This window comes from Bos taurus, chromosome 1 (assembly GCF_002263795.3).
Source record: "Bos taurus isolate L1 Dominette 01449 registration number 42190680 breed Hereford chromosome 1, ARS-UCD2.0, whole genome shotgun sequence".
NCBI classification, from domain to species: Eukaryota; Metazoa; Chordata; class Mammalia; order Artiodactyla; family Bovidae; genus Bos; species Bos taurus.
The window spans coordinates 27477799-27549887 of NC_037328.1; positions in this window are offsets into that span (position 1 = coordinate 27477799).

A 72089-nucleotide genomic window follows, 5' to 3' on the forward strand; every position below is an offset into this window, starting at 1 on the left:
GGGATCTTCCGCACCCAGGGATCAAACTCAGGTCTCCTGCATTTCAGGCAGATTCTTTACTGTCTGACCCACCTAGAAAGCCCTAATAATACTCTAACTGCTTTCTCCCCAACCCCTCTCTCACTATGTGGAAAAAACTTGTGAACTACCTAATTTATGTCTGATCTATTTCCTGTTGTGAAAGAACATGATTTCATTAGATTGCTCAACTAACTTCTTTGTAATATAGGAGCTTCCCTGGTGGCTCAGATGGTAAAGAATCTGCCTGCAATGCAGGAGACCAGGGTTTGATCTCTGGGTCAGGAAGATCCCCTGGAGAAGGAAATGGCAACCCACTCCAGTATTCTTGCCTGGGAATTCCATAGACAAAGGAGTCTGGTGGCTACAGTCCACAGGGTCACAAAGAGTTGGACCCAACTGTGCAACTATCACTCACGCATATATAAGAACTTCCATGGTGGTCTAGTTTTTAAGATTCTGTGACCCCAATGGAGGGGCAAAGGTTCAATCCCTGGTTTGGGAAATAAGATCTCATATGTTGCTTTCCCCTCAATCCCTTCACTTGCTCACTCTGACTATGTTGAAAAATCTTGTGAACTACCTAACTTATGTATGATCTATTTACTACTATGAAAGACATGACTTCATCAGATTGCCCCACTAACTTCTTTGCAATATATATATATATATATATATATATATATAATTTATTTTTAAATATACAATCCTTTTTCTTGAAACTGATTAGAAAAATATATTGCTTTTTGAAGAATAGGTACCCGAAAGTACCAAAAAAAAAAACCAAAAAACAAAAAAAAGGACCTAGGAAACACCCAAGATATGTTTTATATATATGTATATGTATATGTATATATATATATATATATATATATATATATATATATATATATAATATTATAAATAACAATATAATCAATAGGATTAGAACCCTCTTGATGGGAAGGAAATTTTGGAACAAAGGAGAAAGAGAAAGAAGCAACAAGATCTGTAGCAAGGAAACTGAGTCACAATTTTGTTGTTGTTTAGTCCCTAAGTCACATCAAACTCTTTGCAACCCCATGGACTCTAGTCCTCCAGACACCTCTGTGCATGGGGTTTTCTAGCCAGGAATACTGGAGTGGGTTACCATTCCCTTCTTTGCAAGCATTTAGTTACTTGTTTCAGAGAAGGCAATGGCACCCCATTCTGGTACTCTTGCCTGGAAAATCCCATGGGTGGAGGAGCCTGGTGGGCAGCAGTCCTGGGGTCTCGAAGAGTCGGACACGATTGAGCGACTTCACTTTCACTTTTCACTTTCATGTATTGGAAAAGGAAATGGCAACCCACCCCAGTGTTCTTGCCTGAAGAATCCCAGGGACGGGGGAGCCTGGTGGGCTGCCGTCTATGGGGTCGCACAGAGTCGGACATGATTGAAACGACTTAGCAGCAGCAGCAGCAGCAATTACTTGTTTATTTTTAATAGGGAATAGTTACGTGTTAGAAAAGATTTTTAAGGACCTAATTATACTTTATTTTAAAATTCCAGTTTTTGGAAACAGAACTGCCTTATGATCCAGCAATCCCACTGCTGGGTATACACACTGAGGAAACCAGAAGGGAAAGAGACACGTGTACCCCAATGTTCATCGCAGCACTGTTTATAATAGCCAGGACATGGAAGCAACCTAGATGTCCATCAGCAGATGAATGGATAAGAAAGCTATGGTACATATACACAATGGAGTATTACTCAGCCATTAAAAAGAATACATTTGAATCAGTTCTAATGAGGTGGATGAAACTGGAGCCTATTATACAGACTGAAGTAAGTCAGAAAGAAAAACACCAATACAGTATACTAATGCATATATATGGAATTTAGAAAGATGGTAACAATAACCCTGTGTACGAGACAGCAAAAGAGACACTGATGTATAGAACAGTCTTATGGACTTTGTTGGAGAGGGAGAGGGTGGGAAGATTTGGGAGAATGGCATTGAAACATGTATAATATCAGGTATGAAATGAGTTGCCAGTCCAGGTTCGATGCACGATACTGGATGCTTGGGGCTGGTGCACTGGGATGACCCAGAAGGATGGTATGGGGAGGGAGGAGGGAGGAGGGTTCAGGATGGGGAACACATGTATACCTGTGGTGGATTCATTTTGATATTTGGCAAAACTAATAAAATATTGTAAAGTTTAAAAATAAAATTAAAAAAAAAAAACAGAAAACTAAAATAAAGAAAGAAAGAAAGAAAGAAAATTCCACAGGATCTCCATTCTTGGGTTTTATGTGATAGTCCTCAAAGTATTTTTGTAACTATATACCAAAGTTTCTAGTAAATACACTCCTCTCTCCTGACCTGATAATTTTCCTTTGATATTTGTTAACTGGCTAACCAGAGAAAAGAGGGCCAATTAATGATAGACTCTTTCAACATTTCTTCTGTTTCTACAGAATGTCTTTGGCTTTTTTAGAATTGCCAATATCAAGAATTAACTTTTAGGAACTTCCTGGAGACTCACAATTTTATCAATTGTGAGTCAATTTAATTGTGATCAATTTAATACAATTTTATCATGCCTACAATAACAGTAATAGGCTAAACTATGTACACAGAGCAAAATAGTACATAACTTGAAAAAATTGTTTAAATTTCCCATCTGTAAAAAGAAGGAGACTAGTGCTGATGTTCTCAAATTTTTTCCTTTATTTCCAATTATTTTCTCACATGCATGTATACATACACTCTTGTGCTGTCTGTCTTACCAGTTTAACAACCAATTTGTAATCTGAAACTTTGAAAAACTCACTGAAATAATATTGCGCTGTATTCCTTTCATGATACTAACGTATGTGATGTATTATAAACTATTTTAAAATGTGTCAGAGACACAGAAACACTGTATTAGTACGGTGGGTGAAAAAGGCATTGCAATTCAAATAAAGTAGTTTTAAGTTTTGTTAATAACTGGACAAGTTACATGACCTCTCTGTACTTTAGATTCTTCACTGGTGAAATCCGTCTCCTAGGGCTATTGTGAGAATCAAATAAAATTAATTTACTAGATGGATATTCGTGCTCTATGTGTATGCTCAGTCACTCAGTTGTGTTCAACTCTTTGCGACCCCATGGAGTGTAGCCTACCAGACTCCTCTGTCCATGGGATTCTCCAGGCAAGAATACTGGAGTGGGTTGCCATGACCTCCTCCAGGGGATCTTCCCGATCCAAGGATCTCTTGCATCTCCTACAAAAGCAGGCACCGTTCTTTACCACCACCCCACATGGGAATGGAGAAGGCAATGACAACCCACTCCAGTACTCTTGCCTGGAAAAATCCCATGGGCAGACGAGCCTGGTAGGCTTCAGTCCATGGGGTTGCGAAGAGTCAGACAGGACTGAGCGACTTCACTTTCACTTTTCACTTTCATGCTTGGAGAAGGAAATGGCAACCCACACCAGTGTTCTTGCCTGGAGAATCCCAGGGGCAGGGGAGCCTGGTGGGCTGCCGTCTATGGGGTCATGCAGAGTCGGACACAACTGAAGTGGCTTAGTAGCAGCAGGAGCACCGGCAGATGGGAACCCCTCTAGATGTATATGTGTGTTATCAATTTTCAGGGACTTCTACTTTATTAAATAGATATCTTCTGTTTCTTCAGCCTTGATAGTGTGATCTTTTTTTTGGATTTTGTTAAATATGGGTGTAAGTGCATTTGAGAAAATAAGTATATGTGTATATATATAGTTGTAAATTATATTTATTTATATTATATAATGGTATCTATGAAATATTGACTTATATATGTATAGGTAATATATATTATATAAATATGAAATTATATATGTAAACAGTGGGCTTCCCAGATGGCACTAGTGGTAAAGAACCTGCCTGCCAATGCAGGAGATACAAGAGACCCAGCTTTGATCCCTGGGTCAGGAAGATCTCCTGGAGGAGGGCATGGCAACCCCCTCTGGTATTCTTGCCTGGAGAATCCCATAGACAGAGGAGATTGGTGGGCTATAATCCAGTGGGTTGCAAAGAGTTGGACACAGCTGAAGTAACTTAACACATGCACATATAAATAATATATAATTTAAATATATGTCTTGTCCATATATTTTAATATACAAATACACACACAGATATATTGTTAAGCTTATACATCTAGTACCAGTGGAGAGCAAATTGGTAGGTCTGACTTCAGGAATGCTGTTGTCCAGATGCTAGAATTTTCCATACTTCAATATACAGAATATTGCATAATTGGTATTTATTATATGTTTAATGAAAAGTTGGTATGACAGAAAACAGCACTCTCCTGACCACTTATTCCTAATTATTTGACCTAAGTATTTAACCTATACATTTTCACAATTCTTTAGAGCAATGAGTTGATGACAGAGATTTAAGAATTCTGAGAATGGTATTCCAGGCTAGGCAACTGCTTTTTGAAATGTAATTGTGCCTTGATCTCTGGAATAACTGGGTATTCCTCCTTATGCACCATCATTTGTTTAGCCTAAGTGTAACATTTCATCCAGCAACCCATAGAGGTTTGCAATTTGTCTGTAGTTGACACTTTGAAGCTCTTTCTCTCTAATAGTTTCCCCACTGGATTAGAAGGACCAGGCTGATCTTTAATAAACCAGATGCCAAGGACTTTATTATCATTGCTCTGGGTGTACTTGAGACTATCTCAATAATTTGATAATTTCTGCAGTGCTTGCAACAACCCCAGCTGCAAGTCAATCTGAGAATTTGTTTCCTTGACATTGCAGCTGTGCTATAGACATTCTTTTGATCAGAAGTTCATTCATGTGTTTATCCAGAGTGAAAGAGATATTAATATTCAATATTACTGAGTATCTGCTAGGCTCAGGTCATGGTTTGATGTACCAGAAATACATATCCCACTTCACCTCTGTGGAGCTTACATCTTGGTAGAAGGTGTCATGATAATTTCAGCCACAGGAACTATGATGCAAAATACAAAAATTATGTTCAGATTACTCAGGAAACATAGGTCATAATGATCTATCCACTATGAGGGATTAAAAATAAATTTATGAGGAAATTTGAACTGATTTTAGAATAATAAGAATTTAACTCAGTGAATAAGAAAAGAGCTTTCCAAGCAAAGGAGAAAATATATGTAGTAACAGAGTAGTGAAGGGAACTGTGACCATTGTTAAACTGGACTCATAAAGCTGAAGCCAGCAAATAAAATAGGGAGAGATAAAACTGAGGATATCAATATTTTGAAAGATTGAACTCATTAAGCACCTTAAACTGAAAGTGTTAATCACTCGGTCATATCCAACTCTGCCACCCCATGAACTATAGTCTGCCAAACTCCTCTGTCCATGGAATTCTCCAGCAAGAATACTGGAGTAAACAGCCATTCCCTTCTCCAGTGGATCTTCCTGACACAGGGATTGAACCCATTGGTCTCCTGCATTGCAGACAGATTCTGTACCAGTTGAGCCCCCAGGGCATCTTAAAGATCATGCTAAAGTTCTGGTCATTCTTTTAAAGGTCATTGGAAATCAACTGTATTGTAGTTTGAACATTCTTTAGCATTGCCCTTCTTTGAGATTTGAATGAAAGCTGACATTTTTCAATCTTGTGGCTGCTGCTGAGTTTTCCAAATTTGCTGACATAATTAGTGCAATCATCTTTAGGATTTTAAATATTAATAGCTCAGCTGGAATTTCATCTCCTCCATTAGTTGTTTTCATAGTAATGGGCCATAAAGAAGACTGAGAGCTGAAGAATTTAGCATTTGAATTGTGGTGCTGGAGAAGACTCTTGAGAGTCCCTTGGATGACAAGATTAAACTAGTTAATCCTAAAGGAAATCAACCCTGCGTATTCATTGGAAGGATTGTTGCTGAAGCTAAAGCACCAATTCTTTGGTCACTTGATGTGAGGAGCGAAATGGAAAATACCTTGATGCTGGGAAAGATTGAAGGCAAAAGGAGAAGGGATCAACAGAGGATGAGATAGTTAGATAGTATCACTGACTCAATATACATGGATTTGAGCAAACTCTGGAGTGGGCTTCCCCAGCTGCTCTGCAGTAAAGAATCTCCTGCAATGCAGGAGACATGGGTTCATCAGGAAGATCATTTGGAGGAGGACATGGCAACATACTCCAGTATTCTTACCTGAGGAATCCCATGGACAGAGGAGCCTGGTGGGCTGCAGTCTATAGGGTTGCAAAGAGTTGGACATGACAGTGACTGAAGAACAAAAAAGGAAACCAATAAGGGATTTTATATGCCAAATGTGTGGGTGGCCGGCATAGGGAATGTTTAGCCTTTTAGTCAGAAAATATCATGCCAGTCCCACTGTGAAAGGGAGACTCAGTTGAAGAAGGGAAAGAGACTAGCTGGTGGACTATTGCTGAAGGCCAGATTAGAGTTGGTTTAAAAGGATTAGATTTGTGATAAAGATATCAGAGGACTAGAGACATTGGAAAGACTTTAATAAAGTAATACCTGCATGCCATTCATCAACATGTTGCTCATCAACAATATTGAGAAAAATTAGACAAAAAAAGACAAAATCAAAGATGATTTCCAGATTTCTGGTTTGTGTATTTGATTTTTCTGGCCATGTCAGTTTGTTGATATAGAAAATACTGGAAGAGTTATATAAGTTAAGATCATGAGTTCTGTTTTGGAAATAATACATTTAAGATTCAAATACAATATCCAACAGGCAGGTTGGGTATAGAGTTTAGCTGTACATGGTTTTGAAATTGAGAGACCTAGGCTATAAATGTGGGTGTGGAGTAACAGATAATTGTTGAATCCATTAATGCCATTGATATTGCCTAGAGAAAGCATACACCAACGAGATAACATATTCCAGATCAAATCTTAAAGAATTTCAAATATATTTACTAACTTGAGAAAGATAAATGATCAGAGTACACTGATAAGAACGGCCATGGACTTCAGGAAAATGTGATATCATGGGAAACAAGACAGAGTGTTTCTGGAAAGTCAGTGTCAAAAGTATCAACTGCTACAAAAAGGTCAAGTAAATACAGACTATTAAATGTCTATTGGCTTTAGTGACAAGGAAACCATGTTTTACTTCAGCAAGAACAATGTCATTGGATTAATAAGAGCAAAAAACAGATTAGGATAGGTTGAGAAGTTACTGAGGAATAAAGAGAAAAAGTCTGTGACGTAAGAAGGCTTGTTAAAGAAGTTTGATGAAGAGAATCAGGGCTATAGAGCTTTGGTTAGGAGTTAAAACACAATTACCATTTTTCATGTATGACAGGGTAGCAGCTGGAAGCTCCTTCACTTGGGGGTAAATCAGAAATTATTTTATGAGCCCAAAGAAAATCAGGTAGTTATTCTGCTTTTCAGGCTTCTCTGGTGGCTCAGAGGGCAAAGAACCTGCCTGCAATGCGGGAGACTGGGTTCGATCCCTGGATGGGGAAGATCCCTTGGAGGAGGGCATGGCAACTCGCTTCAGTATTCTTGCCTGGAGAATCCCCATGGACAGAGGAGCCTGGAGGGCTACAGTCCCTGGGGTTGCAAAGAATCAGGAATGATTTAGTGACTAAGGATAGTACAACACATTCTGCTTTGCATGAAGTCCAGTAAAATAATATCATATAAACAGAATAAAAGATACAGGCAACATATTAGAGGATGTCCTTGAAAATATACACTTATTTTTATAAGGATTTAGTCTGTTTATTCATTTCCAAAGAAAGCTGTTTTATTGGTTTTGTTTGGATGTGTTCTCACCCGGAGGAAAGGAATTGTAACAGATATTTATATTCACAGTTAAGTTTCCTTCATTTTTATTCTCCGATTCTAAATAACGAGATGACAGTATATTAGGTTCTGATAGAAAAAAAAAAAAAAAGGACTTTTCCCCCCTAAAATGAGTATATTATGCCCTGAGTTTATTGAGATTTTGGATAAATTCTACTGCAGTCCATAACAGGCAATTCAGTGATGATAACATGTTGAAAAATTTGAATAACATGTTGGAAAATTTGAAACTCATTCTCACCAAAATATTGCACATGTGTATTTCTAGAAACAATGTTTTACAGGCAATGATTATTATGTTTGCATTTAAAAAGGTTTATATTTAGTGACATACACATATTGGAAATAAGGGAATATTCTTTCTAAATGTGTGATATTTCACATATGAAAACATTGAAATAAAAACATGTGCTGTGTTATTTCAATGTGTCATCTCACCTAAGGCTTTTAAAAATATATATTCATGATATACAATATAGAAAATATTATAATAATCTTTACCTATGTAGAACTATTCACAGAACCCTAGGGCAGCATAATTTAACTTTTCAGTAGTGGTCCAACTTACATGGCTTGAGCAGCCGTATAACAAATGTGCAGAAATACCAACTATATACTTTTTCACATTAAGTTAAAGGCTTAGGAAAAATCCACAAGAAGCAATTAAAATTTTTATAACTTATATAAAATTATAGAATAAGACATATGACACATAGTCTAAATAATATTTTACTAATAATATTTTACTCTAGGATTACTAAAGAGTGTGTTTTGGGGAATGAAAATCATTCGAATGTTAGTGAAGACTTAAAATGATGTCAGTGATTTCAATTTATTATATAGGATGTTGAAGTCAACTTAATGAGGAAGGTATTGAATTTCATGGGACTATTAACTTAACTTGTGGCATTTTTGCCAGTTTAGGATTAGTTTTCTGGGCTTAAATCTAAAGAAGTATGCTTATATTTAAAATTAAATGTGCTATATTGATAAGTAATACATATTTTCCTGGTTTATTATAAAGCTAATTTATAGAATTCCTCAAATAATTTTAATTATCAGCCTTAAAAAAAAATAAATGAAGTTTTATGAAAAGCAAATAGCCAACAGACAAGTCATTCTTAGCATTGGGTAAGTACAGACATGATGTATAAATGAGTTACCCTCAGGCACCTCTAAATTATGCAATAGTCTTTTATTCTTAAGAAATTTAAGGATTTAATGACCTTGGCAACACACTAGCACTACTGTACACCTATTGCAATATATTATAAGAGAATTAAACATCATAAAATATCTTGATTTTTGGAGGGATAAAATTTCTTTAAAAATTAACTATATCACAATTATTCATGTGTCTAGTCATCTGATAAGTCTCAGGTATACTCAAGGAAAATAGATAAATTGATTCAAAATCAATATAACTTTTTATAACAAAATAATTTGTATCAAAATATTTCAAAGTGAATTATCATATTTATTACTCTTTTATTTGCCATCTAAATAATATCTTTTTTACATACATTCTTTGCCTGTGAATATTGCCACCCCCAATTTTTCAGTGGTCTGGCTTTCAGCTTGTTACAGTTGGTGTTTTCTGAATTGCAATTCCTCTGATATTCCTCCTCAAACTCATTTTTCTAGTAATTCAAACTTCCCTCAGTTTACCTCTTTATTTAAGTTGACATAAGTGAATGGTGATCAATATTGCTACATTCCTATAATCAATATATGTTCTTGCTAAATGTGTTTTATAATAACACCTTATAAAATCACTTCTGCTTTTAATCATTTCAGAATTTCCTGTATGTTGACCTGAAATAAATAGTCTTCCAGATAAATCTCTAGCAAAATAAGGTTTATTTGGGACCAACAGAGAATTGCAACTTGGGGTCTGAAACCATGGCAAGCCGTAAGCAAGGTCCCACAAGATGAGGGAAGAACAGTTTTATGGAAAGGAAAAGGAAGTTGAGAGGACGGTAGTAAGCAAAAAATCCCTGGTTTTTCATTGGCTGAGTCTGTAGCAGAAAAAAGATGAGTCTTTCTTCTTCCTGTTAAGTTTTGCTATCATCTCATGGCAGGAGAGCTCCCCATCCTGGTTTCCCATCTATTTAATTGAGGTTTTGTTTACTAATTTTTTATATCTGCCACAATACTAAATTTAGATATTTGAATTTGTTAACCTATCTGGAAGACTCATGGAAACTCTTATTCCTTTGCTGATACCAATTCAATTTATTTTGACAAATGTAAAAAACTGCTTCATTAATGTATCTGTTCATTGTTCTTTATCAACAGTGGTGAACTATGCTTTCAGAGTGTTAAGTTTTTAAAAATCATGTGTAACTTGAAGTTAAGAGCCAAGTCTCAGGGCTTAGCTGTTTATCTATTGGTTCATTTCTTAAAATATGTTTCTTATTTTGTGACTTATTACAAGAAATGCATATATTTGCTCTTCACACCCATTTCTGGCACAGAGTTTTTAAAACCCCAGAAACTTCCTAAGTGATGAGAGTGGTAAAGGTATCTTTTGCTAATGAGGTAATTTTATTCATTCCCCAAGCTGGAAGATACACGCTTACAATTCTTTATCCACAAAGAAATAGATACTCTAGTCTTCAGCTGTCCCTACATTCTCCCTTGGCTGCCAGGTTGATAATCAGATTAAGGCACATATAATCCCTCCAGGGGATTCCCTGGTGGCTCAGAGGATAAAGCATCTGTCTGCAATGCTGGAGACCCAGGTTCGATCCCTGGGTTGGGAAGATCCCCTGGAGAAGGAAATGGCAACCCACTCCTGTACTCTTGCCTAGAAAATTCCATAGATGGAGGATCCTGTGGGCTACAGTCCATGGGGTCACAAAGAGTCAGACATGACTGAGCAACTTCACTTGTAGGTAATCCCTCCAGAGATGTGTTGGGTCAACTGAAGGAGGGAAGGGAGTATAATCCCAAAGAAATGAATCTATCCCACATGTACTGGTAGGGGCTGGAACTATCCATGTGACTGTATTGATACTGAAGGTGCTCAAATAAGGAGACCAGAAAAGAAGATCCACCTCAGGAGAGATTACTGACTTGTGAAAACATTCTGGGGATAAATGGATTGCACTCCTTGATTTAGACCCAAGAGGATGGATCTTGAATTTGTGTAAATACAAACTCAAAGTTAGGGTGACTCTGAGAAACCTCAAAAAAGAGATGGCTCACACTGAGCAAGATGGAAATACCTGAGTGATAAAGAATAAGGGGTTAAAAGCTCACAGAAATTGGTAAACTGGAATGTACATATTGTGATAGATATGAAGTTCCACAGGAGAATTACGTTCTATGGGAAAATGCAGAATATAACACTGGGTAAGACCATCAGAAATGTGCTAATGGAAAGATAATAGCATCAATAAGATGATCAGTGATGGTGCTCCTCTGAACACAACTGAACTCACTGATAATTGATATTTTAGGGACTCTGAAAGAATGGAAGCCAGATATGGAAGCCAGTGTTTAGACACTCAAAGTCAGGCGTGCCCAATAATTATTATAATGCTTGAGAATTCAGATTGGCAGGCATCTGCCCACTGGCACATAGAAAGTTATGGTGATGGCTAAGCATGATGCTCCTTGTTGTGTTCAATCACTCAGTCATGTCGGACTATTTGCAACTCCACGGACTGCAGCATGTCAGGGTTCCTTTGTCCTTCAGCATCTCCTGGAGTTTGCTCAAACTCATGTTCATTGAGTCAGTGAGGCCATCCAACCATCTTGTCCTCTGTTGTCCTTCTCCTGTCTTCAATCTTTCCCAGCATCAGGGTCTTTTCCAATGAGTCAGCTCTTCGCATCAGGTGGCCAAAGTATTGGAGTTTCAGCTTCAACATCAGTCCTTCCAATGAACACCCAGGACCAACCTCCTTTAGGATGGACTGGTTGGATCTCCTTGTAGTCCAAGGGACTCTCAAGAGTCTTCTCTAGCACCACAGTTCAAAAGCATCAATTCTTCAGTGCCTAGCTTTCTTTATAGTCCAACATTCACATCCATATATGACTACTGGAAAAACAATAGCCTTGACTAGACGGACCTTTGTTGACAAAGTAATGTCTCTGCTTTTTAATATGCTGTGTAAGTTTGTCATAGCTTTTCTTCCAAAGAGCAAGTGTCTTAATTTCATGGCTGCAGTGATGCTTCCAGGGACAAAAACAGATGAGTAGTAAACAAGGGCACTGCTTAACATTGTTATTTAAAAGAGAAAAAAAATGAATGGACAGGAAATTGAGGGCAGTTGCACAAAATCTTTTGACTAGTTTCTGGAACTGATCCAGTTTTCTCACACTAAAGCCACTGATAAAAATAATCCCATTGAAAAGGATTGGATTAGATCATGAAAAGTATACACTGTAAAGGATTTCCTTGTTCTTCCTCCCAAACATCCATGGCATTACCTTAAGTAATTTTACAATGAGAAAAGGATTCCCATCTAATTTACTGTTGGACACAAGCTCTGGGTAGACATTGAAACCTGGGGACCTAAAGCATCATCATGTCTCCTCACTTAGAGGGTATAAAGAGACCAGGAAGAAGTGGACCCCTGGCTTGTCTAGTTTTCAGTGTGTTCTGTAGATTTTTCTGGTAATTGTTTCACGGATCCCTGAATATACCCGGAATGTACACACTTATCAGCTGGAGTAATTCCCACATTGCATCATCATGGGGAAAAGCAATGGAAATCTCTGAACTAGTCTCTTGACAAGAGAATAAATAAAAGCAATATTACATTGGAAGAGGGGGAATGGTAGATAACAATTTCAATCCCAAATTTTTTTAAAAATGCAAGGATTATGGCCCCTATGATATTTTCTTTTAAAACCTCATTCTGGCCTTATAGGGATTAAGGATCCTAAAGAATGACTGAGGGTTACTGAAAGCTCAAACTTCTAGGAGTCTTGATCACAGCTGCTGTAACAGATGTGATACCTTAGCTTGAGCAGGTTAATATGGCCTCAGGTATATGATGTGTGACTGTTGAATAAATAAATGCATTCTTTTATATTCCAGTCAGGAAAGAGAATCATAAAAAATTCACGTTCACAAAAACATACATTTTTATTTTCCCCCAGAGCTAAGTTAACCCTCCCATCCTCTGCCATGATGTAATCCAAAGAGATCTTGACCATCTGGATATCCAAACCATCTGGATATTCTACAGAAAAATCTATAGATCCATTATACCAATGGCATCATGCCAGTCAGGCAGGAGCAAGGAGCAGCCAGTATCCTGGATGTTCAAGTCCAAAGGTGGGAAACAAATCTCGTAAAGATGTCGTCTCTGTCATTTCAGTGAAGTGTTAGGAGTGCAGTTATCCAGGACGTGCCAGAACATCTTCTCCAAAGTAAAGTAGAAATTGATGCCGCTTGTATTCTCTACACAAATAGGAAAACTCGAAGCCTGGTAGACATTTTTGAGGTCTGAAAATAAAATATTCCATAACTTGGAATACTGTTCTGGTCTTTATGCATGACGTAGAAGACTCCTAGCTTTGAGCTGGGCCTAAGGCAGTAAGGAGGAAACTCAGGCTACAAAACACACAGTTCCACCATGTGGAGCTTACAGTCTGCAATCTTGTAACATCCGGGGTCAGTGATGAAGAAAGATGCAGTATACAATTGAGAGTAGGTGCAACTAGACAGAGTACAGCAGGTCCTCTTGAGTCACTGGAGCAAGGCCATTCTATCTGCGGCAGAGAAATACATGCCTTTGAAAGATGGCTTCCGGGGTTTAACTGAAGTCTTATAGCGACAACATGTTTGAACATAGGGTACTGAGTGATCATGTACCTGGAACTGTAAAGACGTGCTGGGTTGTTTTGGTCTAAGAAGACATAAAGTAAAGTGGGCACAGTGGTCATCCATTGTAAGTTGAAAGTGACAGATATGGGATGAAGCATAAGATCCTGATCAGAGTGCACAAACAAGTTACATGTGCAGTTACTCCAAATTCCCAGGTAAACACCATGGTTTTATCAGCATCCCTCCCTCTGCTCACACGCATTGATCTCTGGAGGCTTCTGGATAAATGGCATAAAATGAAGAAAAATGCATACATTAGTTTGTGGATGGGTAAGTTCAATATGAGGAAGCAGTGCAGCCCCACTCAAAAATGGCCTTAACAGACAGCATAAGAACAAAACCTCAAGAGTTTCAAGTGGTCCACCTGGCTATCGACTCTGTGTGGAAGGAGAAATGGCTTGAATTTACAATATGTATAAACTTATAAGCTTATGCTGGGAAAGATTGAAGTCAGGAGGAGAAGGGGGCAACAGAGGATGACATGGTTGAATGACGACACCAACTCAATGGACATGAAACACCAACTCAATGGACATGAGCGTGAGCAAACTCTGGGAGAGAGTGAAGGACAGGGAAGCCTGGCAAGCTGCAGCCCATGGGGTTGCAAAGAGTTGGACAACACTGAGCGACTGAATAGCAACAATACAAACCTACAGAAAGTTGAAAATTGCCTGGCTGGCTGGTTAGGGGTCTGGCAGGGAAAAGCAAGTCAAATAAACTACTGAAAAGTTGCATAACTGCCACTTAGCTATTGTTGCACATATTTTTTCAAAAACATTTACTCTGTGAAATTCTGTAGTTAAGCTGAGATTCATGCACACAGTATTTTTGCCAGTTGCAGAAGTCATATCTAGAGTGATATTTAGAGATTTATTCTAAGTAATTGTCACACACGATCATGGGTACTGGCAGTTATGAAGTTTGTAGGGCAAGCCATGGGCTAGAAATTCAGATAAGAGTTGATGATGCAATTTTGAGGAGAATTCCTTCTAGAAACCTCACTTTTGCTCTTAAGGCCTTCAACTGATTGAATGAGATTAATTTATGGAAGTTAATCTGCTTTAGTCAAAGTCAACTGATTTAAATGTTAATTACATCAACAATGCCTCAGAGCAACATCCACACTGGTGTTTGACAAAAACAACTGTGCACCACAGACTAGACAACTTGACACATAAAATTAAACCATCAGAGTGGTATTTTGTCTGGATTTTGTCCAAATTTAAATGCATTTCTTCTTTCTGAAATAAAGGAGAAATGTTGGAGTTTTGCTCTCCTAATACCATCAAAAATAAGCTTTCTTAGCTATCTGCTGCTGCTGCTGCTGCTGCTTCTAAGTCACTTCAGTGGTGTCTGACTCTGTGTGACCCCATAGACGGAAGCCCACCAGATTCCCCTGTCCCTGGGATTCTCCAGGCAAGAACACTGGAGTGGGTTGCCATTTCCTTCTCCAATGCATGAAAGTGAAAAGTGAAAGCGAAGCCGCTCGGTCGTATCCGACTCTTAGCGACTCCATGGACTGCAGCCTACCAGGCTCTGCCATCCATGGGATTTTCCAGGCAAGAGTACTAGAGTGGGGTGCCATTGCTTTCTCCATCTTAGCTATCTAGGAAGCTACAAAATCAGGGTTTGTGACGATTTCAGTTTCTATTGAAGTGAATGAAAGGGTCACCCTGGGGACTGGGTGTGGCTAGTACGATGCCCAACTCCCAGGTCCCCATTTATGAGACAAAACGTCAGGTGACATCTGTGGGTTACAAACACTGCTAATACATTCTCTTTTTAAAATTTTTTTAATATAAATTTATTTATTCTAATTGAAGGCTAATTACTTTACAATACTGTATTGGTTTTGCTATACATCAACATGCATCCGCCACGGGTGTACACGTGTTCCCCATCCTGAACCCCCCTCCTACCTCCCTCCCCATACCATCCCTCTGGGTCATCCCAGTGCACCAGCCCCGAGCATCCTGTATCCTGCATCGAACCTGGACTGGCGATTCGTTTGAACAATACTCCTGTTCAGAATGTCTGATTGAAGTGATTTGAGGGTCCATGCCTTTCACATATACAATCTTATGTTAATGGGAAATAAAACATCATTATCTGTTCTTTTTCTTTATCCTTCTGCACACATTTCAAATATATTGCTAAAATATTTTCTTGTAGAGAAATGTGGCACTTGGCTGTGTTTTAAACATACTCAGTATGTAATCTCTGATTCAAGAAGAAAGAAATTTGGTGCTTAGAAAGTTGTTGCTATTGTTTAGTTGCTCAGTCATGTCCAACTCTTTTGTGACCCTGTGGACTGCAGCCTATCAGGCTCCTCTGTTCTTGGGATTATCCCAGCAAGAATATTAGCTTTTTTGTTGTTCAGTTGCTCAGTTGTGTCCAGCTCTTTGCAACCCCATGGACTGCAGTGCACTAGGCTTCCTTGTCTTTTACTATCTCCTGGAGTTCACTCAAACTCATGTCCATCGAGTCAGTGATACCATCCAACCATCTCATCCTGTTTCCCCCTTCTCCTCTTGCCTCCAATCTTTCCCAACATAGGGTCTTTTCCAAGAATACTGGAGCAGGTTGCTATTTCTTCCCCCAGGGGATCTTCCTGAGCCAGGGATAGAATGTGTCTCCTGCATTGCAGGTGGATTCTTTACCACTGAGTCACCTGTGAAGCCCCATTTAGAGAATGGGGAGGCCAAACATAAAAGCTGTGAGTTTTACCCTTGGTTTGTAATGTAACCAAGCAGGGTCCCATGGAACCTTGGGGTAAGGGGGCAGAGGACAAGCCTTCCCTCTTCTTCTCTGCTTTAGCTCCTCTCTGAAGTACCTAAATAATAAAAAAGTGGTTTTGCAGATGTGAAAAACCTTCCCTTTTCCAACAAATTGCTAAGTCACTTCAGTCGTGTTCGACTCTGCAACCCCATAGATGGCAGCCCACCGGGCTTCCCCATCCCTGGGACTGTCTAGGCAAGAACACCGGAGTGGGTTGCCATTTCCTTCTCCATTGCATGAAAGTGAAAAGTGAAAGTGAAGCCACTCAGTTGTGTCCAACTCTCAGCGACCCCATGAACTGCAGCCTTCCAGGCTCCTCCATCCATGGGATTCTCCAGGCAAAAGTACTGGAGTGGGGTGCCATTGCCTTCTCTGTTTCCAACAAACAGAAGATACTAATTCCTTGATGACCACGAACACATGGCCCCAGGTCTCCTGGAGCCTAAAGACTGATAATGTTAACCCCTGGGACACTGCTGTTACCTTACCATCTGCTGGTCAGAGAATAGAACACAAGCTGATCACAGATCCCAGGAACTCACCCTTCCACACTCCTAACTCTTGGCTTTTAAAAGTGCTTTGTAGAAACCCTTTGGGGAGTTCTGGACGTTTTAGGGTGTGAGCCCCTCATGTCCTTGCATGACTCTGCAATAAACTTTTCTCTGCTCCAAATTCTGACAGTTTCGTTTGTTTGGTCTCACTGTGCACTGGGCATAGGAATTCATGTTAACAGGGTTTACTGTCAGGGTTAATTTTATTTTAAAAATAAAGTTGAAGAAAAGTTCTTGCCCAAAGGGAAATTAAAATGAGGCTTAAAAAACGCAGTTAATATTTTGAAACCAGTGATTTGAGTGTAATTTTCTAATATGACACTGAAATGAAAAGTGGAGTAATAGAAATAGAGAATATATGAGAAACCGCATTTGCTTTAGGGCTAGAATCTTTGAGGAGATGAATTCTCATAAAGTTCTATTGCCCTTTAAATCTACTCTCTAGCAAGGTAGACTAAACAGAAAACAGCTCTACTTCATCTTGTCAAGAGATTTGATCTCTCTATCTCATATAAATGTTCCATTTAATTCAATCATGTTTTTGAACTAAATGTTTATTGTAGCTGTACTGTGATTCTCTACCCACCCCCTTTTAAAATACATGAAACCAAAGCAAAACTGTTCAGGATAGTCTTTATTTGATTTTATAGGACTTTATCTCTTAGCTTTCATTGGCAGATCTTTAATGCAATATACTCTGCAGAAAAAAATTATGAAGATAAAAATGAAGTGAAATAAAATTTAAGCATGAAGGGAAACAGTCAAGATTTCAAAGAACAAATCATACATGAAATCATCAGAGCACTTCAGGGCACTATGTCAATTTAAGTTGTTCTACAAATGCCTTTGTATTACAGCTAGAATTACTTAAGTAACATTTGATATATTTCCAGATGTAAGAGAATAATAAAGGATTATCCTTGTTGCATAACTTAAAAACAAACAAGGACTTGCTGGGTTTTTGTATTGGAAGGTTTATGTAAAATATGGATCATAAGTTATTGCTTTAAACTCAACATTTTGGTGAATTAATAGATATTTACTTTGGTGATCCCTTTGTTTGAAAAAGTCTTATTTCTGCTATTTCTGTTTGTGCATTTGCAATGGGATATTTAAAGGATTAGTTACCATACTTGTTATTTCTGTAATTGATGATTTTCACATATTGCTTTTTGGCTTAAAAGGTTTGTTTACATGGATGTGTCTTGTCATACCGCTTTAGTTTTATCTATTTACTTCACATTAAATATGGAGAACATCATGGATGAGAATCCAATTTTGTATGTAGATATTGACATTCAACCTCAATAGATGTCCTGGTAGTTTTAAGAGTTTACTAACAGTTTTTACTTGAGCCTTCATTATATAGAATGAAAATCTTGCTGAAGAAATCAAAGGCTCTCAACTGACCAATAGAATAGAGGATCCAGAAACAGGCCCACATATATAAAATTAACAGCTAATTGACAAAATGATACTACAGTTTAGTGGGTAAAGGGTGGTAATTGAAATAAATGATGCAGAGTTATTATACCTGGATTTCCATATGCAAAATAATACAAATTGGCTCTGATTTGAAATCATACGAGAAGCAATTAACTCCAGACAGTTTGCAGGATCTAAATGTAAAAGATACTCTTTCTGAGAAAAAAGTTATTTACCAGCATTGATCTCCCCTGGTGGCTTAGACAGTAAAGTGCCTGCCTACAATTCAGGAGACCCAGGTTCAATCCCTGGGTTGGGAAGATCTCCTGGAGAAGGAAATGGCAACCCACTCCAGTATTGTTGCCTGGAAAATCCCATGGATGGAGGAGCCTGTTAGGTTACAATCCATGGGGCAGAACACAGCTATCCCATTACCATAGCCACTTATTTGTTATCCTTACAGCTCCCTGCTCCTTCTTCCTTAGCTAAAGGAATATGGCTTGTAAAAGTGCTTTGATATCTTATAGATACTGTCAGAGAGCTGATGTCCTCCATTAAACCAGCACACCCACCTGTACTTATGCCCTTATTCTTTGTTTTCCTTTTATTAAAATAGAACAAAACCAAAACCAGTTTTCTCCTGTGTTTACAAGAGATATCTAAGATGTGTCTGAATATCTAAATTTTGAGTACTCTAGGGCTGGATCTTCTCTCTCTCTTCTATGCCTTCTCCCAGAGACACAACGTCCCCATGGTTACTGACTTCTATGTTTCTATCAACAGCTCAGAACCATCCTTGAGCTCCAGACTTGTATACCTGGATGGCTACTAGCATCACATGTCAACATGGCCACAACTGAAATGATACCTTGCAAACCTGTTTTAGTCCTAGGTCCCACACATCAATAAAACGTGCTGTTAGACAATTTGTTCCTCAAGCCAACATGTTGTTCATTTATCTATTGCCCTTTTTATCACAAGTCCATCCTATCTCAGAAATACACCTCCAGCTCTTGTTCTCCCTGGATTCAGTGTCAGCTCCCTGATTAGATCATCTTTGATCTCAATTACTCTGCTGCTGCTACTACCAATGCATAGCTACCTAAATCTCCATTCTCAGTGAGGTCCACACCCCCACTTTTGCTCCTGCCCTTGTGTTCTCCAAATAACAAAGATGTGTCCATTCTTTTATAAAGAATTTTAATAGATTTGAAATGTAAATTATATATATATATATATTTCTTTTTAATATTTATTTTTATTTACTCATTTATTTGGCTGCCCTGGCATGAAGTTATGGCATGAAGGATCTTCCATCTTTGTTGCAGCATGTGGAATCTTTTAGTTGAGGCATGTGGAATCTAGTTCTCTGACAGGGATTGAACCCAGGCATTGGGAGCAGAGTCAGCCACTGGATCATCAGAGAAGTTCTTGTGTCCATTTCTAATTTAAATAAACAAATGCTCCTTCAGTGAAATTTTATTGATTTTAGAATTAAAAAAAAAAAAATCTCCAAAATCTAAAGGATACTGCAGAGTCTGTCTCCAGCCTACTTGCTTGACTTCAGCTATATGGGGTGCCTTTCTAACATCTCAGATTCTCTAAATGCTACCAGAAAAGATGTTGAACTGAATGATTGCCCTGGAGGCTGTTTTCTTACACTTCAGATAACTGTTTCCTTCACTTTTTCCCACTCATTGTTTAATTGCCACTTCCACAGTTCTTCCCTGAACATCCCATATGACTGGTATTCTGCATTTACTCCACAGAATGCATCATGTTTATTTTCTTTATTGTTTTTATTAAAATTTTTAAAAAGTTTATATTGTCATTCACTTATTTTCTGTTTTCTCCACCAGAATTTAAATCCCATGAATGTGAAAACCTAGATTTTTTTTTTTCTGCTTTCTGATTAATCACTAGAGTCTGGCATAGAGAAATGCTTGATGTGTCTGTTATAGTTTATATTTAGTAAATAGTTTGAATAATTGATTATATCTTTCCCAGATGATGTCAGATATCAATGGATTCACACTTTGCTACTCAAAGACGTGGTCTCAGAACAACAGCAGAGGCATCACCAGGGAGCTTGTTAGGTTTGTAGAATCTGCATTTTAACAAAATTCACATTGGTTTGTATGCACATTGAAGTTTGAGAAACACTAGATTAACACCAAGAGATTTTTCTTTTAAGCCAATACTAACAGTCTATTATCTTTGTATCCAAGAAAGTGAAAGTTGCTCAGTCACACCCAACTCTTTTCAACCCCATGGACTATAGTTCATGGAATTCTCCAGGCCAGAATATTCAAGTGGGTAGCCTTTCCCTTCTCCAGGGGATCTTTCTAACCCAGGGATCCAACCCAAGTCTCCCAAAGTAAGGTCAATTGTAAAATGTTTTTGGAAATGAAGAGTATTAAAAAATACTTAAGGTGGAGCGAATGGGCCAAATGAATACAGAATAAGTAGGTAAGAGAAATGGAGTGTTTTTAAGAAAGGCTGAATGACAGGAGCTAGTAAACAATATATAAATAAAATCAAGACGATACAGAGTTTCATGTCAACAATGGTAGTGGCATAAAGTTCAGCATATGGACCAAGTTCATAATTTCATACAAAAGGCAATTTCAAACGAAGCCAATAACTAGGAACCAAAATATCTTCTCAGACATAAAGAGAAGTGGCAATCACAAAGACCCAGAACACAATGTTTAATATCACCCGTGAGAAGTTTATAACACATTGCCATGATTGCAGAGGAAGGGGAAGTTGGCTATCGCTTTTTCTAGACATGATTCAATTTGTGCCTCCACCACAATTTTTATATAATGTGCCAAGGAAAAGGATACTGTGCTATAGTGTCCTATTTCCTACCACATTTCTAAAACAGAAAATAACAAAGCTTAAATTTTCTAACATAGGAAAAGTAAAATTGAACAGATGCCAGAAATTAGTCTTACAACACTTTTCTGGTTGTATAGTTTAATTGTCTGTTAGAAGTGACAAGAATTTAAGAAACCAACATATTAAGATTTTCTAAAATAGCAATAACACCAACAGAAATTTCAGGTGACATGACTGAGGGTTTTACATGTGAAAGAAGCGAACATATACGTACTGCATTTTTATTTACTTGCTAAAAATACAGGTTAGATAGAAAGGAAGTAAAACTTTAAATCTAACAGAGCTAGCTGATGATTATATTAGAACTTTTCTTGACACCTTTTTTAAGAAATTCATTTTCCCATCCAATAGCTACTTGGTATCAAAAAGAATTCCTATATGGACTTTGTTAGTGGAAATATAGGATAATAAAGAATTTTATGCTGAAAGCATTGTGCAACTTTATTATATTTCACAACTGGATGGAAAATAAATGACATCTCATACATTCAAAATTATTCAATTTAACGAACTGTAAAGTTGTTCAACCATATGGATCCAGATTTCTTTGAAACAAATTAAATAGAATCAGGAAAAGATGTTTTCAAATTTGTTTTGCAGAAATCCTGCCTCAATGTAAGCCATAGCTCTGAATGATCTCAATGGTGCTTAGTGCAACTTCCAAATATTTTGCTCTTTCACTGTCTCAAAGTAAGGGGAAATAATTTAAAAATATATATAAAAATAATTTCAATTTTTCTTTTCTCTGTGTACATATGATTTTGTTAATATTTTGACATGTTTCTCAGCTATAGTGAGCTTTTAAACATAACTTAAACAATTTTTTATAATTTCTCTTTTTGCACACATTTTTTTCTCAGCTTAGGATGCTGCTCTTATATTCAAGGTTCCCATAAAGTGACTGACCAACTACACAGCCAATTCAAGTGCATGGGACTGATTTCCTGTTGTTTATCCAATTACATGTCAGAAATGTGTTCTAGAATGCAAGACCCTTGAGGTCAAAGGCCACACCTCATTCATCATTAGTACCCCAAGATCTAGCAAAGTGATCAGTACCATTCGTACACTCCAATGTTTCCTGAAAGAAGGAATAAATACGAAGAATCCAGATCTTAAAGTAATAATTCACGTGGTTGTTTATCTGGGTCTTAGGGAAGTTTAATCTGAGAGAAGTCTACTTTCCCACATGTATTGGTCAGGATAGGTTAAAAGTATGATGCAGTATTAACATCTGAAAGTCCTGATGGTTTAAAATGATTAAGGTTGATTTCTCATTTGTGCCCTGTCTATGCTGATTGGCAGGAGACCCTTCTCTTTGTTGGCCATAAATAACCCAGACTGAGGGCGTGCCAGAGTCCTCACTGTGGCCAGAGACAGAGAATGAGGAAAACATGGTAGCTGTAAAAATTTTGTTTGATAACTCATAGTACTTCTCACATTTGATTGGCCAAAATCAGTTACAAGGTTAAACCTAACTCCAAGATAAGAAGAGCCCAAGGGAAGGAAGCCAACCTAACATGTACCTGAAAGAGCAAAGTGGAGAGTATCTGGCTAAATTACTAATGATTATTGTGACACCAGATTATTTCCAAAGGGCACTAGGATGGGAATATAATGGGCTTTCACCATTTCTCACATTGGCAAAAAGAATGTGTGCAGAGGGTGGAGGAGGGATAGGAAATGGGAAGGGCGAGGAGAATCAATTTCTTGTGTGAAATGCTGCTGAAATTTTAAAACTCACAAGCTTTAACTGAGATGAAAAGTCCATTGCCAGTTTCAAGACAGATCTAACACATACTTGAGTAACATAAGCAACAAACTTTAAGGCATGACAAGTGTGTCTCCTGAGCTGTTTTGTAATGCTTTGAATGTTTTGAGCTATAATTAAATATATATTTATATATGTCTATATATTTACATCTACACATACATACATAGCTTTCACATCTCATCTCAGGCCCAAGCAAAAAGAGCATCTAGAAGAGCTCCTTGTACATAATTGGTGGTAATCAGTAAGTGTGTAACTAAAAACTTATCTCTCTTATTGATTATATAATCTATTCAGATTTCATATTACTTAATGGTAGTTCAGACTGTAAGGAATCTGTCTGCAATGCAGGAGATCATGGTTCAATCCCTGGGTCGAGAAGTTCTCCTGGAGAAGGAAATGGCAACCCACTCTAGTACTCTCACCTAGAGAATTCCATGGACAGACCACAGTGTAGCACAGATTTGGGCACAACTGAGAAACTAACATTTTCACACAGTGTCAAACTTTACTAGAATCTTAAACACAATATTACAGGAATTATATTTGAAAACTCTTTTTCTTGTTATGTCCAAATTTATAACTGAAAGATCATAAAATTAAATAGCCTTGTGGTCTTACTTCACAAGCATCATAAAAAGTAAATATTCAAAATTTATAGCACACACACACTCATTTTTTTCAAATGGCATTTGTACCAAGAGGGAAATCTTGAATTCAGATTTTCGGTATCAGATCCAATAAACACTATTTATTATGAATATTAATTACTAATTATTTTGATAAAATTACTAAGAACATTTCTAAACTTATTTAGTTTAGAAGCCAAACAAATATTCCTTTCAGTGGTTGTAATTTTGCACGGCAGAGGATCATGAAGCCTGGAGGTATTCCTATTTAAAATATACCTGTGTATCTAAATACCTTGTCAAAGTGAGTTATGTTCTGGAAAAGAATTCGTGGGACAAATACAGGTCAAATCCCTCCTGCATGCACCATTGCAATAAAAAGTTCACCATAACAAAACGTTCATGGAAATGCTGGCTGGCAGCCTATATTAACAGAGCAGATCTAGTGAGAATAAACTCCCTAGCACTGAGTAATTGTATCAAGAAGTTTCCATCTTCTAGAGTCCTGCTGTTGCTGCTGCTGCTGCTAAGTTGCTTCAGTCGTGTCCGACCCTGTGCGACCCCATGGACGGCAGCCCACAAAGTTCCTCCGTCCACGGGGTTTTCCAGGAAAGCATACTGGAGTGGGGTGCCATTGCCTTCTCCATCTAGAGTCCTAGTCATGCTTATTTGCCAAAAGGTTTATTTTTTATTTTGAGTTATTTGTTTATGATTTTGTTGAGAAATTGATCACTTTTTACCTGTGAGAAGTAAGGGTAAACTACCTAATTTTCAGCATTTAAAAATGCTTCCTTAGTAGACTCTGCCTGCTAACGCAATACACAGGACACCCAAATTCTATCCCTGGGTGAAGAAGAACTCCTAGAGGAGGAAATGGTAACCCACTTCAATATTCTGGTCTGGAGAAAGCCATGGAAAGAGGAAATTCACAGGCTACAGTTCATTGGGCCATAAAGAGCCAGAAATGACAGTGACTGAGCACATCCATACACATCCAACTGAACCATGTTGCTGTACATCTGGAATTAACACAAGAGTTTAAATCAGCTCTCAGTTCAGTCACTCAGTCGTGTCTGACTCTTTGTGACCCCATGGACTGCAGCACATCAGGCTCCCCTGTCCATCACCAACTCCTGGAGCTTGCTCAAACTCATGTCCATTGAGTCAGTGAGCCATCCACCTATCTTATCCTCTGTCGTCCGCTTCTTCTGCCTTCAATCCTTTCCAGCATCAGGGTCTTTTAAAATGAGTCAGTTCTTCCCATCAGGTGGCCAAATATTGGAGCTTCAGCTTCAGCATCAGTCCTTCCAATCAATATTCAAGATTGATTTCCTTTAGGATTGACTGGTTGAATCTCCTTGCAGTCCAAGGTAGTGTCAAGAGTCATCTCCAACACCACAGTTCAAAAGCATCAATTCTTCAGTACTCAGCTTTCTTTATAGTGCAATGCTCACATCCATACATGACTACTGGAAAAAACATAGCTTTGACTAGATAGACCTCTGTTGGCAAAGTAATGTCTCTGCTTTTTAATATGCTGTCTAGGTTTGTCACAGCTTTTCTTCCAAGGAGCAAGCATCTTTTGATTTCATGACTTCAGTCACCATCTGCAGTGATTTTGGAGCCCAAGAAAACAAATTCTGTCACAGTTTCCATTGTTTCCTCATGTATTTGCAATGAAGTGATGGGACCGGATCCTATGAGCTTTGTTTTTTGAATGTTGAGAGTTAAGCCAGCTTTTCATGCTCTTCTTTGACTTTCATCAAGAAGCTCTCTAGTTCCTCCTGCTTTATGCCATAAGGGTGGTGTCATCTGCATATCTGAGGTTATTGATATTTCTCCCAGCAATCTTGATGCCAGCTTGTGCTTCATCTAGCCCAGCATTTCTCATGATGTATTCTGCATATAAATTAAATAAACGTGGTAAAATATACAGCCTTGACATTCTCCTTTCCCAATTAGGAACCAGTCTGTTGTTCCATGTCCAGTTCTAACTGTTGCTTCTTGACCTGCATACAGATTTCCAGGAGGCAGGTCAGGTGGTCTGGTATTCCCATCTCTTCAAGTCCTTTCCACAGTTTGTTGTGATCCACATATTCAGAGTCTTTGGTGTAGTCAATGAAGCAGAAGCTTTTTCTATGATCCAACAGATGTTGACAATTTGCTCTCTGGTTCCTCTGCTTTGTCTAAATCCAGCTTGAACATCTGGAAGTTCTCAGTTCACGTAATATTGAAGCCTATCTTGGAGAATTTTGAGTGTTACTTTGCTAGCATGTGAGATGAGTGCAATCGTGCGGTAGTTTGAGCATTCTTTGGCATTGCCTTTCATTGTGATTGGAAAGAAAACTGACTTTTCCAGTCCTGTGGCCACTGCTGAGTTTTCCAAATTTGTTGGCATATTGAGTGCAGCACTTTCACAGCATCATCTTTCAGGATTTGAAATAGCTCAGCTGGAATTCTATCACCTCCACTAGCTTGGGATAGAGAAAAATATATATGGTCTCATTCTGTAGAAAGTCCATGGGAGAAAGACTTGGAAAATAATCAATTGCAGTGATAAAACTGGATTGCCAGGTCAGTGACATGGGGATGTGAGAACAGCAGAAGAAAGTTTGCAAATGGCAGGAAACTGTTGTTCACCAAACTTGGGAGTTGTATGAAAGCCAACAAATCACAAAGAAGGCAGAGACTGTGTTCAGTGAGAATTAGGGAATTGGAGCATGAAAGGACAGGAGACAGTAATCTGAGAGGGGTTACAGATGAAAATTTTGGAAGTGAATTGATTTTCTAAGGCAGCAGGTATAGCCATGCTGGAAAGAGCTTAGCTTCAGGGTATGCTGAAATCACTGGAACTGGGCAATTGGGAGGTCAGTGGAAGAAAGAGGATGCATACTTTCCAGGCCTACTTTCAAAGCACCACTTTGGATTGTTTAGTCCCTTAGTCATGTCTGAGTTTTTGCGAACCCATGAACTGTAGCCCACCAGGCTCCTCTGTCTATGAGATTTCCCAGGCAAGAATACTGGAGTGGGTTGCCACTTCCTTCTCCAGGGAAAAGGGGTCTTCCTGATCCAGGGATCAAATCCACATATCCTGCATTGTTGTCAGATTCTTTCTTTACCACTGAGCCACCTGGGAAGCCTACACATTTTGGATTAGTAGTGATTGGATTAGCAGTGATTGCTTTTGAACTGTGGTGTTGGAGAAGACTCTTGAGAGTTCCTTGGACTGCAAGGAGATCCAACCAGTCCATCCTAAAGGAAATCAGTCCTGAATATTCATTGGAAGGACTGGTGCTGAAGCTGAAACTCCAATACTTTGGCCACCTGGTGAGAAGAACTGACTCATTTGAAAAGGCCCTGATGCTGGGAAAGATTGAAAGTGGGAAAAGAAGGAAACAGCAGAGGATGAGATGGTTGGATGGCATCACTGACTCAATGGATATGAGTTTGAGTAAACTCCGGGAGTTGGTGATGGACAGGGAGGCCTGGTGTACTGCAGTCCATGGGGTCACAAAGAGTTGGACACGACTGAATGACTGAAGTGACTGACTGAAGGCATAAGAAGAAGATAGCATCAGAGGGTGACATAGTTAGATGGCCTCACCGATTCAATAGACGTGAACTTGAGCAAACTCTGAGAGATGGTGAGGGACAGGAAGCGTGGCATTCTGCAATCAGTGAGGTTGCAAGGAGTTGGACATGTGTTGGCAGCTGAACAACTGCAACAAAGTAACTGATATTTGGAAGGTAGGTTAAAGGTAGAAAAATGCATGCCACTAACAGACAGAATTTAAGTTGAGGAATTCTTGAATCAGTCAGCCCTGGGCTCTATAACAGACTCTCTCAGCTGCCTAATATTTATTTTCCCATTTTCCCTTTCTAAGAGAGTTGAGATTTGTTTTGTGAGTCAGTGTTCCCAGTTATATGCACTCACAGTCAAGCCTGTCTTACAGCTCAGTGTGGCTGTCTGATAAACCTCTTGCGATTGAAATGTAATTGGAAGTACCCAGGTGAGCTTTCCTCAAAAGGTTTCTTTGTAGTGATTTTGCTTTTGTGTGTGTGTTTTTAAATGAAAACTGACAACTCATCTTGCCCTTATCCTTTTGCCCTTTTCCTTTCCCCTCTTAACTACCTGGAACATGGATGTTCTATCTGGATGTATAGAAATCAACTTTTGAATAGCCAGATGAAGGTCTTGGGTTAAGGATGTTTGAGTAGAGATCTAGAAAGAGCCTGGACCCCAGTGGATAAAAGAAGCCACTTTATTATCTCTGGACCCTCTTGCTATGTGGGGAAACTGACGCTTATGTGATTAAACTGAAATAGACAAGTATCTGTTGTAGGCAGACAAAAATGACCCCTCATTGGAAAAGGATTCAGTTGTAATGGTGGTGTTAAGGAAATGCTGTGCCTTGAGGAACAAGAATTGGACTCCTCAAATGACTGACAAGACCTAATTGTGAATTGACTGTTTAAAAAGCAGAGCAGGGTTTGGCTGGTGTCCTGCTATTTCAAATCTGCATTTCCAGGTGTTCAGTAATATTTATAATCAAAAGAATGTTGGAATTCATTTATGATAATCCATACTATGCTATTCAGTTTTATTAAAATGTTATTATTCTGTGAAATTGATCCTTAGGTTAATTGGGTGGGGGGAAAACTTGCCAGGTCAAAGTTTGTATAAATTGGAGGATAGAGAGTAGCACATGTTCTCAAAAATCTGAAAATTACTTGCAAAGTCACAGTTAATTTAATTATCCAGTCTTACTGCCTTGGAATAATAATGCAGAATGAGAATTATAATAAAATTAGCCAAAATACAGACCACCAGAAATTTTAAATAAGGAACCTGTGTGGCTTGGTTATCTACTTTAAATACAACTGTTTCTAGAAAAAAAAAAGATATAATTTTAATGATAATGGTCTATTTACTTCATAAGACTGAATTTCCATTTCTATTGTACAATCTAATGGAATTTAATCGCTATCTTCCATTATCTCTTATACTGTCAACTGAATATTTTCAAATACAGATTCTCAAATTAAGTGGATAGGAAACAATGTGTAACTACAGATACTACTAGGACTTATATAAATATCACTGAGATAACCAGTAATGTTGATTCTATTTAACATTGATTTATGATTCCATATAACAAAGCTAATCAGATATGGTATTTTGCTTGAGTAAGACTATATACACTGTAGAAATGTATGATATGCAAATAATAACTTATAATGCTTGCTATAGGATGTCTCTGATCAGCGGGTCTAAAAGCTGAGCTTGTTTTAATTTTGTATAAGATAGCTTTGAAAGAGAAGATAAATCTTCCTGATCTATACAAAGTTCAGGCTACCAATCTCCCTCTTAATTTCATTATAAACACACACACACACACACACACACACATCCATTGTTCACTGTTTAAATAAAAAACAGAAACTGTTTACAAATTGAAGTACTTTCATCTGTGATTCAGCGCTATTTACTACTAATAGCTAATATGATAACCACCAGGCATCATCTAATTTAGAGTCCTTATATTTGATAGTTAAGTAAAACTAATGTTATTAAAGGCAGTCTTCATAAAATAAGCCTCCTTGCTTATTTTAAAAGATAAAATCTTTTATTAAAAATTTTGGATCTTATTTCTTCTAGTAAAGCTGATTATATTCAATTCCATAGTTCACAGTATGTTTTGCACACACATCGAGGCTTCGGAAAAAATTTGCTAGTCTTTTTGTTTATTTGTTAATGATATTCTGTAGTCTGGAATTCCCAAATCTAACATCAGGTCTTCAATGAAATATGTAAGTTTGAATAAGCAGTTTCCACTACACAATATATTTTTTAAAAGACAAGTAACTGCTTCCCACTCAACAATAATAGTATATCTGGGGAAAAATTCTCTGATAAATATTTCTCACACATTCATCAGTTGCAGAACTGGAGATGCAAACAGATAATAGTTCTAGGCCTAAAAAATACTGTGGCCTTAATTTATCTTCTATAAACAGTATCAGGAAGTTTTGTGAATACAATTGTGTCAATACAAATTAATTTTATTCTTATATTACAACAACTTTTTGAGCCTTGTATTCTTAGCAATAAGTATTTCTTTTTAAGATCACATCTTCTTAAAACCTGTCTTCAAAACTAGTTAATTTGGATAACTACTAAAAAGTGAAAAACTATATTTTCAATCAAATATAATACCACAACTCAGAGATAATCTGTTTTCATTTTTATATGATCGTTTTTCTTTTTTCTGTGCATGAAAAGTAAAAGTCTCTCAGTTGTCTGACTCTTTGTGACCCCATGGACTACATGGTCCATGGAATTCTCTAGGCCAGAATACTGGAGTGGGTAGGCTTTTCCTTCTCCAGGGATATAGATATGTTTAAAATAACAGGTTTATCGTATAGCATGTCATATTGTACTTTCATATTTATTCATTCAGTAATTATTCCTGTTGTCACTCTTAAAATGAACCAAAAAAACTTAATATCAGGATTTTTTCCCTGAAGATCCAGTGTATAAGACTGACGCTTCTCCTGCAGGGGGCTTGGATTTGATCTCTGATTGGGGAACTCAGATTACACATGCCACATGGCACAGCCATAAGATTTTAAACAAAACAAAAAACAACCAACAAACTAAATAAGATTTAATATCTTATGGAATTTCATAGTTGGAATGCATCTTAATGATTATGTATTTTTATATTCTTTTATAACAATCTTCAAAGGTCTTCCTAGCATAATCTCAACATTATAATATCCCTTAAAAATATCCTGAGTGTCCAGTGTCTTAAGGGTAAAGGGATGATTTTGTTGTTGATATGACATTTCATTTTGCATAGCCCAGATTTTGTTAGACTTATGTAATCACCACCCATTGACTATACTTTTGTCCTTTAAAACTATGAAAAAGATAAAAAATTCCTCAGAGTAGAAGAATCTCGTTTCAGGTTAAAATCTATCATTTTGTCAATGATATGTATGGGCTTGTGTTTATCTCTGCTTCTGTTTGCTATCCTTTGACAAGTCAAGAGACTTCTTTTTTTTTTTTAAACTTTACAATATTGTATTGGTTTTGCCAAATATAGAAATGAATCCACCACAGGTATACATGTGTTCCCCATCCTGAACCCTCCTCCCTCCCCTTACCATCCCACTGGGTCATCTCAGTGCACCAGCCCCAAGCATCCAGTATCATGCATCGAACCTGGACTGGCAACTCGTTTCATATATGATATTATACATATTTCAATGCCATTCTCCCAAATCATCCCACCCCCTCCCTCTCCCACAGAGTCCATAAGACTGTTCTATACATCAGTGTCTCTTTTGCTGTCTCGTATACAGGGTTATTGTTACCATCTTTCTAAATTCCATATATGTGCGTTAGTGTACTGTATTGGTGTTTTTCTTTCTGGCTTACTTCACTCTGTATAATAGGCCCCCGTTTCATCCACCTCATTAGAACTGATTCAAATATTTTCTTTTTAATGGCTGAGTAATACTCCATTGTGTATATGTACCACTGCTTTCTTATCCATTCATCTGCTGATGGACATCTAGGTTGCTTCCATGTCCTGGATATTATAAACAGTGCTGCGATGAACATTGGGGTACACGTGTCTCTTTCCCTTCTGGTTTCCTCAGTGCATATGTCCAGCAGTGGGATTGCTGGATCATAAGGCAGTTCTATTTCCAGTTTTTTAAAGAATCTCCACACTGTTCTCCATAGTGGCTGTACTAGTTTGCATTCCCACCAACAGTGTAAGAGGGTTCCCTTTTCTCCACACCCTCTCCAGCATTTATTGCTCGTAGACTTATGGATCGCAGCCATTCTGACTGGCGTGAAATGGTACCTCATAGTGGTTTTGATTTGCGTTTCTCTGATAATAAGTGATGTTGAGCATCTTTTCATGTGTTTGTTAGCCATCTGTATGTCTTCTTTGGAGAAATGTCTATTTAGTTCTTTGGCCCACTTTTTGATTGGGTCATTTATTTTTCTGGAGTTGAGCTGTAGGAGTTGCTTGTATATTTTTGAGATTAGTTGTTTGTCCGTTGCTTCATTTGCTATTATTTTCTCCCATTCTGAAGGCTGTCTTTTCACCTTGCTTATAGTTTCCTTTGTTGTGCAGAAGCTTTTAAGTTTAATTAGGTCCCATTTGTTTATTTTTCCTTTTATTTCCAATATTCTAGGAGGTGTGTCATAGAGGATCCTGCTGTGATGTATGTCAGAGAGTGTTTTGCCTATGTTCTCCTTTAGGAGTTTTATAGTTTCTGGTCTTATGTTTAGATCTTTAATCCATTTTGAGTTTATTTTTGTGTATGGTGTTAGAAAGTGGATCTCAAAAAGCTTGGAATTGGATCCTGCCTCCCCAAATTACTAGTTTATTTAATCATTCTGTGACTCAGTTTCCAAATCTGTGAATCAGGGGTAATTGTACCAAATTATAAGGTTGTAGAGGATTGTATTAGTTAATATACACTAAGCACTTGGTACAGTGGTTGGCAGATAGTAAGTGCTTAATGCATTTTGCTGCTGCTGCTGCTAAGTCGCTGCAGTCGTGTCCGACTCTGTGCGACCCCATAGACGGCAGCCCACCAGGCTCCCCTGTCCCTGGGATTCTCCAGGCAAGATCACTGGAGTGAGTTGCCATTTCCTCCTCCAATGCATGAAAGTGAAAAGTGAAAGTGAAGTTGCTCAGTCGTGTCCGACTCTTAGCGACCCCATGGACTGCAGCCTACCAGACTCCCCCGTCCATGGGATTTTCCAGGCAAGAGTACTGGAGTGGGGTGCCATTGCCTTCTCCCTAATGCACGTTAGTAATGATTAATTTATCTCACTTATGTATTAATCACATGATTTCCACTATTACCAATATGTTAATGGTGCTATTCATTGTCTTGAAATCTACCAAGCTTCAGATATATATAGCCAGCATTTATATATATGTGAGCCTGGATTTCTTATAAGCACACACATTTGGCATTATCTCTCACCCGTCTAAGGCTTCTTGTCGGACACCAACTAGCCTCTCCTTAGATAGAATCCTGGGAATAATATGTCTCCTCCCCACTTGTTCCCTGTCTTTTATGCTTCACCTCCTACATTCAGCTGGCTTAAACTGTCTCCTCTCCAAAAGATGTTTTGAAATTTGAATCTCTAGTACTTGTAAATGTGATTTTATTCGAAAATAGGGTCTTTACAGATGTAATCAAGTTAAGAGGAACTCATAATGGATTAGAGTGGACCTAACTTCAGTGATTTATTGCCTTAAAGGAGAAAAAGATCCAGACATGCAGAAGGCACACATACACAGATGCAAGCCATGTGAAGAAGGAAACAAGAATAGGACATTTTCAGCTTATGATTGCCAGCAATCACTTCAATCTAGTAAGAAAAAAGGAAGAATTTTCCTTTGAATTTTTGATGATAGGGTGGTCATATTGGCATCTTGATTTCAGACTTCTTGCCTCTAGAAATGTGTGAGAATAAATCTGTACTTTATGCCAGTGAGTTCATGGTGATTTGCTCTAGTAGTCTTGCTACTGCTGCTGCTGTTGCTAAGTCACTTCAGTCATGTCCAGCTGTGTAACCCCAGAGATGGCAGCCCACCAGGCTCTGCTGTCCCTGGGATTCTCCAGGCAAGAACACTGGAGTGGGTTGCCACTTCCTTCTCCAATGCATGCATGCATGCTAAGTCGCTTTAGTCGTGTTTGACCCTGTACGACCTCATGGGCAGCAGCCCACCAGGCTCCTCTGTCCCTGGGATTCTCCAGGCAAGAATACTGGAGTGGGTTGCCATTTCCTTCTCCCTGTAGTAGTCTTAAAAAGCTAAAATAAACTGTGCTTTTAGTTTTGCGTTTATAACATTTCTTGAATTCATGCCATTTCCACCTGCAGTATTAATTCCAATTTGGCGTCCGTGTTGTTTCTTCACATGATACCTCTGCTCCTGATCTTTTGCATGTACTCAGTCTCTTCAGTTGTGTTCAACTCTTTCGTGACCTCATGAACTGTAGCCCGCCAGGATTTTCCATGGAACTTTCCTGGCAAGATTACTGGAGTGGGTTGCCATGTCTTCCTTCAGGGCATCTTCTCAACCCATAAATCAAACCCATGGGTAGGAAGATTCTTTACCGCTGAGCCACTGATTTTTCTAAAGGGTCACAAAAATGATAAAACAAAGATAAACATAAAATCACAGGTAAGTGTGATGGACTGTTAAGCTGTATTTTGAAGAATAAAGGCTATGTTCACAGGACAGTAAATGTTTAACTAGGAATCTGAGTTCTGATGTGGGATATGTAACTACCCCACAGCATTTGTAATGGATTGATAATAAGCTGTTAGTCTATTAAATTGCTGATTTTTAAAGGTGAAGAAATATTGGTGGGATTAACTATTTATCTCTTTCAAATTGCGGATTGGTAGAGCCAGACTCTTATCTGCTTTGAATATTACCCATGCACTGATGACTCTATAATGTGTGTGTTTTCATAATACCCTCGATATCTATGCTTACTTGACATTTCCACTTGGATTTCTTAAAAGCTACTAAACTTAACATGGGTAAAATAAGACCTCATTCTTTTTTTATTAAACCAAACTTGCTCTTCCATAAATATGTCCCATTTAATTCAATGACATCTACATTCATCAAGTGTTCAGACAAAAATTATCAGTATCTTGTTTTTCATATCTCATCATATGACATTCTATTCTTCTTTATTCTATTCAGAATACACCTAGAATGTAATCATTTCCCCAGACCTCCATGGCTGTCATTCTAATCTGTGGTCCAGTTATTTTGGTGCTAGACTATAGCAAGGGTACCGTAAATATTGCCTCTACTTTTATTTTGGTGCAACACAGAACAAAATATTTGTTCTCCATAAGCATCCAGATAATTATTTAAAAATATAAATGAGATAATATCACTCACTGCATACTCAAATCCTCTACTGGGTTCTGTTATCTTTTAAATACAGTCTAGGGCCCTTAACTTGCTTATATTGCCCTACTTGATTAATGCTTGCAACTATTCCTGTTAGCTCCTTTTCACTCTTCCTAAGGATCACTTTCCCAGAGTCCCAGGTAACCTTACCTTTCTTTGAAGAAATCAACGATGATTCTCTTCAGAATATTTGCACATGCATTTTCCTTTGCCCGAAATATTTGTCCTCAAAATATTTACATGGTTTGCTTCTTTCATTTTTCAAAGGTCACCTCTCAAGACAGATTCAACTGATCTTTCAATTTAAAAAAATCATTACGTGACTTCAGGATTTACTAGGAAGCTACAGTAATCAAGACAGTGTAGTATTGATAACAGAATAGCAAATAGATCAATGAAACAGAATAGACAGCCTAGAAACAGATCCACAAAAATATAGTCAACAGTCTTTGGCAAAAGAGCAAAGGAAATTACAATGTAGAAATGATAATTTTTTCAACAATTGTTCTGGACCAACTGGACATTTACATGCAAAAATCTGAGACGGAATCTCAACATAGACCTTACATCCTTTACAAAATTTAGCTCAAGATTAGATCATAGGCCTAAATGTAAAATGCAATGCTATAAAAGATAACACGGGGTGAAATCTAGACAACTTTGGGTGTAGGGAATGACTTCTTAAATAAAACACCAAATGCATGATTGATGAAAAAATAATTGATAAGCCAGACGTTACCAGAACAAACAAACGTCAATAAACTAGTCTATGAAAGGTACTGTCAAGAGAATTAGAAGGTAAGCCTCACATAGGGGGAAAACATTTTAAAAGACACATCTGATAAAGAACTGTTATCCAAAATGTATAAAGAACTCTTCAAATTCAACAGTAAGAAAACAAACTACTATGAAAAAAAATTGGCAAATGATCTAAACAAACGTATCACCAGGGAGGATATGCAGACAGTAGATAAATACATGAAAGGCTGTTCAGTCTTACATGTCATTAGATAATCACCACGGTAAAAAACTCGGACTTCCCTGGTGGCTCAGATGGTAAAGCGTCGGTCTACAATGCGGGAGACCTGGGTTCGATCCCTGGGTCAGGAAGATTCACTGGAGAAGGAAACGGCAACCCACTCCAGTACTCTTGCCTAGAAAATCCCATGGACGGAGGAGCTTGGTGCAGGCGACTGTCCATGGGGTTACAAAGAGTCGGGCACGACTGAGCGACTTCACTTCACTTCAAGGTAAAAAAAAAACAGTGGGATACTTATATTAATACATGCCTATCAGAATGGTAAACCCCCAAACACTGACAGTATCCAAGCTGGTGATCATGGGGTATATAAGAAGCCTCATTCTTTGCTAAAGAGGATGAATAGTATGTCACTTAGGAAGTGGTACAGTAACTGAGGAAGAAATTTTGACAGTTTTTATAAAACTAACCATACTCTTATTATACAATCCAGCAAATGCACTCTTTGGTATTCACCAAAAGAAGTTGAAAATTTATATCCACAGAAAAACCTGCACAGAGATGTTTGCAGCAGCTTTATTCATAATTCCAAAACTTGGAAGCAATAAAGATGTCCTTCAGTAGGTGAATGAATGAATAAATTGTGTTACAGTCAGACAATGAAATAGTATTCAGTGCTAAAAAGAAAAGAGCTATATAGCTATGACAAGATCTCAAGGAAATTTAAGTGTGTATTTTTAAGTGAAAGATACCAATCTGAAAAGACTTCATAGTGTATGATTCCAGCTATATAACATTCTAAAAAGGCAAAGCTATATAGACAGTAAAAAGATCAGTGGTTTCCCAGGGCTGGAGGTAATGAAGGATGAATAAACTGAGTACAGAGCATTTTTAGGGCAGTGAAACTATTCTTTATGATACTATAATGGTGAATCGTGTCATTGTATATTTGTCAACAACCATAGAATGCACAACACCAAGAGGGAACCCTGTGTAAACTGTGGACTCTGATAATTGTATGTCAATACAAATTCATCAATTATAACAAATTGCACCATTCTGGTGAAAGGTGTTAATGGGGAGGTTGTGCAAGTGTGGGAGCAGGAGATAGACAGTAATTCTTGGTACTTTCTGTTCAGTTTTGCTGTGAACCTAAAAGTGAAAGTGAAGTTGCTCAGTCCTGTCTGACTCTTTGCCACCCCATGGACTGTAGCCTACCAGGCTCCTCCGTCCATGGGATTTTCCAGACAAGAGTACTGGAGAGGGTTGCCATTTCCTTCTCCAGGGGATCTTCCTGACCCAGGGATTGAACCCAGGTCACCCATGTTGCAGGCAGGCACTTTATCCTCTGAACCTAAAGCTATTCTAAAAATAGAGTTTATTTTTTAAAAGGATTACCAGAGCTTATATATATATATATATATATTTTTTTTTTTCCTGAGTTGATTTGTCTTCATTAATTTTCAAAAGATACCTGGAAAAATCACTGATTTTCCTTATATGATTGTTTACCTATTTTTAAAATTAAATCTGAATTCATATGGGTGGATTTCTTCTCTGAACATAAATATTTCTTATAGTTTCCCCTTAAAAATGATATAAAATATTTTTATATGCAAAAAGTAAACATGCTGAAAGAAAACTCTAGAACACTTTTTTAGAAAATACATCCTTTTAAAAAAATTCTTTACCCATATATGCCATTACAGAGTATTTTGAAAGACAAATATCATATGATATCTCTTTTATGTGGAATCTTTTTAAAAAAGGGTACGGTTCAGTTCAGTCCAGTTCAGTTCAGCCGCTCAGTCATGTCCAACTCTTTGTGACCCCCATGAATCACAGCACGCCAGGCCTCCCTGTCCATCACCAACTCCTGGAGTTCACTCAAACTCATGTCCATCGAGTCAGTGATGCCATCCAGCCATCTCATCCTCTGTTGTCCCCTTCTCCTCCTGCCCCCAATCCCTCCAAGCATCAGAGTCTTCTCCAGTGAGTCAACTCTTTGCATGAGGTGGCCAAAGTACTGGAGTTTCAGCTTTAGCAGCATTCCTTCCAAAGAACACCCAGGACTGGTCTCCTTTAGAATGGACTGGTTGGATCTCCTTGCAGTCCAAGGGACTCTCAAGAGTCTTCTCCAACCCCATAGTTCAAAAGCATCAATTCTTTGGCCCTCAGCTTTCTTCACAATCCAACTCTCACATCCATACGTGACCACTGGAAAAAACATAGCCTTGACTAGACGGACATTTGTTGGCAAAGTAATGTCTCTGCTTTTCAATATGCTATCTAGGTTGGTCATAACTTTCCTTCCAAGGAGTAAGCGTCTTTTAATTTCATGGCTACAAGCACTATCTGCAGTGATTTTGGAGCTAAAAAAATAAAGTCTGACACTTTTCCACTGTTTCCCCATCTATTTCCCATGAAGTGATGGGACCAGATGCCATGATCTTCATTTTCTGAATGCTGAACTTTAAGCCAACTTTTTCACTCTTCTCTTTCACTTTCATCAAGAGGCTTTTTAGTTCCTCTTCACTTTCTGCCATAAGTGTGGTGTCATCTGCATATCTGAAATTATTGTTATTTCTCCTGGTAATCAGATTCCAGCTTGTGCTTCTTCCAGCTCAGCGTTTCTCATGATGTACTCCGCATAGAAGTTAAATAAACAGGGTGACAATATACAGCTTTGACATACTCCTTTTCCTATTTGGAACCAGTCTGTTGTTCCATATCCAGTTCTAACTGTTGCTTCCTGACCTGCATATAGGTTTCTCAAGAGGCAGGTCAGGTGGTTTGGTATTCCCATCTCTTTCAGAATTTTCCACAGTTTATTGTGATCCACACAGTCAAAGGCTTTGGCATAGTCAATAAAGCAGAAATAGATGTTTTTCTGGAACTCTCTTGCTTTTTCCATGATCCAGCGGATGTTGGCAATTTGATCTCTGGTTCCTCTGCCTTTTCTAAAACCAGCTTGAACATCTGGAAGTTCACGGTTCATGTACTGCTGAAGCCTGGCTTGGAGAATTTTGAGCATTACTTTACTAGCATGTGAGATGGGTGCAATTGTTGGGTAGTTTGAGCATTCTTTGGCATTGCCTTTCTTTGGGATTGGAATGAAAACTGACCTTTTCCAGTCCTGTGGCCACTGCTGAGTTTTCCAAATGAACTTATTTACAAAGCAGAAGTAGAGTCATGGGTTTAGGAAACAAACTTACAGTTATCACCGGAGGATGATTTGGGGGATAAATAGGGAGACTGTGATTGACATATACATATAAAGTGGATAACTAGTAAGAATCAGCTGTATAGCAGTGGGAACTCTGCCCAGAGCTCATATCTTGATTAGGTATTTTTCATAAGAAAAGAGGGACCAATTGATGGTTTCTGTTGTAAACTAAAAGACTTTGAAAGTGTGAAGTACTTGTAATTTGTCTGTAGTTACCAATAGTCTCAAATCAGAATCTGGAAAAGTAGACAAATAAGAATGAATTCTCCTGAAAAAAAAATCTTTTAAACTCCAGTCCCTTATTCCACTGACTTTTGGCACAGGACTCACCAGTAACTGAAACATACTTACATTTTTTTTATTATCCATCTCCCTTGATAAAACATGATGGAGGCACATGGGATCTGAAACTTGACCTGTGTGAATCCATGTCAGTTGCACAGTCATATCCAACTCTTTGCCATCTCATGAACTGTAGCTTGCCAGGTTCCTCTGTCCATGGGATTTCCCAGGCAAGAATACTGGGGTGGGTTGCCATTCCCTCCTCTTGGGGATCTTCCCTACCCAGGGATCAAACCCACGTCTCCTCCATTGGCAGACATTGGCATGTAGATTCTTTACCTCTAAGCCACCAGGGAAGCTGTGGTTATTGTGCTTCAATTTAATTTCAAATGTAGCAGAGGCCAACCCCAGTGATGTATCCTGGTGAGCTCAGCTGATTTTATTCCAGTTCGTCATAAAGCATTGCCTGGCTCTCAGGAAACACCAACCTAATTGGTACCCTTGCTGTTTGTATCTAGGGAAAAGCTGCAAATTGAATACATGTCAAATGATTCTCAAGTACAAACAGAAAATATTAACAGGATGATCTGTATCTCTAAGGAAACATGAAACAAATCAATATACTTTAGAAAGTGAAAGAAGTCAAATGTGATTTTTTGTTAACTTAAATTTTTTAGGGGTTTTCATTCAGTAATTTAAAGTTTCCAGTTGAGAAAATCAAGTGGCATAAAGTGGATTATAATCTATTTAATTTTAGCCAGCGTCACATGTTTCTTTTCAAAATAGGTGGTAAGTAACTAATTCATTAAGATCAACAATTTCTTAAAAATTTTTTTTCACAAATATTTTAATGGAATAAATAACCTCATTTTTAGGGGTTTATTGTAGAATTCATTTTAGCCATTTTTAGACATTAATTCAGTATAAACTATACTTCCATTCTTTTACTTTATTTTTCTCTTCTGAGGATATAACTGACCTGGACCTGGTATATCTGCAAATATATTTCAAAGCTACCAAATATTTTAATCATTTAGGATGAGATTACGGCAATGCATTCTTAGAAGTCCCAAGTAGTTATTGAGGGATGAGATTTATTATTGTTAAAAATAAAATTTCTAAAACATTTAAGTGAAACTTTAGGCTAGTACATCCCATACTCCTTTCAAATGGTTTCTAAAAATCTAAGTTTGCAAAAAGCTGAAGAATTAATTTCCACTCACGGACACATGTGCCTTACATTCAGTTCAGGTCAGTCACTCAGTAGTGGCCTCCCCGTCCATCACCAACTCTCGGAGTTTACTCAAACTCTTGTCCATTGAGTCGGTGATGTCATTCAACCATTTCATCCTCTGTCATCCCCTTTTCCTCCTGCCCTCAATCTTTCCCAGCATCAGGGTCTTTTCAAAGGAGTCAACTCTTCGCATCAGGTGGCCAAAGTATTGGAATTTCAGCTTCAACATCAGTCCTTCCAATGAACACTCAGGACTGATCTCCTTTAGAATGGACTGGTTGGATCTCCTTGCAGTCCAAGGGACTCTCAAGAGTCTTCTCCAACACCACAGTTCAAAAGCATCAATTCTTTGGTACTCAGCTTTCTTTATAGTCCAACTCTCACATCCATATGTGACTACTGGAAAAACCATAGCCTTGACTAGACGGACCTTAGTTGATAAATTAAAGTCTCTGCTTTTTAATATGCTGTTTAGCTTGGTCATAACTTTCCTTCCAAGGAGTAAGCATCTTTTAATTTCATGGCTGCAATCACCATCTGCAGTGACTTTGTGATTTAATGTCTTACATTAGCCTTATATTAAATTATTAACAATCAGGAGACTTGTAATGAAAAAGAAAAATAAAACACAAAGGAGTTTGCCCAAACATATTCATTCATAGAGGTTTTTTTCCTAATACAAGTAACATATTTCTGGTTAATAAAAACAAAATGAAGAACTATAAAACTGATCCAACTCTTAGATCAATCTATTCACCCTTCACTGTAAGTACTTTAAAGTGATACTAGGGGGATTGTCATGAAGTACCTCTGGTTCAAATGATTGTAATATATTTTGAATCCTGCAGAGAGAAAAGAAGACCAGATTACTTCTTGGAATTGCTCTGGGGATCTATATTACCATGTTTTCGTAAAACAAAATTAGTGAGCATTGTCATCAAAGTAGAGTCATCACTATCATCACATTTTTGGATGATCTTATCATGGGCACTGGGCACTTTATGTTCATTGCTTCACTTAATACACACAGCGGGTCTTTAAGGCAGTCATTCTTAATACGTCCATTTTACACATAAGGAATCTGGAACCCAGAGAGATTATGTTAGGAAATACTGTTAGAAACAGAAGCATAAACCAAACCTAGGCTGCTTAAACACCAAAGTTTCACAAACACAGTAAGTGTGATTTTATTTCTCAGAACCTGTGTTTCAGATTGAGATTGAGAAAACTTCAGTCATTCCTCTGCTTTTTCTGTTATACTTGGGGCTGCTGCTATAGCCATATTGACTATTTTAAAATTTTACATATTTTTTAAAATGCCAAGTGCCTTAAAAATAAGCATATGTATTTTCACATATAAAATTTATTATATAGAAAAGCTAAAATTTTGGCTAAACAAAAATAAAACAAGTATAAATTAATTGAGAAAAACACTGAGACAACTTGCACTTCATCTTTGTTTATTTTCTTCTAAATTTTGCTTAAAAATTATTTGTATACATGCATTATGAATATCCAGCAAAATAGTTGATAGTTGATTTTTATTTACAAATATTTTATGGAGATTTCTGTATAAATGATTATGTGGCATCTCTTAAATAACTAAACAGTATTCCCTGAAATGGACGTATAAAAGCTAATTACCCACTTTCAAATTTCCATTATATATACATTTTAAATTTATATTTAGGGTCTTTTTCTCCTCCAAATTTCAGATAACATTTATTAAGCTCTACAAGAACTTATTTTAATGCTTTACTTTGCCTGAGGCAATAGAGGAAAAAATTACCACCCTTTGTGCGTGTATATATGTGTTTAATTCACAACACACTGACAATTCCCTCCAAAACAGTCCCCACTCTCCAAGTTTTTCAACTCCCATGAGTAGCTTGGAGGTAGATCCTGTGTAATGCAAGAATTGCTACCACAGTGATTTGGCATTGACTGCATAGATGATTTAGCATCTTGCTTTATGTGTTTGGGAATTACTGTTTTCAACTTTGAGTCTGTTGAAACACTAAGAAGAGAAGGAAAAAAGTTAAACATATTGGGATGGAGTTCAGACACATTAGCCTCTAACTACGTTCTTTATCTCTAAACTAGACTCAAAATATGTAATAAATAAAAATTACAATATCAAACTCTGCTCTTGAACTTTCCACTACATGATTCAGGGTACTTTGGCTGCAAGTATGACCTTGCAGAATGACCCTCACTGACAAAAAAACAGTGGAAGGATAAGATTGCATAAAAGGTTAACAACTACCACTGAAAATAAAAATTGAGAACCAGGCTTGGAACAGACAGAAGATCTTCATGCAGAAGGCTAGTCACCCAAGAGCCACCACTGGGATGCCTGAAATTCAACTGGAGATTGATATTTACAGAAGGAATCAGATGTCAGGAGCTTCCAGGCATTTCATTCCCTTCCACAATGAGAGAAAACAATATCTTGCTTTACATTTCCACTATTATAATGTACATGGTATGGAAGAGATAATGTTCCAGAAGGAAATTAGGTATTGCCATAAATGGGTCATGGAAGCCTGGAGGCCAGAAACAGCAAAAGTCAACTACACACTCAGTAACACTTCTGCAACTCAGCACTGAAAACTATTGAAACATTCAAAATCTGAACAAAATGTTCAAACAGTCTAAGGGAATCGGCACTAAATAAATTCTATTAGGTGGTAGAGTTGACGAGATTTTATACAGCCTACCTAATCAATTTATAGTAACTTTACTCTTATGTAATATAGATAAAAATCTCTCTATGAAATGTTTATACCTAAACAATAACTTAGGAGAGAAAATCTATAATAGAAAACATATACCTTGAGTCTACTGCCAAGTGACTTAAAGCATAAGAATAGTAATTTAATTTTAAAATACGGCAGAAATCCTTACCATTCAAAATAAACAACCTTAAATGAAGAGGGTCTGGGAAATTTTGTTATAGACCCTTGGTTCTTAGTGTTATTTCATATTACCCAGTGAAGCAACATTTGAACATGATGAATTTGCATGAATTACAAATGAAAAAAATCAACCCTTACATTTCTCTATGTATCAATCAGAAACTCTCCTGATGATGAATTAATGCTAATCTGGTTTTGTGAGTAAAATGATACACATTATTGTGAAGAGACAACTGTGGTGTTAGTAGATAGGAAACAGTAGGTCTTAGCTCACTAAAGAATATTACTACAGGGACTTTAAACGTAGGAAGCACAAATATTGCAGCACGCACAGCAACCTCTGAGGTACCAGTGACCTCAGAAGAATTATTGTTCTTTTTATCATTTTACTGTTATATTACCTTAGAGCTTTGATGGACCCTAAGGTAATATAACAGAAAATTTAAAGCCAAGTTACTCTAGATGGAGTGTTTCAAATGGCTCTGTCTTTCCAATCATACAGGAAAAAAAAAAAAATGTTTCCTCAATGAATTACTCTGTTAATGCCATACTCACCCATCTGGAACACATCTTGGGACTGCTGAATATTACCCCATTACTTAGAATGGACAAGGAGAGGCTGGACTTGAAGCCAAGTGGTGGGGTCCATAGATACATCTCCAGAGAAAGTTCAGTCTCTGGGTTCTTAATCTGTTGTCAGTAGGACAATGGCACATTGAGGATTAGTAATAAGCTAAAATAGGCTTCCTGGGTGGTGCAGTAAAGAATCCTCCTGTCACTGCACCAGACACAAAGGATGTGTTTTCCATCCCTGGATAAGAAAAATCCCCTGGAGTAGGAAATGCAACCCGCTCTAGTATCATTTCCTGAAAAAGTCCAGGCTGGCAGGCTAAAGTCCGTGGGGTCATAAAGAATTGGACAGGACTGAGCATGCACCCACTCAGAAAACAGGATTGTAAGAAATGAAATAAATAAATAATAGAATGTGAGGCAGATAGGAAATCTGATGATAGTTCCATACAGAGAAAAGTACCTTTGGGGTAAAACAGATATTATTTTTTTTTTAAGCTAGGATTGAGAAACAGATACTAAGCTAAACCAGTATCAACTAACATGGATGTCATAGTGCTGAGCCCCAGAATGTAAGCATAGCAATCAGTCCTAATATCCATTTGTTAAAAACTTGTTGAAAATTCGAATGGATTTCCTTCTCCCCTGAATCTTGATAGTTCAAGCAATTTCTCTTGATCTAACAATCTTTCCCTTAAATTTTTTTTATTGTCATATGATTTCTTCCCAATTTGTATGCTTTTGGTATATACTCAGGGATTTCTTCCTTCTTTGTCTTTTAGATTTCTGACCTCTTTGGCTTTCTCAGTTGGCAGTTTTAGTTAAATGACTTTTGTGATATCACATTTTGTGATAAATGTCTTGTGATAAGTTGGTTCAGTCTTGTCTTGTCCGACTCTTTGAGACCCCATGGACTGTAGCCCACCTTGTTAAATAGATGCATATTCATATCTAATGCAGCCTGCTAAACACTATCAACTTATTTATATTTCTATTCCTTTGGAATGTTGCTAGGGACTTTCCATCTGAACCCTAGCTTCCACCCAGGAGCGACTGACCGTTGTTGCTGCATCTGTGTTGAGACGAATACTTCACGCTCTCAGGACTTGATGACATTAGGCAATAAAATATCCAATTAACTGCTCTTGCTTTATTCCCATGTTGACTGTGAAATCATATAATTATAATTTAACTTGCCTACAGGGAAAGAATATGCTGATCAGTAAATAGAAGTATTCATTCCTCTTGATAGCTATATGTTTTATTTAATAATAATTAGGTCTCACTTGGTTGTCTTGTAAATTAGACTCTTGTGAGTGTGGCAAGTCTGACTTAATGCTCTGGGAACTGAGGGACTCAGGGTGCCCCGACAATTACATTTCTGAGCTAAAAATCTGAGTGGCTGTGCCTTAGAAATGGAGTTACTGGCAAGTGAGGGTCCTTCAGGAAAGTCACCCTCCCTTCTCTCTTAAATATGTCTTTTTGAATTTGCAGTAATGAGTTAAATTCATTTTCCTTGGCTTTGAGCCCATAAAAGACACCAAATGTCCAGCTGCCTTTATAACCTCCTATATCAACCTATACCCAGTGTACACATTTTGTTGAAAGATTTCATCAGTATATAGATTTTAACAAAGATTTTTATGTGTCTTAAATATTATGGGGAACTGCACCACCACTCCACTTCATAGGAAAAATAAAATGCAAGAAAGGAGTGAATTGCCCATTGATCTCCATAAAAACACTTTTAGTCGGTTTGAGCATTAAGTGCTCTTGGAAGCATATTGAACTTCTGAGCTATAACTTTAGCTTTTATACTAACTCTTTACAGGCATAGTTTCAACCAGAAAGATGAATGGTTTAAATTAGGTGTCCAAGAAAGCCATTAACTTTTTCAGGTAAATTGTGTTACTTCTTTCCCTGCTGTGAATTATGTAACTAAAAATAATGCTGTGTACACAGACAAAAGAGGTTCATTGTGACCCACAATAAAGGAAGATGCATAACGTGAGGTTTTGTGGAATTATGAATTTGTGTGGATGATATGATATCGTGTTCTTCTCAGAGTTGCCCTTAGCATATCCCTCTGGGAGATTCACTGAGTCTCATTGAGAAGGCTATGGCTCCTGTCTGACTGTGTTATCAGAATATAAACAAAACCCCTGAGGTTCATGTAATCACCATTCCTTCATATAACCAGGTAGAATCTGAGGTTTGCTTACCTGGCTGGCATGCCTAATCATAAGACATTTTTCCCTTTCAAAATATTTACTTTATCTGTCTTGCACTTTGATCTCTGGATGGACAGACAGTTAAGCCAGAATTGTCATGGTTCTCTAAGGATAACTTCACTATCCCCCCTACCACACTTAGTCTCTTGAGCAATAGAGCACATATTTAAAACAATTAAGCATAGGTTAAGTATATTTTCTGTAACTGTGGGACAGTCCATTCACTGCATAATAAATATATATATATATATATATGTATAAATATATAATATCTATTGTTCACTTAGGAATAAAATAATTAGCTTAGAGAATTCTGGTCTGAAATGGTCTGAATATCAATGGGCTGGTAGAGAAGAATTTTCCATCTAGATGAAAAGAAAATAACAGTGAAATCATTTTCCCCCTTACACAGTTTCCTGTGGTTTTTGCCCATAGGAAATGTTGAGAATTTATCATGCAGAAAATTGTAAAGGAGATGTGCTCACCAGTACTAAGAATGCGATGGCTTTGCAGCTTTTCCACAACTATGGCTAGCATATCCAGGAGGAAAAAGCCCTTCAGACAGTTCTCAGAGGGAACTAGAAAAGGCTACATTGCTTACAAAGGACTGGAGAGAATTCAAGCCGAATAGAGCTAGCTATAGAAATGTAAGGATAAGAACACCTCTCTCAGCAATGACACAAATCACATGAATTGCAGAAACGGTTCTTTCTAGCTCTACTTACTGCTTCGGGCAATCTGCCCAATGGCAAGCAGTAGCTGTTGAAGTCAAAGCAGTTTTAGGCCCTGATCTGTGGTATGTCATTTTGTTGTAGTGAAACTTTAGTTACTGGCACTATTGTTAAAGTGCTTCCCAGATGGTGCAGTGGTGAAGAATCTGCCTGACAACGCAGGGCACACAAGAGACATGGGTTCCATTCTTGGGTCAAGAAGATCCCCTAGAGAAGGCAATGGCAACCCATTTCAGTATTCTTGCCCGGGAAATGCCATGGACATAGGAGAATGGCAGGCTACAGTCCTTGGGGGTCCTAAATAGTTGAAAGTGACTGAACACACACACTATTGATTAAAACACTTCATTTTAAATTCACCTGCATCAAGGCATACATATATGTGCGGTACATAGAAATATTCATATATAAACATTAAAATACCTATACAATTTTCTATTAAATATATATATGTCAATGTGGTCAGCCAAATGGAAAGCAGTTAAAACTCATTAAGTAATATATAAATAGAAATTTATCTTCCCTTTCTGGAATAAAATAAAAGCCAATAAATTTTATCTTTCTAACATAGGCAATTTTATCACAAACCCTGGCTAGTTTTTTCACTATAGCCTATATAAAGTGAAAAAATGGCAACTAACAAGAAAACTGATTTGTTTTGGAATTTTCATTACTTGAATATAATACATTATTAAATAAAAGTTTTTTCAACATTCCACAATATTAATTAAATGAATATTTATTTAACACCTATTAGTGCCACTTATATGCAGAGCACCTCATGAGAAACACTGGGCTGGAAGAAGCACAAGCTGGAATCAAGATTGCCAGGAGAAATATCAATAATCTCAGATATGCAGATGACGCCACCCTTATGGCACAAAGTGAAGAACTAAAGCGCCTCTTGATGAAAGTGAAAGAGGAGAGTGAGAAGTTGGCTTAAAGCTCAACATTCAGAAAACTAAGATCATGGCATCTGGTCTCATCACTTCATGGGAAATAGATGGAGAAACAGTGTCAACTTTATTTTGGGGGGCTCCAAAATCACTGCAGATGGTGACTGCAGCCATGAAATTAAAAGACGCTTACTCCTTGGAAGGAAAGTTATGACCAACCTAGATGGCATATTCAAAAGCAGAGACATTACTTTGCCAACAAAGGTCCATCTAGTCAAGGCTATGGTTTTTCCAGTAGTCATGTATGGATGTGAGAGTTGGACTGTGAAGAAGGCTGAGCGCCGAAGAATTGATGCTTTTGAACTGTGGTGTTGGAGAAGACTCTTGAGAGTCCCCTGGACTGCAAGGAGATCCAACCAGTCCATTCTGAAGGAGATCAGCCCTGGCTGTTCTTTGGAAGGACTGATGCTAAAGCTGAAACTCCAGTACTTTGGCCACCTCACGTGAAGACTTAACTAATTGGAAAAGACTCTGATGCTGGGAGGGACTGGGGCAGGAGGAGAAGGGGACGACAGAGGATGAGATGGCTGGATGGCATCACTGACTCGATGGACAAGAGTTTGGGTAAACTCTGGGAGTTGGTGATGGACAGGGAGGCCTGCGTGCTGCAGTTCATGGGGTCGCAAAGAGTCGGACACGACTGAGCGAGTGAAATGAACTGAACTGAACTGAGTGCTACTTAATAGGTTATATAAAGAGAATACAACAGGCACAAGTAATCCTAGCCTTCAAAACTTCTAGATATATAGCTGATTATAATATAGTATAAATTATTAGAAAACAAATGAGAAAATATATTTGTATGAGAAGTTCCCTGGTAACTTAGACAGTAAAGAATCTGCCTGCAATGCGGGAGACCCGGTTTCAATTCCTGGGTCAGGAAAATACCCTGGAGAAGGAAATGGCAACCCACTACAGTATTCTTGCTTAAGAGTTCCATGGACAGAGGAGCCTGGCAGGGTACAGTCCATGGGGTTGCGAAGAGTAGGACATGACTGAATGACTAACAGTTTCACTTAACATCATTAAATACTGTGAGAAATACTTACCTGTGGATAAATCTGGGTCACATGATAATTCTCTAGTGATGAAGAGTTACCGTTAAAGTGCTGATTTTGTTCAGGTAACCTATCTCCTTGGAGTCTTGCTCCAAGGTCAAGACTTTATGGTATGTTTAATTTACACAGACTCTGTTGTCTGTCGTGACAAAGTCTTTGTTTACCTTTAATACCAAATGGACTCAATCTTCTTGGTTGCCACAAAGAAGAGGGAGAATCTTCTCTCATAGTGACAGGTGGTTACAACACTGGCATCCCAATTCTACTCAGGAGCATTGCTAAGGAACTGAACAAACCCGTGTTTCCTTCTTAGTATCAATCAAAGCAATTGCAATATGTAGACGAGATAAAACAACTTAAGCTTCATGACACTGCTTATTTACAGATTATTAATGGTCTCAGGAAACTAGGTTAAGGAGGATAGGACTTGATTTTCCCAAAAATGAATGCTTTGATTTATGTAACTTATACAAAACATCAACCCCTTCCATTCTTTGTTTTCTGATTAGTTGAGCCTTTATTTTGACTTCCTAACTCTGTTGGTTTTATTTTTTTACCTCTAAAAAGCCTCTAGCTTAGTCACGCAGTTGTGTCTGACATGACCCCATGGAGTGTAGCCCACCAGGCTCTGCTGTCCATGGAATTCTTTAGGCAAGAATATTGAAGTTAGGTAGCCATTCCCTCAGTACCTCCTTTTCCCTATACTCACATTTTAAAAATTTATCTCCTTTAACTTATTTTGTCAATAATAAGGGTGGTATTTTGGGATCTTAGTTTACCTTGTTTGTTTCGTGACCAATATTCCCTGATAGTAATCCTAATTCTATATGCATTTTATCTAAATACATGTAAACCATAGGATGCTTCTGTGTTGACTACTATGCAAGTATCAGATGCTTTAGTTCAGTTCAGTTCAGTCACGCAGTCGTCTCCGACTCTGCAGTCCCATGGACTGCAGCACCCCAGGCCTCCCTGTCCATCACCAACTCCTGGAGTTTACCCAAACTCATGTCCATTGAGTTGGTGATGCCATTCAACCATCTCATCCTCTGTCGTTCCTTTCTCCTCCTGGCCTCAATCTTTCCCAGCATCAGGGTCTTTTCACATGAGTTAATTCTTCCAATCAGGTGGCCAAAATATTGGAGTTTCAGCTTCAGCATCAGTCCTTCCAATGAACACTCAGGACTGATATCCTTTAGGATGGACTGGTTGGATCTCCTTGCAGTCCAAGGGACTCTCAAGAGTCTTCTCCAATACCACAGTTCAAAAGCATCAATTCTTCAGTGCTCAGCTTTCTTCACAGTCCAACTCTCACATCCACATATTACCACTGGAAAAACCATAGCCTTGACTAGATGGACCTTTGTAGGCAAAGTAATGTCTCTGCTTTTGAATATGCTTTCTAGGTTGGTCATAACTATCCTTCCAAGGAGTAAGCGCCTTTTAATTTCCTGGCTGCAGTCACCATCTGCAGTGATTTTGAGCCCCCAAAATAAAGTCTGACACTGTTTCCACTGTTTCAACCCCATCTATTTGCCATGAAGTGATGGTTCGGATGCCATGATCTTCGTTTTCTGAATGTTGAGCTTTAAGCCAACCTTTTTCACTCTCCTCTTTCACTTTCATCAAGAGGCCTTTTTAGTTCTTCACTTTGTGCCATAAGGGTGGTATCATCTGCATATCTGAGGTTATGGATATTTCTCCCAGCAATCTTGATTTCAGCTTGTGCTTCATCAGGCCCAGCGTTTCTCACAATGTACTCTGCATATAAGTTAAATAAGCAGGGTGACAATATATAGCCTTGACGTACTCCTTTCCTGATTTGGAACCAGTCTGTGGTTCCATGTCCAGTTCTAACTGTTGCTTCTTGACTTGCATACAGATTTCTCAGGAGACAGGTCAGGTAGTCTGGTATTCCCATCTCTTTCAGAATTTTCCACAGTTTATTGTAATTTACACAGTCAGAGGCTTTGGCATAGTCAATAAAGCAGAAATAGATGTTTTTCTGGAATTCTCTTGCTTTTTTGATGATCCAGCGGATGTTGGCAATTTGATCTCTGGTTCTTTTGCCTTTTCTAAAACCAGGTTGAACATCTGGAAGTTCACGGTTCATGTGTTGCTGAAGCCTGGCTTAGAGAATTTTGAGTATTACTTTACTAGCATGTGAGATGAGTGCAATTGTTCAGTAGTTTGAACATTGTTTGGCATTGCCTTTCTTTGGGATGCTTATTTCCCATGCTATTGTATAGAAAACAGCTAATTTTATACTGACGTGTGTATTTCATTCAGTCCTTGTATTTTTAAAAATTTATTTATTTTTTATTCCACTGAGACTGTGTTGCTTTACGCAAGCTTTCTCTAGTTGTGAAAAAGCTTTCTCTTTGTTGTGAAAAAGCTTTCTCTTTGTTGCATTGCACATGGGCTTCTCTTTGCAGTGGCTTCTCCTGTCGTGAAGCACAGGCTCTAGGTGCCTGGGCTTCAGTACTTGAAGCACACAGACTAAGTAGTTGTGGCTCTCAGCCTCTAGCACATAGGTTCAGTAGTTGTGGTGCTTGGGCTTAGTTGCTCCTCAGCATGTGAATTGTACCAGAGACCTAACCCATGTGCCCTGCATTGAGGACTGTGCCACCAGGGAAGTCTCCATTCCTCATATTTTGTAAAACTCTCCTTCATGTAGTTTAGAATGAATTTGACCTGCGTTATTTTACGCCTTGTCATTCTAAACATCTGACGGTGATTTTTAAATTGGAAAATTTGACACCAAAGTAGGTAATTAGGGAAAAAAGCAAAATGACCATGAATGAGCAGTACTAATATTTATTATGTTACTAATCTGCTTGATTGTCTATCATCAACTTAGCATATTTAGAGACTTTGAAAGACCAAGTTTAAAAATTTGATGATGAGATGTCTGTAAAAGAAGTTTATAGATGAAAGCCTATCAAAGTGTGCAAAATGTGACACAATTTGATGACATATGAATGCCTCCAGTCATATTGAAACTTACTGGTTAAGATTTTCTTGTGTAGATACTACATTCAGGCTTTCAGATATTCTCTTAGTTTAGTTTGTTGTCAAGCATTTCTAATATGAATTGTTTGCTTACTTACTTGGCATACTCTTTAAATTGAATATGCAATTATAAAGTACATTATGGGTTTCCCACTTGGCACTAATGGTAAAGAACCCTCCTGCCAATGCAGAAGACACAAGAGATAGTATGTTTGATCCTTGGTCAGGAAGATCTCTGGAGGAGGAAATGGCAACCCACTCCATTATTCTTTTTTTTTTTGGATTGATGTCTATTAAGAATTCCAACGCTAAACACAGAAAGCAGCAACAAGAAGTTCTCAAAAGGACGTAAGGCTCAGCTTTTGCCAGAAAGTTGAGCTGACTGAAAACATGGAAGAGGAACATAAAGGAATCAGCGATGCTGTATCGTACATAGGGAACCTCCACGTTTTCACCACCCTCATCCTTGCAGGACAGCTCAAGCACCAAGGCTTGCACGTGGGGGTGTCCCAGCTTTTGCTTGGATACTTGACTCACAATTTCTGTCATCGATTGATCCATCCATTCCAGTATTCTTGCCTGGAGAATTCCATAGACTGGTGAGCTACAGTTCATGGGGTTGCAGAGTTGGACATGAGGGAGCAAGTGAGCAAAAGTATGTTAAAGGTAAATGTGTAAATCAATGAGTATCCACACTATGAACTCATCTATGTAATCAGCACTCTTCTAATAAGCAAAATATTAGCAGCATCTCAGAAACCACACTGGCCCCTTCCAACAAAATCCCCTTTTAAGGTTGACCTATATCTTGGCTACAGATTAGCTTTACCTGTTGTTGAAACATATATAATTCAGTGCATATTTCTTTGTGTCTGTCTTTTGTCATTCTACATTATAAGATTTTTTCATGTTTCCTGTGTGCAGTTGTAGTTCAAAATTCTCACTACTGTACAGTATTCCATTTCATTCCTATATCATAATTTTTTTATCCATTTTTATGTTGATAACAATTTTGAGTGTCCTGACTTTGCAAATAATGCTCCTATAAATATTTATGCACTTGTCTTTTATGAATATAGTAATCTTATTTTTGTTAGATATGTATCAAAGAATTGCTGATTCAAAGGATATGCATGAGTAGATGCAAAAAATAGTTTCAAAATTGAAACTATTATTTTTTATATTGTCACCCTCCTTATTTAACTTATATGCAGAGTTCATCATGCAAAATGCTGGGCTGGATGAAGCACAAGCTGGAATCAAGATTTCTGGGAGAAATATCATTAACCTCAGATACACAGATGATACCACCCTTATGGCAGAAAGCAAAGAGGAACTAGAGAGCTTCTTGATGAAAGTCAAAGAGGATAGTGAAAAGCTGGCTTAAAACTCAACTTTTAAAAAGTGAAGCTCATGGCATCCAGTCCCATCACTCATGGCAAATAGATGAGGAAACAATGGAAACCGTGACAGAAATTATTTTCTTGGGCTGCAGATGGTAATTGCAGCCATGAAATTAAAAGACGTTTGCTCCTTAGAAGAAAGCTATGATCAACCTAGACAGCATTTAAAAAGCAGGGACATTACTTTGCCCACAAAATTTCATCTGCTTAAAGTTATGGTTTTTCTAGTAGTCACGTGTGGATGTGAGACTTGGACCATAAAGAAAGCTGAGTGCTAAAGAGTTGATGCTTTTGAACTGTAGTGTTGAAGAAGACTCTTGAGAGTCCCTTGGACTGCAAGAAATCAAACCATTCAATCCTAAAGGAAATCAGTCCTGAATGTTCATTGGAAGGACTGATTTTGAAGCTGAAGCTCCAATACATTGGCCACCTTATGTGGAGAACTGACTCATTAGAAAAGACTCTGATGCTGGGAAAGATTGAAGCCAGGAGGAGAAAGGGACAACAGAGGATGAGATGGTTGGATGGCGCCACCGATTTGATGGACGTGAGTTTGAGCAAGCTCTGAGAGTTGGTGATTAATAGGGAAGCCTGGAGTGCTGCAATCAATGGGTTCACAAAGAGTCAGACACGACTGAGTGACTGAACTGAACTGTTACTTGACATTTGCTTGACTCTGGAAGTGAGTGCTTCCCTAAATTAGGTGTCCTAGTCCACAGCCTATTTCTGGTCTTTCATTTTCTTAATGAATAGTGAAGTTTCTTAATAAAATATTTATTGCTTATTTAAATATCTTATTTTGAGAGATGCATATTTAACTCTTTTATATTTTTAAACTGAATTTTCTGTCTTTTCTTTACTAAATTGAGTGAATCCTTTATATATAATATTCTGAATGTATTTTTTGTCAGAGAAATGTATAACAAATACTTGCCTTTCACTTCTTTGATGATGAATTTTGAGTTAAGTAGTTCTTAATTTATAGAGTATTTTTAATTTTTTTAATTAATTAATTTTACTTTACAATATTGTATTGCTATTGCCATACATTGACTTGAATCCACCATGAGTGTACATGTGTTCCCTATCCTGAACCCCCCTCCCACATCCTTCCCCATCCCATCCCTCTGGATCATCCCAGTGCACCAGCCCTGAGCACCCTGTATCATGTATCAAATCTGGACTGGTGATTCATTTCACATATGATATTTTACATGTTTCAATGCCATTCTCTCATATCATCCCATCCTGGCCCTCTCTCACAGAGTCCAAAAGACTGTTCAATACATCTGTGTCTCTTTTACTGTCTCACATACAAGGTTATCTTTATCTTCTTTCTAAATTCCATATATATGCATCAATATACTGTATTGGTGTTTTTCTTTCTGGCTTACTTCACTCTGTATAGTAGGCTCCAGGTTCATCCACTTCATTAGAACTGATTCATTTTTTAATGAATAGAGTACATCTTAATGTGAATGCAGTCAATTTTATCATTTTCCCCCCTCTGTGCCTAGTCTTCAGTTTTAAAGATATTTGTCTACTCCAAGTTGTGGTAGATATTATCTTATATATATATATATATATTTTTTTTTTAACTAGGAACTTTATATTTTAACTTTCTTAGATTTATACTTTATCTGGAAATTATTTTTGTTTTAATTTTGAGGTAGAGGTCAAGATTAAATTTTTTCCATGTGAACAGTCAATTGAATTGACCTAGCACCATTTCTTGAAAATATTATATTTTCTCATTATTCTTCAGTATCAGCTTTATCATATGTTAATCACTGACATGAGTCCTAGAGTTTTCATGCTATACAACTGATCAACTTTTAAATTCTGTTATCAATATCATACTGACCTAATTAATATAGCTTTATCATTGGTCTTCATGCAGAGAATGTGATTCTTCCAACTTTCTTCTTTTTATTCTTTAAAATTCCCTTGGCTATTCTTGATTGCTTTTTGCATTTTGTATTTACATATACCTTACATAATTTGTCAGTCAATGCCTCCCATTTCTCCCCACTAAAAAAGAAAGAAATAAAATTCTTAAGATTTTAAGATATTGTATTGGAAGTACTTTCTTACTTACACCTGAGAGCAATGTTGAAGTGGCTTTACACTAAGGCATATGTCTTGTCATTTAGGCTTCCACATTTTAAAAAGAAATTTCTTTCCATTCACAGAGAAGAATGATAAGACTGAATCCTTACTAAAATGCAGTTTAGAATAGCGTCATTGTAGATATTTGTCACTTTCTCTCATTACATATACAAGGTCAGTAAAGAAAAATGACATTTATGAAATATTGCCTGAAGAATACACAGAGCATCTATGGCTTGTGGAAATTAATAGCATCCAGGCTTTTTTCAAATTCCAGGCTCAGTTGATTACCAAGTGGTCCCCTGGGGCCACTTATGAACCCAGGCGACAGGATTTAACAATCAGTTAAAAAGCGTACCATCAACAATGGAGACGGTGTCAGTAAGGGATGTAGATGGCTAGTATTTTCCATCCCACACCTGGATCTGATCATCTTCTTCTGCATTAGACTTGGTTTCGGGAGTTTCTTGGCTGAATTGTTTTGTTCTGGCTATTTCTTAGATTTTTTTTTCTGAATTTCAGTGATGTTATATTTTTCTGCATTAATAGAAATGTATCTAAAATTATTGTCTTACATGGTATATTGTATATCTTACATACATAATCCAAAATATGCTGTAGAAATGTGGTTTGCTGAGCTATACTTTTCTTTTTGTGAGCACAAATAGAAAATATATTATTTTTCAGGTTTCTAACCGAGAGAATTCAGCTTCTGAGTCATCTTATTTTTATCTTATGGAGACCATGAATAACATAACTACTTATATTCTCAAAGAGGAGTTAGAACATTACAAACAAATGTATAGCTTATCATGGATAGTTATTTCTGAATCAACTTCTGCCTTAATTTTATTCGTCTATTTACTTTTCTCATCTCTTTGTGTCCCACTTTCTTTCTCCACTTATTTTCTTTCATTTAATTCATTTTTTTGGTATAATCATAACTTATATATTCCTGATGAATGAATGAATATTTCAGTGAATAGGAGGTAGGTAGAGAAAATCAGGGAGACTGCACAAGAGAGAAAATTCATTATGAGTTAAAAGGGATTTGTGGGCAATATATTAAACAGAATTTAACCATGGAATCAACAGAGTTATGAGTGAAAAAGAATTTAAATAGAAAGTAGAACCTTAAGAGAGGAAGAAATAAGTTGGTGGGAAAAGCTTATCAGAGGATATGGGTCTTTGTCCAGCCACTGAAGGGCAACAAATGACAGCTTGGCTATTGCCCAAAGCAAACCATGAGATAGAGGCATCAGGTAGGAATAATGAGCTTGTAGTATAATGAGAGTAGTTTTATATTCTGAAGCCTTTTACAAGTTGGCTTTTCATATTACAGCAGCACAAAGGTTTAAATTTAGCCTAAGTTCTAGGGTACTCTTTCCTGGCAGAAAATCAAATTACTTGGTCATCAACTGGGAATTGGAGAGATGGCGAGCTGAGTAGTCTCACAGGGTGCCTGCATTGATTCTGCTAATGCAAGACACACAAAACATTGATTGACATTAAGAGAGTATACACTGATTGTCATAAATTTCTTAACTGAATCCTGCAATGAAGTGAATCAGGAAATGGGGACTTTCTTTCAGAAGCCAGAAAGAAGCACATGCACACACCACTGAAAACAATATAGGAAAGTGTGTGCTTTAAGAAAAATCTGCTTCCTGATGTAATACAGAGGATGATGAGGCTGGAGATGCCCTAAAGACTAGTGAAAAATGAATCGAGGTACTGCCTGGTACTGCAAGGCTCTCCTGAGGCCTGGCTTGGAACTTCTAAATCTGACCATGCTGGTTCTTAAAAAGAATATTCTGAAGTGGGGATGGAGAGAAGTGTGGCCTACATAAATACTACCCATTGTTGAAAAACCAAAAATTAAACCAGTGCAATTCTGCTGAAATGTTTCTATAGAAATTGTTGTTCAGTTGGTCAGTTGTGTCTGACTCTTTTTGACCCCATGGACTGCAGCACACCAGGTTTCCCTGTCCTTCACCATCTCCCAGAGTTTGCTCAAATTCATGTCCATTGAATCAGTGATACCATCCAACCATCTTGTCCTCTGTCATGCCTTTGTCCTCCTTCCTTAGTCTTTCCCAGCATCAGGGTCTTTCCCAATGAGTTGGTGCTTTGCATCAGGTGGCCCAAATATTGAGCTTCAGCTTCAGTATCGGTCCTTCCAATGATTAGTAAGGGTTGATTTCTTTTTCAATTGACTGGTTTGATCTCCTTTCAGTCCAAGGGACTCTCAAGAGTCTTCTCCAACATGACATTTTGAAGGCATCAATTCTTGTGGTGCTCAGCCTTCTTTACGGTCCAACTTTTTCATCCATACATGACTAGTGGGAAAAAAACATAGCTTTGACTATATGGACTGATGTTGATAAAGTCATGTCTCTGCTTTTTAGCAGGATGTCTAGTTTTGTCATAGCTTTTCTTCCAAGGAGTAAGCATCTTTTCATTTCTATAGAAATACTGGAAGGTTGGGAAAAAAAAAAAAAACTTTTAGATATAAAATAGTTTTCTACTTTATACAACTACCACATGCATATAAGTCAAACTGTTAAAGACACATTAATGAATCAAAATCACTTAAGTAATTCTGGGGGAAATGCTGGCTTACTTTAATAAGTAACCTCAGAATATTACTATAAGATCATTTCTTAACCTGAATCGCTTAAATTCTCTGAGAACTCAGTTGCACATCAGTAAAATAGGTGTGTTTGTTAAGATAATCATGAAGATGGCTTTCAGGCTCAAATCTGAAGAATTTCCTAATTATGTATGGCTACTGGTGGTTCAGTTTCCTACACTATCTCACAGACAACCACAGTGAGACACGTACTTGGAATCTAAAAATGTTTAATGCATGAATAGATGTTAGTTTGCAGTGCTTTAATTCAAATAAACTTAATAAAATATATTTCCCAGCAAGTTATTTCCCACAAAATACCCTTAAAATATGTCTTCCTCATGCTAAGTTTTCAAAGTAAATATGAACTGCAATTTGCTTTGGCAATATATAACAGATAACAGCATTAATCTCACTCGATGTAAATGGAATACTACACTAAAATGATCTTGGTAATTACTTTCATTTTGTCCAGTGATATGATAAGCAAGAGCTTTATGTCTTGTTTTCTTATACAACAAGTATTCATGAAGTAGTTGAACAAAGATGCCACAGAGTTATGCCATTCAACCAAATGTGTCATATACAACAAGTGTTTGAAAATAAACACATAATAATAGTAAGGGATTATGCTGTCTAAACAAGGTTTGTGGTAAAGGGAGGGGAGTTCAACTTAAAGTTTGCAAAGTTTAATCAAATTATAAAGGTTATTTGTTTATAAATTATTGGAATCATCTTGTGCTTTCAATAATAGAATTAGTGGCTGGCAAAAGAGTACACAGGTTTCTCTGATAGCTCAGTTAGTAAAGAATCCACCTACAATGCAGGAGACCCTGGTTCGATTCCTGGGTGGGGAAGATCTGCTGGAGAAGGGATAGGCTACCTACTCCAGTATTTTTGGGCTTCCCTTGTGGCTCAGCTGGTAAAGAATCTGCCTGCAATGCGGGAGACCTGGGTTTGATCCCTGGGTTGGGAAGATCCCCTGGAGAAGGGAAAGGCTACCCACTCCAGTATTTTGCTCTGGTGAATTCCATGGACTGTATGGTCCACGGGGTCACAAAGAGTTGGACACGACTGTGTGGCTTTCACTTTCACTTCACTGTGGGACTATAGAGAAAATGCTCTTATGCTTCTGCGTAACTAGAGTTTTCTGAGTTTGTGGGAACTTGGGTTAAGAAATAAGCTTGGAATGTAAAAGATGACTAAACTGATAATGAGAACTCTGGACAGACTGAACTTCCCAGAGCTGTATTTCTACATATCAGACTGGAATGGAACCTGGCATCATGAAGACATTTTTAGGGGTTGTAAATCTGGAGACACTGATTTTATCTCTCCACCAACTTCCTCCCTAAAATTATGTATTTATATTTCAAAGAGATAGAATTTAGGGGATTTATCTTTTCTCTTCCTGGAGAGAGTTTATTTCCATTAAGGAGAGTTTCTTTTTCTCTCTTAACAGGGGCAAAACATGCATATAAGAAGCCAGATTTATCATTTGGTTTCTCTTCCTTTGGGCACCATGCCCTGTTGTGCACAGGTGGGGTCCATTTGACACTCAAAGCACCACCTAATAAAGGGGAAAGTTGGGGGTGGGCAGCCAGTACTGTTAGGCCTGTGACAGTGATTTTGACCTCTGCTCCAGAAATTTTTTGTATTCAGAATATAACATGTTAAGATACTAAAATATCTATCAGTCACCAAATAAATGAGTGATTTTCTTGTAGAGTTTCTACCAGTTCTCTCTTTATTTCACTCACAAAGAAATCTTTTCTGTCATTACAGTATGTGCAATAACTAGGAGTTTATCCCAGCATATTTATCCTAGAATAAAAAAAATCACTGTAACTCATAATATTAACAAATTTTTTAAAATCACATGATTATTCAAATAGCTGCAGAAAAAAGCATTTGGCAATATCTAGAATCCATTCCTGAAACAAATTGTCAACAAACTAAAGAGTAAAAGATATCTTTCTCAGTGTGGTAAAGAGGTATTTCCAAAAAAGCTCCAGGGCTTCCCAAGTGGTGCTAGTGGTAAATATTTAGCCATTCAAGTATTCATATATCAATCAATTCCTTAAAATTTCACCTGTGTCATACACATAAAAGATTACAAAGAAGTGTGAGACCAAGCCTTGACGTGAGAAAAGATATCACTGACCAAAAAGTCAAAACCAAAATCAACCAATTAAGCAAGCAAATAATCCCAACCTTTCTAAACAACGTGATGTAAATGGAAGTGTGTTGTAAAACACATATGATTCCTGCAGTCCAGAATGGCAAGATAACTTCTTCAGCATGAGCTTGGAATGGCATTTGCCTGACAGGTATAGGGACATTTTCTTAGTGGAAGAAGACTTTGATGGACACCTTTCCCATCAAAGGGAAGGGAAAAATAATTTGTATTAAAATATAACTACCTTGAGAAATGAACATAAAATGTAATACCTAATTGTTCAACTACATACACTGCTAAACAGTTTTTATTGTAGTACTTATTACAATCAGATTTTTTTTTAGTACATAAATTTTATTTCTTGCATTTAACACAAGTGACTTGCATTTAATATGATTAATTGGGTCAAATCTTAATTAAGCAACAACAATAACCTTTAAAATTAAAGTATTTCCTTCCCTAATCATAATAAAATGTAAATTACTTTATTTTTGATTAAGTTCAACTTATTTTCCTTTTTGTAAAATGTGTAGTAAAATATACATGACATAAATTTACCACTTTAACCATTTTTAAGTGTTCAGTTCTGTGGAATAAAGTACATTTACATTGTTGTACAGCCATCATTACATTCCCTCTCTGGAATGTTTTTCATCTTTCCCAAATAACACTTTGTACCAATTAAACACTAACTCCCTATTTTTCCCTCTTCCAATCCCTTTCCAACCATAATTCTACTTTCTGTCTCAATGAATGACTACTCTAGGAACCTCAAATAAGTAGAATCAAACAATATTTGTCCTTTTTTGACTTACTTCTTTTAGTTAAGTATTTTCAAGATTTATTTATTTTGTAGAAGTTTTTCCTTTCTTTTTAAGACAATAATATTCAATTGTATGTATATATCCCATTTTATCTATTAATTCATTCATGAACACTTGGCTTACATCTATCTTTTGGATATGGTAAATTATATTGCTATGAACATGGGTATACAAATATTTATTTGAATAGCTGCTTTAAATTTGGAGCGGGGAGTACACATCCAGAAGTGAAATTGCTGGATCATATGGTAATTCCATGATAAATTATTTTAGAAATCACTATACTATTTGCCGCTATGGCTGCACCATTTAATATTCCCACTAGCAATGGATAAAAAATTTTATCCACATCCTCACCAACACTTGCTATTTTCTGTATGTTTTTATAATAGTCATACTAATGAATGTTAAATATTACTTTCTTTTGATAGATATCAAGATATCTTCTTTATATCATATTTTTTCTGAGTAATTGCACTAAGTAGTAATTACGTTCTACTCTAATTTCTGAGTTTAAGGACATTGGTGACAAACTTTAATATCTACTATATAATACCATTCTGATAACTTGTGTCTAACAAACAATGTTTTATATTATTAATTGTAAGCTTTAAAATGTAATCCAATTACAATCCATTTTAGAATAACACTTCAGAAGTTATGGAAACATTTTTTCTTAGTAGTTTATAGCATAACCAAAGGAACTGCTAACCTGCTGGTAGCATAAACAATTGATAAATATTAATGGTTAACTATCCTCTCTGTGTCCATATTTAATTGGTCTTCAGATAAAGCACATATTCATGGAAATCAAATAGATATTCAGTAATTAATGCCAAATTAAACATAGCTTTATTTTTGCATTTTATATATACTCAGTCACTTCAGTTGTATTGGACTCTATGCGACCCTATGGACTGTATACTACCAGGCTCTTCTATCCATGGGAATTTCCTGAAAAGAATACTGGTGTGGGTTGCCATGCCCTCCCCCAAGGGATGTTCCCATCCCAGGGATCAAATCCATGTCTCCTACGTGGTTTCTGTGTTGCAGGCAGATTCTTTTACTGCTGAGCCACTGGGGAAGCCCTTAACATTTCATAATACTCCATTAAAAGCAATGAGGAAAATCCCACAAACATAGGCATGTTATTTAAATCTACCAATTATATTTCCCTTAAACAGGTTCAGTCAGTTCAGTTCAATTCATTTGCTCAGTCATGTCCGACTCTTTGTGACCCCATGAATCGCAGCACACCAGGCCTCCCTGTCCATCACCATCTCCCGGAGTTCACTCAGACTCATGTCCATCGAGTCAGTGATGCCATCCAGCCATTTCATCCTCTGACGTCCCCTTCTCCTCCTGCCCCCAATCCCTCCCAGCATCAGAATCTTTTCCAATGACTCAACTCTTCGCATGAGGTGGCCAAAGTACTGGAGTTTCAGCTTTAGCATCATTCCTTCCAAAGAAATCCCAGGGCTGATCTCCTTCAGAATGGACTGCTTGGATCTCTTTGCAGTCCAAGGGACTCTCAAGAGTCTTCTCCAACACTACAGTTCAAAAGCATCAATTTTCCAGTACTCAGCTTTCTTCACAGTCCAACTCTCACATCCATACATGACCACAGGAAAAACCATAGCCTTGACTAGATGGACCTTTGTTGGCAAAGTAATGTCTCTGCTTTTGAATATGTTATCTAGGTTGGTCATAACTTTTCTTCCAAGGAGTAAGTGTCTTTTAATTTCATGGCTGCAGTCACCATCTGCAGCGATCTTGGAGCCCCAAAAAATAAAGTCTGACAGTTTCCACTGTTTCCCCATCTATTTCCCATGAAGTGATGGGACCGGATGCCATGATCTTCGTTTTCTGAATGTTGAGCTTTAAGCCAACTTTTTCACTCTCCTCTTTCACTTTCATCAAGAAACTTTTTAGTTCCTCTTCACTTTCTGCCATAAGGGTGGTGTCATCTGCATATGTGAGGTTATTAATATTTCTCCCGGCAATCTTGATTCCAGTTTGTGTTTCTTTCAGTCCAGCGTTTCTCATGATGTACTCTGCATATAAGTTAAATAAACAGGGTGACAATATACAGCCTTGACGTACTCCTTTTTCTATTTGGAACCAGTCTGTTGTTCCATGTCCAGTTCTAACTGTTGCTTCTTGGCTTGCATACAGATTTCTCAGGAGACAGGTCAGGTAGTCTGGTATTGCCATCTCTTTCAGAATTTTCCACAGTTTATTGTAATTCACACAGTCAAAGGCTTTGGCACAGTCAATAAAGCAGAAATAGATGTTTTTCTAGAATTCTCTTGCTTTTTTGATGATCCAGCGGATGTTGACAATTTGATCTCTGGTTCCTCTGCTTTTTCTAAAACCAGCTTGAACATCTGGAAGGTCATGGTTCACGTATTTCTGAAGCCTGGCTTGGAGAATTTTGAGCATTACTTTACTAGCGTTTGAGATGAGTGCAATTGTGTGGTAGTTTGAGCATTAAAAGGTTATTTACTTTTAAATCAAAAAACTTGATGAAAAAGTTAATTTCATAAGATCAGAAAGCAAAGTGATATTCTTAAAATAATGATGTTTAGTTTTATTTAATAATTAACACGTGAAAACATAAATCTACTTTGGTTTACTCTCAATGAATGTATAAAGAAATTAAAAATAACCTATATAAATTTTCATTTAAATGGAAATATTTTCTTAGTTAACCCAATTGTTTCATAAAGAATGTGATGACCCAGAGGGATGGTACTGGGAGGAAGAAGGGAGGAGGGTTCAGGATGGGGAACACGTGTATACCTGTGGTGGATTCATGTTGATATATGGCAACACCAATACAATATTGTAAAGTTAAAAAATAAAATAAAATAAAATAAATGTGATTAGCACTCACATTTTATAAGTTCTAATTTGAATTAAAATTCATTTCTCTGCCTCTTCTCAAATTGGTAAATTCCACTCCTGGTTTTACGCCGGGTTTCCCAGGTGGCACTTGTAAACAACCTGCCTGCCAATGCAGGAGACATAAGAGATGGGGGTTCAGTTCCTGGGTTGGGAAGATTCCCTGGATGAGGACATGACAACCAATTCTAATATTCTTACCTGGAGAATCCCATGGACAGAGGAACCTGGTGGGCTATAGTCCACAGGGTCACAAAGAGTCAGACATGACTGATGTGATTTAGTATGCACACACAGGTGTATACCAAAGATAGATAAGACTTTAGGTCCAGAAGTATCATTCACAAGAATCTTTATATCAGTACTAGATCTAGCAGCTTGAAATTTCAATACACTAAAAGGTGCATAAAATGAAAAATGCCTCAAAATATATTATTATAGAGCAATGAAAATAAGTGAATTATACTATATGAAACATGAATAAGTTTCAAAGATTCTACTGAGTAATATATAACCATGAAATTTAAAAACAGGGTAAAGTATTCTAAGGTGAATAGAATTTGACTAATAGTTACATTTAGGGAAAGTTAGTGACTGAAAGTGACTTCCTTTCACTTTTTGCTTTCATGCATTGGAGAAGGAAGTGGCAACCCACTCCAGTGTTCTTGCCTGGAGAATCCCAAGGATGGAGGAGCCTGGGGGGCTGCCATCTATGGGGTTGCACAGAGTCAGACACGACTGACGTGACTTAGCAGTAGTGACTGAATGGGGCGTAGGAAGGATTCTGAGATGTTTCAACTTCTCTGTCTTAATCCTAGTGACAATTAACACAGTTGCATATATTTGTAAAAGTTCATCAAGCTTCACCCTTATATATGTGACTTTAGCAAATGATACTTCAATTAAGTGATTAATAATAACAAAAATAATGTAAAACATTTTTCTATTACCTGTTCCAAATCTAACATTCTATGATTTTATGAAATCCTTAATTATTTTTCTATTATTATTTTTCCTGTCTATGTCTCTATACTGTTCCTTGCTTCATCTGCTTCTCAGTCAGTACAAATTATTCTCATGCCTGGCAATTCTCTAAACCTTCAGCGAATAATTTGACTTACAGCAATGCCTTCAAAATTTCCATTACCTCACTCTCAACTTCAGCTTAACAATCTTGCTCTCTTTTTTCCCCAATAAAGTTTTATAATTTAAGTGTTAAACAGACCAAAGTAGCAATGCCATGCATCAATTGTAAGCTACTTTTCTACACTGGATTGGGAGAAGGGCATTAGCAGACAGTAATCCTATAAATTGGTAATATGTTAGTTAAGTACACGTTTAAATGACTGTTATATTCATTGACTCTGATTTAATTTTTGATCTTTTTCTTTTGAAGTTTCAACATCAACATCTGGAAAATAGATCAGGGAATAACATTTCTGTAAATTGCAATTCATAAAAATAAAAAATAAAATTCATACATTATTTTCTTAATAAATCAAGAAATTTAACCTACTTTAATTTTACATTTTACTGTTTAAAAATGTTCTTAGAAATTAGCCATTATTTGTCAGTATATATATATTTTTAATAATAAAATGTTTTTAGAAAGCTTAAAATGGAGAAAATTCTACATCTCTTACAGTATAATATAACACAAAGATTTTTTTTTCTTTCTTGTGCATTTCTGATAGCACTCATCTCAGATCAATCTTCACATATAAGTGTGTGTTTTGAATCCCATGTTATTTGCAGAGAGCACCTTCTTCATAACAATGTGATAGCACATCTAAATTCGAGGGGATTTTATACCTCAGTAAACATCAATACAATGCAAATGATGATTTACTGGTTTTCTTTTATCTATGATCTTTTATTCATTGCCTCATGTAGAGCAAATGTGAAATGTAGTCTTTGTTCCTCAAATACATAGAGAGGGTGCAGAACTATTGGATCAGCTATCCTTTATTTTAAAAGAAAAAAAATAAGAAGGGAGGTATTCTACATTTTTGCAGTTTATTTTGTGATACATTCCTTCTAGTATTTACCAAAAAAATTCTAATTATGATTCATCCTGAAAAAATCAATTTAGTTTTTAAATATTATATTAATGTTTTATTACTCAAAAAAGATCTTAATTAAATAAAATAAAAGTGTGGTTTTATTACATTCAGATATGCAATGTTAACATTCATAAACCTGCCTTAAATTCTCTTTACTTGAGCTGTGATGGCAAGATGAATGGTGAAGAAGAGTGTAAGTATCAGAAATAAAGTCCTGGTGCTAAAGAGAGTGCAGTACACTTACAGATTAGTAGTGTATTGCACTTAAAGATTGATAGTGTTCAATATTTAATTTCCAAATATGATAAGTTATAGGTCTCACATCTCAGAGTCAAAGAACACCTTAATTCTCAGCAAAACAAGGATTTTCTAATAAATGAAGCTCCTTTATAAATGTTTTCCCAAGCACTCACCAGATCTGTCAATGTCTGGCAACAAGCTGCCCATTCTACAGTTGGATAGCCCTTACTTTGTTACTTTGCTTTTTGTGGCAGCTGGTGTTTTGTTTGTTACTTTTGTGTTAATACCCTGCCTTCCTGAAATTTCTGCTTAGCCTCTTATAAGTTCTGCCTCTTGAATATACAAATACATGCCATCATGTGACAGCACAGAAAATGTAAACAAATACCCCTCATGACTTTTGAGTCGGCTCCCTTGTGCTAATCATCTTCAATTCTTTAACCCATCGCTCTCTTTCAACATCCTTTCTCTCTCATACCCTCTGCGTTTTATTTCTCTTGTCTTCTCTTGTTTTTGTGAAAATTACTAAACAAAAATTTCAGTTAAAATAGAGATGAGAAGCCAGAAGGGTGAGCTCTAAAGCCCTAATAGATAGCCGAGCCCAATGAGAAGTAGAAAGACTCCTCTTCTTGCCCAGCAAGAGCTCAGTCTTTGAGAGGCAGTCACAAGTCATCCAATGAAGAGCCATGAACTCTTTGTTTACTATAGCTAGCCCTCCCAGCTTCTTCCCTTCTTTGAGTGCCCCTCTCCATATTTGCTGGGGACTAGTATGTGCCTGGAGAAGGCAATGGCAACCCACTCCAGTACTCTTGCCTGGAAAATCCCATGGATGGAGGAGCCTGGTAGGCTGCAGTCCATGAGGTCTCGAAGAGTCGGACACGACTGAGCGACTTCACTTTCACTTTTCACCTTCATACACTGGAGAAGGAAATGGCAACCCATTCCAGTGTTCTTGCCTGGAGAATCCCAGAGGCGGTGGAGCCTGGTGGGCTGCTGTCTATGGGGTCGCACAGAGTCGGACACGACTGAAGCAGCTTAGCAGCAGTAGCAGTAGCAGTATGTGGCTATTGACTAAAGAAAGATGCACAATGTGATATTTTTGAGATAAGTTTTATTTCAGGCAATATGAGGACTACAGTATGGGAGCCAGCACCTCAGGTAAGTCTGATAAACTGTTCCAAAGAGATAAAGGGGAAAAGCAGCATATGTATGATCCTGGTAAAGGGGGAGTACATGCAATCAAGCACTATTTTTTTTTTTTGGTAGAAAGTTTCTGCTGGTCTTATGAAGGTTCTGCAAGTCATGAGAAACAATTGTCACTGTGAAAGACTTTAGTGCTTTTTTAGATATGAGGAGATAAAAGAATTGGACTAATAGAATTAGCTCCTGAGAATATCTAACTACCTGAAAATCTGTCCTGCCAGTTGCCTGGAGCACAGAGTGCCTCATTTCTACTCTCTACCCTGAACTCCATCAGGGGATATTGGAAGTCAGCAGCTATAGCAACACAAGATTTAATCCTTGTAGAGGTAGATGGCAAGCACCCATGGCAAGCGCCAATTTGTGGTTGACACAGCTCACCCTGGTTCCAGACCCAAACTGCAATTGTCTGCTGATCTCGAATAAGCCCATTTTTTCCGAAGAAATAACTGATGGTGTATTTGTTTTAAGTCAACATTTTCAACTAACATTTGCCCGGGATCTGCTATTAACAAACATTGTAGTTATAAATTAGAGTTATAAAGATAAATACAATAGAGATATTATTGGCTCTGTAGGTAAAGAATCTGCCTGCAACGTAGGAGATGCAGGAGACACAAGTTCAATCCCTGGGTTGAGAAGATCCCCTGAAGAGGGAAATGGTGACCCAGTAGGGTATTTTTGCCTGAAGAATCCCAAGGACAGAGGAGCCTGGCGGGCTGCAATCCATGGGGTAGCAAAGAGTCAGACATGACTGAAGTGACTCAGCACACACATTGTCTTCAAAGAACTTTAATAAAGTCTCTAGTGTTAACTAATGGAGAAGGCAATGGCACCCCACTCCAGTACTCTTGCCTGGAAAATCCCATGGATGGAAAAGCCTGGTGGGCTGCAGTCCATGGGGTTGCTAAGAGTTGGACATGACTGAGCGACTTCACTTTCACTTTTTACTTTCATGCATTGGAGAAGGAAATGGCAACCCACCCCAGTGTTCTTGCCTGGAGAATCCCAGGGATGGGGGAGCCTGGTGGGCTGCCCTCTATGGGGTCGCACAGAGTCGGACACGACTGAAGCGACTTAGCAGCAGCAGCAGCAGCAGCAGTGTTAACTAAACAAATGAGTACAACCCTATAAAACAACCTCTATAATGGAGAAAAACACATTGGTTATTACTGTAGTCAATCCTGACAATAATACTCTAGAGATAGGTATTATGTTTATTTCGCTAAATATAAATGTAATATATATCCATTGTAGAACATATACCCAATGATAACAATTGCTGTCATTATTATTATTATATCACTATGAACATTGATTATGCATTTGTTTGGTCAGACAATTTACCAATAAGTTTACATTTATTATCTAAGTTAAAATGCACACTAAAACTTTGCTACATATTTTATTATCTTATCATTATCCTCATTTTCAGATGTAAAAAGTGAGATAAAAAAGACATTGCACACTGAAAACTTGATAATTCTTTGTTGGAGCTAAGGTCATTTGATTCCTGGCTTGTATATTTATAATGCTCAAGTGATATGGATATTACTCAATCTGGGTTGGTTGGCACCTTCTGCTTTTGGTCTTTTACATTCATTATCCCTTTCCTTCAGCCACAGAATCCTGTTTTTTCACACTGTGGGTCACTCCAAGTTTGGGACTTGCTCCATTCCTTACAACTCCAGGTATGGGCTTTAAAGCAATCAACACCTTCTTCCCATGAACCTGTGCATGGTTTGTAGATGGCGTGACACACAAAAGTACATCCATCCTAGGAGATACTGGGTGGGGGCTTCTGAGTAAGAAAAGTCCCTTATTCTTTTGCATGAGAAACATAAATTTCTCCTAAAGGTGAACAAGGGAGAATGCAGTCCTTTGAAGCTGTTGGCAGTCACTTAGTCAGTATGATAACCTATGTATCTTGGAAGCAAAACATAAACAGAATTTGGTAAACTGTACTTCCAAATTATGCCTTGTTTAAGCTGTTCAGATGCTGTTTTTTTTTTTTTTTTTTTTTTTTTCTTTAACTATTCCAGCCTGTTTGGATTGAGTTTCTGTTATTTGAAAACAAAATTTTCCAACCTGATATATGTCAATAAGCAAGGTATGCTTTTCTTCCCCCATAGTACAGATAAAACTGTGTTTATCATCTCTTCCAAATCTTCTCCAACTACAATCTTACTGACTCAATTAACCTTGACATAGAATTCTGCCACTTGTCTCCCCAAATTAATATTGATATTTAAATTTAAGTTCTATTGAAATAAAATGGTAAAGAGAATATGCCTTAAAAGACTGATACTATGAAATACCCAGGAGAGTTTAAAGATAGAGATGGGATTGGTTATATCCATTTATATCTTTGTTCAAAAATGTTCAATAGCATCTGTTGTGTGTCTGCCCTGGAGATAAAAATTTGAACAGGTAACCAAAAGTCCCTGTGCTCACAGAATTTACAGATTAATTATTTTCCAACATATACATGAACACTGGAGTGGGTAGCCTATTCCTTCTCCAGCAGATCTTCCTGACCCGGGAATCCAACTAGAGTCTCCTGCATTGCAGGTGGATTCTTTACTAACTGAGCTATCAAGGAAACCCCAATACATACACAATCTTTAATACCACCAAACGAACATATAATGAACAAGAAACTTAGAGATTAGTAGGAAATAAACATAAAAAGGATTAATGGACATTTTTTCTAGTTGCCTAATCAATCTGGAGTACCAAAAATGAATTGAAAGTTCATGTTTAACAAGTGTTCTTTACTTACACAGAAATGAAATGACTAATGATTAGAAAAATGTCACAACGGCTTCATGTTGTCTGTAGAAACCTTTGCCACACAGAAGACACGACATACATCTCACTGTTTTGATATGATTAAGTGTCAAGGGAATGACATTTCTGAGGTTATGTAAGGTTAAATTACACTGACTAAATATATAGGTTTCTATTACCTGAACTTAAGGAATATGTATGCATGACATTCACCACTGTAAATGATTAATAATTTAACAGAATTGAATCTTTTTTTAATAGGAAAAAAGATCAATTAAATTAGGGAAAAAAACCCTCCAACTCAGGCACAAAGTAATAATGTTTTGGGACTATATTATAATTTACTGCATCTATTTTCACTTTAATACTATTACTTATGGATTTTGTGGAAAATAAACATACTGATTTTTTAACAAGGGATCAACATTAAATAGACTATTGTGAATCAGGCATTTCCAAATATCTTGCCTTATTTCAATATTATTACATAACTATTGTTGGTTCAATAATATTAGTTAACTATTCTGTTTGTCTTAATTTTAGATATATTGTAAAATATGCAAAATATTTTCTTTTCATTATATTTTATTTTAGAGAAAGTATTTTCATATATTTATTCTACTGAAAATTTGATTTAAAAAGAATGAATTTCCCCTACCCATAATTTAAACAAAAATATTATTGTATTGTTGAATATGTACAAAATCTACAATTTAGTAAAGAAAAGTTACCTGAAGTCTTTTGTCTTGTATTTGTGGGAAAAAAAAACAAAAACAAAACCACTTTTCCTGTTTGCTTTTTCTTTTCCTGTAAAAGTTTGTGGATTTATTTAGGTAAGATTCATTTAAATTTGTTACTAAATGGTAAGAATATAAAAAAACTTTTTTGATTAAAAAAAAAAAACTGTGCTTCAATACAGTAGCTTTAAATTACCATTTGGAAGGAAAACTTTTTTTCACCATAGGTTTGGTGGCCAAAAGCATAATAAATTCTCAGTTCTTTAAAAATATACATCATTGGTGTCACTGAAATGATTCTGTAACTTGCTCTGCTGAGGTGCATCAGTTCAGTTCAGTTCAGTCACTCAGTCACCCAAACCCATGTCCATCGAGTTGGTTAGTCGGTGATGCCATCCAGCCACCTCATCCTCTGTCATCCCCTTCTCCTCCTGCCCTCAATCTTTTCAGCATCAGGGTCTTTTCAAATGAGTCAGCTCTTCACATCAGGTGGCCAAAGTATTGGAGTTTCAGCTTCAACATCAGTCCTTCCAATGAACACCCAGGACTGATCTCCTTTAGGATGGATGGATCTCCTTGTTGGATCTCCTTGCAGTCCAAGGGACTCTCAAGAGTCTTCTCCAACACCACAGTTCAAAAGTATCATTTATTTGGCACTCAGTTTTCTTAATAGTCCAACTCTCACATCCATACAGGACCACAGGAAAAAAGATAGCCTTGACTAGACGGACCTTTGTTGGCAAAGTAATATGTCTCTGCTTTGAATATGCTATCTAGGTTGGTCATAACTTTTCTTCCAAGGAGTAAGCGTCTTTTAATTTCATGGCTGCAGTCACCATCTCAAGTGATTTTGGAGCCCAGAAAAATTAAGTCAGCCACTGTTTCCCCATCTATTTGCCATGAAGTGATGGAACCGGATGCCATGATATTCGTTTTCTGAATGTTGAGCTTTAAGCCAACATTTTCACTCTCCTCTTTCACTTTCATCAAGAGGTCTTTAGTTTATCTCACTTTCTGCCATAAGAGTGGTATCCTCTGCATATCTGAGGTTATTGATATTTCTCCCGGCAATCTTGATTCCAGCTTGTGTTTCTTCCAGCCCAGCGTTTCTCATGATGTACTCTGAA